General features: G+C 36.3%; 7 protein-coding genes and 1 pseudogene across 10 annotated transcripts in view; 3 read left to right on the plus strand and 5 right to left on the minus strand.

Moving 5' to 3' along the window:
• Positions 1–2,334: 2,334 nt before the first annotated feature.
• Positions 2,335–14,544, minus strand: LOC148569905 (uncharacterized). The gene is made up of 3 exons (XM_088506715.1): positions 14,337–14,544; positions 13,742–14,118; positions 2,335–3,279 (listed from the first exon to the last, which is right to left on the minus strand). Exons 1-3 carry the CDS (start codon positions 14,542–14,544, stop codon positions 2,335–2,337), a joined length of 1,530 nt encoding a protein of 509 aa, XP_088362841.1.
• A 2,783-nt stretch (positions 14,545–17,327) lies between these two features.
• On the minus strand, positions 17,328–18,686 carry LOC148569906 (disease resistance protein RGA2-like; annotated as a pseudogene).
• A 3,062-nt stretch (positions 18,687–21,748) lies between these two features.
• NDHT (Chaperone DnaJ-domain superfamily protein) lies at positions 21,749–22,902 on the plus strand. The gene is made up of 2 exons (XM_016332655.2): positions 21,749–22,206; positions 22,315–22,902. The coding sequence occupies exons 1-2, from the start codon at positions 21,884–21,886 to the stop codon at positions 22,739–22,741; spliced, it is 750 nt and encodes a 249-aa protein (XP_016188141.1). The 5' UTR covers positions 21,749–21,883; the 3' UTR covers positions 22,742–22,902.
• Positions 22,903–23,215: 313 nt separating this feature from the next.
• LOC107629771 (ran-binding protein M homolog) lies at positions 23,216–29,872 on the minus strand. Its single transcript, XM_088508144.1, has 10 exons — positions 29,166–29,872; positions 28,928–29,074; positions 28,757–28,843; positions 28,056–28,101; positions 27,518–27,594; positions 26,841–27,003; positions 25,470–25,538; positions 24,817–24,876; positions 24,027–24,113; positions 23,216–23,762 (listed from the first exon to the last, which is right to left on the minus strand). The coding sequence occupies exons 1-10, from the start codon at positions 29,609–29,611 to the stop codon at positions 23,487–23,489; spliced, it is 1,458 nt and encodes a 485-aa protein (XP_088364270.1). The 5' UTR covers positions 29,612–29,872; the 3' UTR covers positions 23,216–23,486.
• Positions 29,873–48,681: 18,809 nt separating this feature from the next.
• On the plus strand, positions 48,682–52,962 carry LOC107629775 (SNARE associated Golgi protein family). The gene is made up of 7 exons (XM_016332661.3): positions 48,682–49,432; positions 49,527–49,579; positions 49,774–49,866; positions 50,096–50,319; positions 50,926–50,992; positions 52,130–52,240; positions 52,379–52,962. The coding sequence occupies exons 1-7, from the start codon at positions 49,018–49,020 to the stop codon at positions 52,400–52,402; spliced, it is 987 nt and encodes a 328-aa protein (XP_016188147.1). The 5' UTR covers positions 48,682–49,017; the 3' UTR covers positions 52,403–52,962.
• On the minus strand, positions 52,929–63,413 carry FANCM (DEAD/DEAH box RNA helicase family protein). Its single transcript, XM_016332656.3, has 23 exons — positions 63,080–63,413; positions 62,717–62,984; positions 62,288–62,431; positions 61,985–62,067; positions 61,798–61,912; positions 61,592–61,683; positions 61,461–61,515; positions 61,246–61,367; positions 61,057–61,170; positions 60,018–60,211; positions 59,636–59,766; positions 58,928–58,988; positions 58,764–58,834; positions 58,347–58,396; positions 58,119–58,284; positions 57,861–57,988; positions 57,417–57,749; positions 57,224–57,278; positions 56,288–56,671; positions 55,749–56,171; positions 55,559–55,610; positions 54,883–55,023; positions 52,929–54,251 (listed from the first exon to the last, which is right to left on the minus strand). The coding sequence occupies exons 1-23, from the start codon at positions 63,131–63,133 to the stop codon at positions 53,771–53,773; spliced, it is 3,717 nt and encodes a 1,238-aa protein (XP_016188142.1). The 5' UTR covers positions 63,134–63,413; the 3' UTR covers positions 52,929–53,770.
• Positions 63,414–67,147: 3,734 nt separating this feature from the next.
• Positions 67,148–68,096, plus strand: LOC107629776 (uncharacterized). Its single transcript, XM_088509359.1, has 2 exons — positions 67,148–67,348; positions 67,722–68,096. Exons 1-2 carry the CDS (start codon positions 67,285–67,287, stop codon positions 67,949–67,951), a joined length of 294 nt encoding a protein of 97 aa, XP_088365485.1. The 5' UTR covers positions 67,148–67,284; the 3' UTR covers positions 67,952–68,096.
• Positions 68,097–68,842: 746 nt separating this feature from the next.
• Positions 68,843–70,916, minus strand: part of LOC107629774 (uncharacterized) — a 5,534-nt gene continuing 3,460 nt past the window's right edge. For 3 of the 4 annotated variants that reach the window (XM_088509358.1, XM_016332660.3, XM_016332658.3), the window contains 2 exons: positions 69,530–69,587; positions 68,843–69,376 (listed from right to left, as the gene is read on the minus strand). In XM_088509358.1, coding sequence (XP_088365484.1) covers positions 68,919–69,376; positions 69,530–69,587 — 516 coding nt within the window. In that variant the 3' untranslated portion in view covers positions 68,843–68,918. The remainder of the gene's footprint in view (positions 69,377–69,529; positions 69,588–70,916) is intronic. The other variant, XM_021118272.2, reaches the window with a different exon arrangement.

Consider the following 70,916-nt stretch of genomic DNA (forward strand, 5'->3'; position numbering starts at 1 on the left):
AAGGGTCAACAACTAATGTGGATAAAGGTGGTGATGCTGCTGCTCAAATTGTGGCCAATCCTCGTCCGAAAAGAAAAAGGCCAAAAACTCGTGCTGAGAAAGCTGAGAATAAGGAAGAGAATTCTCCTGCCCTTCCTATTGTGGAAGCAGCGTATGAGTCCCAAAAGAGGCTCCATGCCTATCGTGAGGATGATAATATGAGGTCTTTATGGTCGAGGTTCTTTCCTTTCGCTACTCTTGCTGACGAGGTTTGTCGGTTCCTGACGACTTTAAGATGATTGAAGAGGTTGGTCGTTCTGGGATGAGTCGTTTTCTTCAGGTAACTTTGATCTTCTTGTTCGTGTTTGCCTTTATGTGTAATGCTTCTGACTTGTTATGGTTTTTGTCGTAGGTTATTGGTGCTCGGCTGGTTGCTATCAGAAAGGTTCAAGAGCTTGCTGTTGAATCTGAAGTTAAGGATTCTGTTGATATTTCCGAGCTGTCTGCTGCCGTTCAAGAGAAAGAGAAGAGGATTATTGAGCTCTCTTCATCTCTGAAAGGAAAGGAGGAGAAACTTGCCGAGGAAAGGCATCTTCATGGTGTGGTGGTTGAGGCTAGTAAAGTTTTGAAATCTGATAATGGTCGTTTGGCAGCTCGAGTGAAAGAGTTAGAAGGTGAGGTTTATGAGGCTTTTGCCCAAGGTTTCGAGCGGGCTACTGATCAAGTCCGAGCTCTATTCCCTGAGGTTGATGCTTCCAAACTTGATGCGACAAAGATCATTGTTAACGGCGAGTTGATTGATGACGAAGTTGACAAACAAAGTAACAGTTCAAGTATCGGGGATAAGATAGAATAGTATTTTGGGTTTTAATTGTTTTGCTGATGTTTTGGAAGTTTGTTTTGTTTATGTTAGTTGTGTATTTTGACTGCTTATGACTGTTTTGGCTGTTAAGACTTTTGCCGAGTATGAAGCTCGGTTGGTTTGTTTTGATAATATATATATATATATATATATATATATATATATATATATATATATATATATATATATATATATATATGTTAGGATACATATTTGGTATTGCCGCGGCTTTGTGAATCATAGTCATAGTAGAGTATATATGTTTCTAATATTTGGAATTATTGTGTTGGATTGATTGGGTAAGGCGTCCGGCCTCATTAAAATCCTTTTGAGTAAAACCCTTTTTATCGGGATAAAACCTCAAAATGGGAAAAAGAGTACCTTCATCCGCTTCAATGTACATCATGATTGGTATTTCCTCAAAGAGGATACATTCTAGTTTCCTGGAACTGGGTTAGCTAGTAATGTTTCTAGTTGATAGGCTCCTTTGCCAAGCACTTTAGAAATTCGGAATGGGCCCTCCCAATTCGCTGCTAACTTTCCGTGTATTTGTGGTTTCCTTGCCTCTTCTGTTTTTCTGAGGACAAGCTCTCCTTCGTCGAACGTCCTCGGGTTGACTTTTTTGTTGTATCGCTTTTGTATGAACTGCTTCATTGCTAGTTGCTTTATTTTTGCTATCTCCCTTTCTTCGTCGATTAGGTCTAGGTTTGTTAGCCGTTCGTTGTTGTTTTTGCTTGCATCATATAGCTCGGCTCTCAAGCTAGCCGTTCCGATTTCTACGGGTATGAGGGCTTTATCCCCATACACTAGTTTGAATGGGGTTTTTCCTGTTGCTGACTGGATTGTCGTGTTGTACCCCCAGAGGACTTCTGGTACAAGGTCTGCCCATTCACTTTTTACGTCATCTAACTTCTTTTTTAAGGCCTGCAAAATAACTCTGTTAGCTGATTCTACCTGGCCATTTGTTTGAGGATGTTCAGCCGAACTAAAATGGTGTTTAATATTGAAGTTTTGTAAAAAAGTGGCGAGGTTATGGTACGTGAACTGCCTTCCATTGTCGAAAATTATTTCCCTTGGTATGCCGTAACGGCATATGATGTTTTTCCAAAGGAAAGACCTTACCTTTTCGGCTGTGATTCGTGCCAGGGGTTGTGCTTCAATCCATTTGGAAAAGTAATCTATTGATACCAAGAGAAATTTTACCTGTCCTGGCGCTTTCCGGAAGGGGCCGAGGATATCTAGTCCCCATCTATCGAAAGGCCAACTTACCTCTAAGATGTGCAGCTTCTCGGCGGGTGTTGTTGAGACGTTAGCATGCTTCTGACAGTTGTCGCATGTTCTTACTTTGTTCATGCAATCTCTTTTTATTGTTGGCCAGTAGTATCCTGTTCTCAATATCTTGGCTGATAAAGCTCGGCCACCAATATGATTTCCGCATACTCCTTCGTGAGTTTCTGCCATTACTATTTCGGCATCGTCCTTGCTGAGGCACTTTAAAAGAGGTTGTGAGATCTTCTATATAGATTGTCTCCTATTGCTGTGTAGTAGCTTGCTCTTCTTCGGAAGAGCTGTGTGTTTTGTTCATCCTTTGGGATGGCTCCTGTTTTGATATATTGAAGAAAAGGTGTTCTCCAGTCTTCCACCTGTATAATACTCAAAACACCATTTAGTTCAAAGCTCGGTTTTTCCAGCGTTAGTTGTGAAAGTATTGATGTATATGGTGTTAGCCTTGTTGTGGCTAGCTTAGAAAGAACGTCAGCTCTTGTGTTTTGTTCTCTGTTTATGTGTATAATTTTGAACTTTTGAAATTTTGAAATGAGATCCTTTGTTATGAGCCAGTACTTCTCTAACAAAGGATCTTTTACCTGGAAGTCACCTTTGATCTGCTGGACGACAAGTAGTGAGTCACAATATACAGTGAGCTGAGGTATTTGCAAATCTTGGGCGAGCTTTAGTCCTGCTAGGAGAGCTTCGTACTCTGCCTGGTTATTGCTCGCTGGAAAAGAGAATTGTAGTGACTGCTCGGCTATAACCTGCACGTCTTTTTTGAGCGTTACTCCTGCTCCACTTCCACTTTTGTTTGCTGCGCCATCAACGTAAAGTTTCCAGTTGTGATCCGATTGCTTGTGATCGGTTGTTAATTTGGAGATGAAATCAGCTAGTATTTGCAGTTTCGGGGTCTTCCGAGGTTGATATTGGATGTCATATTCGGAGAGCTCGATGGACCACTTCGTCAAACGTCCAGCTAGTTCGGGTTTAGTTAAAATCTGTCGGAGCGGTTGATTTGTTCTGACTATTATACTGTGGCTTTGGAAGTATTGTCTTAGTCTTCTCGCTGTTGTGACCAGGGCCAATACGAGCTGTTCTATCTTCGGATACCTAGTTTCTGGTGGTTGTAAAACTCTACTGACAAAGTATACTGGTGTTCCGAGGGTTACCTGAAACTGTAGGTCGATCTCGGATGAGATCTTCAGTACTGGTCGGAGATGACATGTCCGGCTGGCTGGTGGCAGCCGGAGCTGTTGTGTCTGACTTGTTGGACTGGCTACACTTCTGATCCTTGGTCACCGGAGGGTGGGGGTACCTGCAAGAGACTCCGATGCTTAAGTTAGCATGGGTATTAAACAGGTTTTATGTAGAATCAGAGTATGAGTTATACCTGGGTGCTCCAGTGTATTTATAGTAGATGGGGCTGACCTTTCTGATAATATAAGTTAGTTATCTTATCTTATCTTTATCTTATTTTAGGTGAAGTCAGCTTATCTTCAAGGGAACCGCCTTTATCTCTATAGGCTTGGATTACCTTTGGATTTGGGTCGTGTTCCTCTATTTGGGCCCTCTATTGGGCTCTTCTATCGGTTTGGCCGATCTCTTTGAGAAGAGGTCGGCTAGTCGGACCTGAAGAGGTCGGTCGCCATGTCGCTAAACATCCCGGGTCGGACAGCTTGACCCAGGGTATGAACAGTGCCCCTGCTTGAGCTCGGTCTTCTTTTTTGAGGTCGAGTCCTTGACTTCGGTCCTTCTATAGTGGAGCCGAACTCAAGCATTTCGTCGATTTTTCCCTTTTTGTAGAATCTTTTGAATGTAGAACATTTTTCTCTAAAAGCGCGCGCTTTCACATCAGTGCTTTGGAAATGTGTGGGGGTTTAATACTTTCATTAATTAGCATTAATTGCCCCGTTTTTTCTTTGAAGCTTTTGATTTTTGAAAACCCAGAAACGATTTCTCTTCTTCGCTCCTTTGTAACTTCTTCACATTTTCTTCCTTTGTTCTTTCACTCTCTGTTTTTTGCCCTCATTTCTGCTTTTTCTCGCGTTGCGGCGTCGCTCGGCGAATTTTCTGGGCAGCTTCCATTTTTACGCCTCCTTCTTTCCTCTGAAGCTTCTTCCTTCTCCAGGTGAGTTCCATTCGTATTTTCTTTCTCTTTCGTTGCTTTAGCTTTGTGATCAAGTTTTGATTTTTCTTTAGAGAAAGTTTGGATCTTTCTGTTTTTGTCGCACCTAATTGTTGTGTGTTCTAGGGGTTTCTGTAAGATCCTTTTTGCTTTTCTTGTTGCTTAAACCTTTTCTAGGGCTTTTGCATGTTGTCACCATTTCTGTTTGCGTCTTTGATGGTGGTTTTTGCTTGATTCTGAAAAAGGTTGGACCTTTGATGATTTTTGCTTGGCATTTTTGATGTTTGACCATGCTTTTTACTGATAGACTGTAGAAAGGTAGTAATTTTTGTGTTTTTACTTCCTTTGTTTCCTTTGAAACCTTTTTCTTGTTTGATGAGTGCCAGGACGTAATCTATAGGAATTTCCTTTTAACCTTGGTTTGTTACTGCCTCCAAAGGATGCCCCGGGACTTTTGGTTTGAGTCTTGGAGTTTTTCTTTTCTGTTTGTTCGTCTGTATCATATTAGTCGAGTTGTTTTTGTCCCTCGTCCGAGATGTTTTTTCTTTTAGTAATCCTATCTTCTTTTCTTATTGTAGGATTAGTTGGTCTCATGTCTTCTCGCCATAACGTTGTAGAGATGTCTTCCCAAGTTCCTGAAGGCATGGCCGATTGGGTGGACTCAATGGTTCTTATGTGTGTCTCTTTGGCTGATTCCGAGTTTTGTGCGCAGCTTAGGCAGTTTCATAGGGTCTGTAGTAATGCCGGCGATGAGAAGAATTATGAACTTGTCCCTCCCTCTTCTGAAAAGAGAGTTTGTTTCTCTACTCGGGTTGTTAGAGATCGCCCTTTTTTCTATTCTTATGACTTTTTTTTTGGTCAGCTGGGTATCACCCTTCCCTTTACTGAATTTGGGACCAACCTGTTATGGTCTTGTAATGTTACTCCCTCTCAACTTCATCCTAATTCCTGGGGCTTCATAAAATTTTTTCAATTGTTGTGCAATGGTTTTGGTGTTCCCGCCTCGCAATCTCTCTTCTTCTATTTATTTGTTTTGACGAAGCCTGGAGTAGTAAAAAAGAAGGCGGCTTGGGTCTCCTTTCGATCTTCCCAGAGGAAGAAGGTCTTTTCCATGTTTGACGAATCGTTCCGTGATTTTAAAAATTACCTTTTCAAGGTCCGAGCTGTTAAAGGAGCTCGGCCCTTTTTTCTGGATGAGAATGATGAGCTCGCCTTTCCCTTGGAATGGCAAAAAGATGTGCGAGTGTCCCGATACACGTGGAAGATGTTGGATGAAACTGAGCGAGCTTTTGTGACCGTCTTGGAAGAACACTGGGGTCAACCTCCCCATCTTGATACAACGAAATTTTTAACCAATCCCTCTCTTCTTCAAACCGAGCTGGTATTTTGCGTTTCTGATTTTTCCTTTATTATCTGTTTATTTTGCATGTAAATGCCTTTCCGACTTGTAGCTTCATTTCTTACTGTTGTGTTTTGCAGAGGCAATGAAGAATAATGAATCCATGAAGGCTTTTAAAAGAGCACAGAAGGCGACTGCTGCTAAAAGCATCTCGGCCAAGGCGGCCGGAGAGGGATCTTTCCAAGTGCGCGTGAAGTCGTCCATGCTGAGTTCTCCGAGGAAGGTGATCCCCACTCCTCGAGTTCGTCTGGCTGACCCTCCCCTGACTTCTGTTGCTCCTTCTGGCGTTCCTCCCAATAAGAAACAGAAAACAGCTGACCCTTTTAACCTTGATGCTCCTGACTTTAATGAATTCGTGGATCAGCAGATTGGTCCCTATGGTGCCCTTCCCATGGATGTTGTGTCCATCCTTCGCCATCTGAAATTTATGACCCAAAACAACATTAAGATGGCGTATATGGGAGCTGCTCTGTACCGAACTGCCCAGAATCTTCCTCTCCATGCCACCAAAGAATTTATGGAGGAGGCAAAGCAAGAGTTCGACCGGATGAAGGGCCTTAAGGAGGAGCTTGAGGTAAAGGTTGCCAAGTTGGAGAAGGATTTAGAGACTGCTGCTTACGAAAACCTAAAAGAACAAGTTCGAGTTATTGCTCCCGAGGCCGACCTTACCCTCTTCAGCCTAGATAACGTTGTCAGGGATGGCAAGATTGTCCCTGATGACGAGGATGATGATGATGTTGAACCTCCCCCTGTGTCCTCTGCCAAAGTGTCGACCTCTTCCGCTCCTCCGGCTGTGTCTGATCCGGATTGCCAGATTCTGAACCGGGAGGATGGAACTGTGGATGCTGTGCCTATTCAGACTCGCCCTCCTTCTCCTTGTCCTGATGCTGCCAAGAAGGCTCCCGATGTTTGCTGATTTCTTTCTGGATATTTGTGCAGCTGGCCCGGCTTGTGGGCTCTTAAACTTTTATTGTTTTGTTAATTGCCGACACTTTCTAGTTGCTTGTCTAGCAACTTTTACTTTTAAAGAACAAAAGTAGCTTGCTAGCTTTTTTGAGGTAAATTTTGGTGGCCTCTGAAGTTTTATAACTTTGTAGATTATATCATGCTTTTTTGCGCTTGACTTGGTATCTCTTCTAGTTTTTGAGAGTGTTGAAACCTTGCGGCTCGGCCTCTTTGGATTGCTTTGTACTTTACAGTTTGTAGCTTGGATCCTTTGAGGTTGTGGCTGTGTGGGTCCGACTTGTTTTTTGGTTTTCTCGCTCTTGCTTGTATTTTCAGCGTTTCATAACCGATTTCTTTATGTTGTCTTCTACCAAGTTATCTTTGTAATCCTCTTTCTGGGACTTTTGTCAGGTCTCTTTCAGGGATTACTTCTATAACTTATTTTGTAGGAGGCCGACTTCTTTTCGTCGTCCTCTTCTAAGTTATTTTTGTAATCCTCTTTCTTGGACCTTTGTCAGGTCTCTTTCAGGGATTACTTTTATAACTTGTTTTGTAGGAGGCCGACTTCTTTTCGTCGTCCTCTTCTAAGTTATTTTTGTAATCCTCTTTCTTGGACCTTTGTCAGGTCTCTTTCAGGGATTACTTTTATAACTTTTTCATTTTGGGCCGACTTTGTTATGTCGGGCCCTTCTAAGTTAAAGTAGTTTTCTTTAATAGGGTTGGCCAGACCTCTTTCCAGGGTTTAGTTATAACTTGGGTTGACTTGGTCCGACTTCTCAACGTCGGCCAGCTTTTAAGTTATTATTTAGCAATCCATAAGACCTCGTCAGGTTCTTTTTCGGATCACTTTCGATAACTTCTTACATTATTCTGTGTTCATCTTTGCCGATTTGTAGAAGGTGGTTGCTATCTTTAGATCGTCTTTTAGGTAAATCGCGTTTTCACCTTTATCAGACGATTGTCTTTATCGTGATCGTGCAGTGAAATTGTTTTTCACTTTATGCCGATCTGTTGCTTTATAATCGGACGATGAATGCTTCAGATTAATGCGTCTTGGACATTTGTAGAATATTTAAAAATATATTTTATTCAAAAGAAAGTGCAAATATATACATGCGGGAATTTTTTATCCCTATAAGTCGGATAGTGTCTGAGTCTCACTTGGTGCCTCATTAAAAAACCTTTTCAGGAAAAAGAGTGCATCCAATAATGAGATCTTTTACTTTTTCGAACTGTAGTACCTTCTTAGGTTGCAGGCGTGCCATGATCTGGGAAGCTCTCGTCCGTCGAGTTCGGACAGTCTGTAGTAGCCCTTCCCGAGTACTTCTACAACTCGGTAGGGTCCTTTCCAGTTTGCTGCCAACTTTCCTTCTCCTGGTCGAGTCGTTCCAATATCATTTTGGATTAAGATGAGATCATTCTCTGCGAAACTTCTCGGTACTACCTTTTGATTATATCTGGAAGCCATCCGACGTTTTAGTGCTTCTTCCCTGATCCGAGCTTTTTCTTGGATTTCAGGTAGTAGGTCGAGTTCTTTCCTCTAAAGTTGAGAGTTGACTTCTTCATTGTAGTGGACTACTCTGGATGACCCTTCCTCGATCTCTACTGGGATCATTGCCTCCACTCCATATGCTAGTCGAAAGGGTGATTCATTTGTGGTGGAGTGTGGCGTTATTCGATATGCCCATAGGACTTGTGGAAGTTCTTCGGCCCAAGCTCCCTTTGCATCTTGTAGTCTCCGTTTCAACCCAGCCAGTATGACTTTGTTGGCGGCTTCGGCCTGTCCATTGGCTTGAGGGTGTTCGACGGAGGTGAACTGGTGCTTTATATTCAAGTCGGCTACTAGTCTCCTGAAGCCTGCGTCTGTGAATTCAGTGCCATTGTCTGTGGTGATGGAGTATGGAACCCCGAATCTCGTGACAATGTTCCTGTATAGGAATTTCCGACTTCTTTGAGCGGTGGCGTTGGCTAGGGGCTCTGCCTCAATCCATTTTTGTAAAATAGTCTACTCCGACTATGAGGAATTTTACTTGTCCTGATCCCTGGGGAAAGGGTCCGAGAAGATCAAGTCCCCATTTTGCAAATGGCCAGGGCGAGGTTACACTGATGAGCTCTTCTGGCGGGGCGATGTGGAAGTTGGCATGTTTCTGACATGGTGGACATGTCTTTACAAATTCTATAGCCTCTTTCTGTAGGGTAGGCCAGTAGAATCCCGCCCGCAGTACCTTTTTTGTGAGAGCTTGTGCCCCGAGATGATTGCCACAAATACCACTGTGTACTTCTTCTAAAACTTCCCTTGTGTTGGAGGTCGGCACACATTTTAGTAGTGGTATTGAGATCCCTCTTTTATATAGGGTGTTTGTTTATGATGGTGTAGTACTGAGCCTCCCGTTTTAACCTCTTCGCCTCTTTTTCGTCCGTGGGGAGTGTTTCTGCTTTAAGGTAGTTAATTATGGGAGTCATCCATCCTTGATCCCGATCTGTTATGGCTAGGATCTTTTTTTCTTCTGAGATTGACGGGTTCTGTAGCATTTCCTGGATGAGGCTTCTATTGTTGCCCCCTGGTTTGGTGCTGGCTAGTTTCGAGAGTCCGTCAGCTCGGGCATTTTGTTCGCGGGGTATGTGGCAGATCTTATATTACCCGAGGAGTTCGAGCTGTTCTTTGGTTTTATCCGAATACTTTTTCATGGTGGGATCTTTGGCTTGGTAGCTCCCCGTTATCTGTGAGGCGACTACTTGTGAATCACTGTGGATGTTGAGTTTTTGAGCTCCAACCTCTTTAGCCAGCTTCAAACCAGCTAATAACGCTTCATATTCTGCCTGTTGTTTGAAGCCGGGAACCCGAACTTGAGGGAGAGCTCAACTTGGGTTCCTTGGTTGCTTTCAATTATCACACCTGCGCCGCTTCCAGTCTTATTTGAAGAACCGTCCACATAGAGATTCCATTCTGTGGGAATTTCCAGGGCATCTGTGAATTCTGCGATGAAGTCGGCCAGATATTGTGATTTGATGGCCATCCGAGCTTCATATTGGAGGTCGAACTCAGATAGCTCGACTGCCCATTGTAAAATTCTGTCTGCCAGATCTGTTTTCTGCAATATTCTTTTTATGGGCTGGTTGGTTCGAACCCTAATGGTGTGAGCCTGGAAGTACGGACGAAGTCGTCGAGACGTTAGAATGAGGGTGTAGGCAAACTTTTCTATTTTCTGGTAGTTCAACTCGGATCCCTGTAGTGCTTTACTAATGAAGTAAATGGGTTGTTTCCCACTTTCATCTTCTCTGACTAGTGCTGAGGCTATTGCCTGGCTTCCTACTGCGAGATATAATATGAGCGGTTCTCCTTCTTGTGGTCGAGATAGGATAGGTGGCCGTCCTAAGAATTCCTTGAAGTTTTGGAAGGCTTGTTCACATTCTGTTGTCCATTCGAACTGCTTTCCCTTCCTCAAAGTAGCATAAAAGGGGAGAGATCTTATCGCTGATCCTGCTAAGAACCTGGATAGGACGGCCAATCTCCCGTTGAGTTGCTGTACTTCTTTGACACAGGTTGGGCTCTTCATGTTAAGTATGGCTTGACATTTATCCGGATTTGCTTCAATTCCTCTTTGTGTGAGCATGAAACCTAAGAATTTGTCTGCTTCTAGTGCAAAGGTGCATTTCGCAGGATTGAGTCGCATGTCATGCTTCCTTATAGTGTCGAACACTTGAGCCAGGTCGGACAATAATGTCTCTTCGCTTTGTGTCTTTATTAACATGTCGTCTACATAGACTTCCATGATTTTTTCAATGTGATCTGAGAAGACTTTATTCATTAGCCTTTGATAAGTAGCTCCCGCATTCTTGAGACCGAAAGGCATCACAATGTAGCAGTAATTCGCTTTCAGCGTTAAAAACGAAGTCTTTTCTTGATCTGGTGGATACATGGGGATTTGGTTGTATCCCGAGTATGCGTCCATAAACGAGAGGTATCTATATCCGGAGGAAGCGTCTACCAGAGCGTCGATACTTGGGAGTGGGTAAGGATCTTTTGGGCAGGCTTTGTTGAGATCGGTGTAATCGGTGCACATTCGCCACTTCCCATTTGATTTTCTCACCAAGACGACGTTGGCTAGCCATAATGGGTACTTGACTTCTCTTATGAATCCTGCCTCCAGTAATGCTTGTACCTGTTCTTCCACAGCTTGGGATCGCTCTGGCCCAAGTTTTCTTCGTCTCTGCTATACCGGCCGAGATCCTGGATAGACTGCCAACTTGTGGCACATTAGTTTGGGGTCTATGCCTGGCATGTCTGCGGCTTTCCATGCGAAGAGATCGACATTGTCTCGAAAGAATTGTACTAGTAATTCTTTTGAGTCTCCTTTCAGGATCGTGCCGATATTAGTTGTTTTGTCCGAGGTGTCTCCGATCTGAACCTTCTCTATCTCACCTTCTGGCTGCGGACGGAGTTCTTTTCGTCTCTGAACTCCGCCAAGCTCAATTGCATGAAACTCTTCTCCTCTGCCTCTGAGGTTTAGACTTTCGTTATAACAGCGACATGCCATCTTTTGATCTGCTTTTATTGTGGCTATCTCCTCTGTAGTTGGGAATTTTATGCATAGATGTGGAGTTGAGACTATTGCGCCGAGTTGATTTAGTGTTGTCCGACCTATTAGAGCATTGTAGGCTAAACTCACGTCAACCACAATGTAGTCTATTTTGAGTGTCCTGGATTGGTTCCCCTTTCCGAAGGTTGTATGTAATGATATGTATCCCAGTGGTTGTACCGGGGTATCTCCGAGTCCGAACAAATTGTTCGGGTATGCCTTAAGCTCTTTGTCTTCTAGGCCGAGCTTGTTGAAGACAGCTTTGATTAAGATATCAGCGGAGCTCCCTTGGTCTATTAATGTGCGGTGCAGATTGGCGTTTGCCAGTATGATGGTGATGACCATGGGGTCGTCGTGTCCCGAGATGATACCAGATGCGTCCTCTTTAGTGAATGTGATTGCAGGGATGTCGGGTGCTTCCTCCTTTCCCTCGACATGATATACTTCTTTGAGATATCTTTTGCGAGATGATTTGGAGATTCCCCCCTGCGAATCCGCCGTGTATCATGTGGACGTGTCTTTCTGGTGTACGAGGCGATCGCGCGGTTCATCCGATATCTTCGTCCCTTCGTCTCTTTCTTTGATCATCATCTCGGGTGGCCAGAAACCGATCTAGTTTTCCTTCCCTCACTAATTTTTCTATGATGTTCTTTAAATCGAAGCACTCGTTGGTGGAGTGCCCTCGCACTCGATGATATTCACAATACTCATTCCGGTTTCCTCCCCCTCTTTTGCCTTTGAGTGGCTGAGCTGGGGGTATTCTCCCCGTATGGCAGACTTCTTTGTATATGTCGACCAAGGATACCCTGAGAGAGGTGTAATTGTGGTATTTTTTTATTTTCTCCCCTTGTCGATCTTCTTTCCTTTTGGACTCCTTATCTTTATCTCGGTTGGGGACCCCGAATTTGGAGGTTTCTCCCAACCAAGCATTTTCTTCCATGTTGATGTATTTTTCTGCTCGCTCCTGCACTTCGTCTAAGGAGGTAGGGTACTTCTTTGATATAGATTGGCTAAAAGGTCCTTTTCGTAGGCCGTTGATGAGTCCCATGATGGCGGCCTCTGTTGGCAAGCTTTGTATGTCCATGCATATTTTGTTGAATATTTCCATGTAGTTGCGGAGGCTCTCCCGATCGCCTTGCTTGATCCCCAGTAAACTGGGGGCGTGTTTGGCCTTATCTTTCTGGATGGAGAATCTGACTAGGAATTTTTTGGCCAGGTCGTCAAAGTTTGAGATGGACTTTGGAGGTAAGTTGTCGAACCATCTGATTGCTGTCTTCGTGAGAGTTGTTGGAAAAGCTTTGCAGCGAACGGCATCTGAGGCGTCGGTGAGGTACATTCTGCTTCTAAAATTGCTGAGATGATGGTTGGGATCTATGGTACCATCATACAAAATCATATCCGGGAGTTTGAAGTCTTTTGGAATTTTGGCTTTCATGATTTTCCTGGTGAATGGATCTTGTTCTTTGCGTGAATTTTTCTCAAGAGTGGCCCGAGGAGCTTTTGCTTTGAGATCGGCTTCTAATTGCAGTAGTTTGTCTTCTAGTTCTCGACGTTGCCGTACCTCTCTTTGAAGATCCTTCCCAACCTCTCGTTGTTGTTGGGTTTCTTTTTCAAGTTGCTTTAAGCGATCTTGAAGTGCTTCTATTACCTCGGGATTTGATGAGTTTTTGTCCCCGTTGGATTCCGGAGTATCCTTTAGCGTAGTGTCCGCGTTCTTGTGCGGCGTTCTGTTTTCTAGATCTGAATCGTGGTCGTTGTCATGGCTGTCTGCCATGGTGTTGGGATGACTTCCAGGTTCCCCGGCAACGGCGCCAATGTTCCGAGGGTTACCTGAAACTGTTGGTCGATCTCGGATGAGATCTTCAGTACTGGTCGGAGATGACGTGTCCGACTGGCTGGTGGCAGCCGGAGCCGTTGTGTCCGACTTGTTGGACTGGCTACACTTCTGATCCTTGGTCACCGGAGGGTGGGGGGTACCTGCAAGAGACTCCGATGCTTAAGTTAGCATGGGTATTAAACAGGTTTTATGTAGAATCAGAGTATGAGTTATACCTGGGTGCTCCAGTGTATTTATAGTAGATGGGACTGACCTTTCTGATAAGATAAGTTAGTTATCTTATCTTATCTTTATCTTATTTTGGGTGAAGTCAGCTTATCTTCAAGGGAACCGCCTTTATCTCTATAGGCTTGAATTGCCTTTGGATTTGGGTCGTGTTCCTCTATTTGGGCCCTCTATTGGGCTCTCCTATCGGTTTGGCCGATCTCTTTGAGAAGAGATCGGCTAGTCGGACCTGAAGAGGTCGGTCGCCATGTCGTTAAACATCCCGGGTCGGACAGCTTGACCTGGTATGAACAACTGGGTTCTGTGTTTTTCCTATTTCAGAGACTAGCACCGAACTTATAGCATGGTTAGAAACAGATAGATATAAAAATAATGATTTACCGAGTTCTGGTTTCTGGAGTATTGGTGATGATGATAGTATTTGTTTAAGCTCTGTGAAAGATCGATCGCATTCCTCTGTCCAGTTGAACTTTTTGTTCTTGGAGATTGTCTGGAAAAAATGGTATGATCGATTTGTTACTGCGGGTAGGAATCGTGATAGCGCAGCAACTCTTCCTGCTAGTTGTTGTACTTCCTTTATTGTCTTTGGGCTGCTCATTTTGAGTATAGCCTCACATTTTTCTGGGTTTGCCTCAATTCCTCGTGAGGTCAGCATGAATCCGAGGAATTTTCCTCCTTGAACTCCGAATGCACATTTCTCCGGGTTGAGCCTCATGTTATATGCTCGGATTTGTTGAAAGACTTCTCGTAGATTGTCACAATGTGATCCTTGCTCCGGAGTTTTTGCTACCATATCATCTACATATATTTCTATATTTCGTCCTATTTGTTGTTGGAAGACTTTGTCCATTAGCCGTTGGTACGTTGCTCCTGCATTCTTAAGGCCAAAAGGCATACCTTTATAACAAAAATTTCCGTGTTCTATTATAAAAGCCGTTTTGCTTTGGTCTTCTGGATGCATGAGGATCTGGTTGTACCCAGAGTATGCATCCATGAAGCTCAGGCTTTTAAAGCCAGAAGCACTATCTACTAGTTTGTCAATGCAGGGTAAAGGATAGGCATCTTTAGGACAAGCTTTGTTTAAATTCGTAAAGTCGACGCACATGCGCATTTACCTGAGTTTTTCCTTACCATTACTACATTCGAGAGCCATGTGGTGAAACGGAGTTCCTTAATGAAACCAGCATTGAGGAGCTTCTTGGTCTCCTCTAAAGCTGCTTTCGTTTTTTCGGCCCCGAGGTTTCTTTTCTTCTGGGCCACTGGTCTGCTTGATCTGTTTATGGCGAGCTTGTGGTAGATTACATTTGGATCTATTCCTGGCATATCTGCTGGTGTCCAGGAGAATAGGTCGGCGTTGTCTTGGAGTACTCTTATGAGCTTACTTTTTTCTTCTCCTTCTAGTGCTCGGCCAATGTAAGTGAACTGTTCGTCTCTTGAAGTCAAAGGAATCTTCTAGAGTTCGTCTATTGGTTGAGGCCTCTCCTGGAAGTCTTATCTAGGGTCTAGTTCTGCAAGGGTCAAAACCTCGGATGTTGTATGAGTTGCTTTTGTCCTCTGGTTAACCCCTGTTTGTGTACTAGTTTTCTTTAGGCTGGCATTGTAACATTGCCGAGCTTGTTGTCGGTCCGAGTGTACTATTGCTATTTTGTTTTGTACCTGAAACTTAACACACAAGTGTAATGTAGATACTACTGCTCTAAATTTATTCAGGGCGGGTCTTCCGAAAATAATGTTATAAGGACTAGGACAGTCGACTATTAGGTGTTGAATGTCAATAGTTTTTGTCAATGGGGGGTCGCCCATAGTTGTTTTTAGCCAAATGTGTCCTTTTATTGGAACTCTTTCTCCGGAGAACCCAACCAGTTCTCTGGATGATGGTTGCATGGCTTTTTCAGACAGCTGCATTTTTATAAAGGTGGAATAGAAAAGTACATCAGCACTACTACCTGGGTCCAAAAAGACTTTTCTTACCAATAACTCTCCTGTCTAGATGGAGATTACGACCAGGTCGTCGAGGTTTGGGCCTGTTGAGGTTAGGTCGTCCTGGCCAAAGATTATTTCTGGCTCTGTCATGTTGTGTTTTGTTGTAGGTATTGTTCCTTCGATTGCTAACATTGCTCGGTAACTTCTCTTTCACGCCGAGCTTGTTTCACCCCCTCCTGCATATCCTCCGGATATGCAGTTTATGATTCCTCTAGGAGGATCTGTTGTTGTCCATTTTCCCTTTTCTTTATCTGTTGTTCACTCCTCTGGTTCCTTTTTGGTTTCTCTGCTTTTCCGCCCTTCGACGTACTTGTCTAAGAGCCCTTGCCGAGCTAGCCTTTCTAAAAGGTCCTTGGCTATCACACATTCGTCCGTTGTATGCCCGTACTTCTGATGGAAGGCACAATGCTTGCTTCTGTCCACAAATCGTTGATCTTGATAGCTTCCAGCTCTGGCTGGGGGTTTGACTATTTTGGCGTTGAGAATCTCCTTGATTATGTTCTCCCTTTTTGTGTTGAATCTGGTGTAGGTATCAAACTTTGGGGTGAGCTTGAAGGGTTTCTTTTGATCCTTCCTGTTTAGTGGCTTGGATGTCCTTTCTTCTTCTTTTCTAGTCGGCTGTTTGTCTGGTTTTTGTGCCTCGCGTAATTCTTCGATTTCCATTTGGCCTGCAGCTCTTTCTCGGAATTTCTCCAATGTTTTGGGTTTGGTGATTGCTATTGTTTCTCTGAAATTTCCTGGCCTGAGTCCGGTCTTAAGTGCGTGTAGGTGGACGTTAGGGTCCAAATTCGGAATCTCCATGGTGGCTTCAGCGAACCGGGTTAGGTAATCTTTGAGGCTCTCATGTTGTTCTTACTTTATTGTCCCGAGGTAATCTAATCCATGGACGTATATCCTTGAGGTGGAAAAGTAGTCAATAAAAGACCTCGCCAAATCCTCGAAGGATGAGATTGACCCTGCAGATAATTTAGAGAACCACAGTAAAGCAGCACCATCAAGATAAGTGGGAAAAGAACGACACAGTATAGGTTCATTATTAGTGCCATTAAAGAACATCATAGATTGAAACTTCTTAATGTGAGCTCGGGGGTCACCAATCCCCTTGTAAGATTCTAGAGAGTTAGGCAAAACAAAATTTTTAGGCATCTTGAAGTTCGTGATTTCTTCAGAAAAGGGGTGGTCCAGCGTCAACTTTTCCTTCGGCGGGGTGATGATTAGAGGGTCTGAGTTTTCCAGGGCTGAGTTTTTAGAGCTGCTCTCCTCGTGTTTTCCTGTGTTATTCTGTGTGGAGAGCTCGGCTAGTCTTCGGACCTCTGCCTGGAGCTCGGCCATCTGGGCAAGGAGCTCGGCTTGGTTGAAGGGTTGAGCTCCGTTTTCAGCCATATCTGGGAGATCAGAGTCCCTGCACAAAAGAAGAGAGACAAAGAGTGTCTAAGAGTAAAAGTGGGGTTAGATCAACTCAGGGCCCCACGGTGGGCGCCAGATGTTACGTCCTGTTGCTGCCGAGGTATGACAGTCCCTCCAGCGGGTCACAATGCTCGGATGGAAGAGTAATACTTCGGCTGAGGAGAAACACGGCAGCGGGAGCACCTGCAAAAAGCACTCCGACGCTCAAGTAAAAATGTGAATTAAGTGAGAAAGTAATAACAAAATGAGAGTGAGTATGTTCTGTAACCTGTGTCTCTTCGTAGTTACTTATCTGTTTATATAGACGTTAGGAGTGAGTTGGTTGGAGCTTATTTAGGAATTTTCCGTGCTTGCCGAGAATATCCTGATGATGTTAATTCTAGTCAGTTGAGATTTTGTGTTTTGTTGGAGCTCTCGAATTCTTTGGCGTTAGTTATTTACTTGATTCTATTTGGTGAGATACAATAGTTGACCGAAGTCTGTTTCGGCGAGATATGCTCTGTTGACCGAGTTTATAGGCTACGTATCAATTCTCATAATTATTTATATTGAAAATAAATAGACAGAGAGTGTGCGTGCGGTGAACAACACATCATTGGAATAAAACATTTTCCTTTTTCAAAAGCCTTCAAAAATCAAAATCAATAAAAGATCATGCACTAAATCGTGCAATTTGAATATATATACACACCACCATAGTCAACAAAGTCCTCAAGAAATGATATTGATTGTAACTCATATACACATTCTCTGACCAGATCATCTACTGATTTACCTTTTTCTGGTAGTGGAAGAAGACCAAGTGCCTCCCATGGCAAAGATCCTAAAGAACTATTGAAGTTTTAGGCCTTTGGGTAAAGGGAGAATAATGCAAAAAATCGCTTTAAGTACCAAGGTAACTGATCATAGCTGAATTTAAGTGCAGGCAAGACATCACTTTCTTTTTGTTCTAAATTCCAAATCTCATTGTCTTTGACACCAAATTTTAAGAACAGTGAACTCCCTAATGTTCTCTGTGCCAATGGAAGCCCACTACATTTTTTGACAATGTCTTCTCGAATTTCCACCAATTGTGGATGATTTTTTTCATCTCCTTGTAGAAATGGCCATTTAAGCTAAGAAACAAAGACAAAGAGTCTTGATGAGATAGACCATGTAAAATGTAGAAGGAACCATTTCTCATCATGCTACCAATTAAGCGGCTACTTGTAGTCACTAGAACTGTACTTCCTTCAGCACCAAATTGCAACAAGTTCCTCAACTCTTCACTTGACATGATCTTTATTCCATACATCGTCGATGACGAGTAAGAATTTTTTATCGGTAAGTGCATCTCTGAGATATTTCTGTAGCTGCTCGACATTTAAGTCTTCTAATTTGCCTAGGTTAGTTGAGGTTGGAGTAGATCTCAAGATTTAATTATGAGTTGCTTAAGGTCAAACTCATCAGAAACACAGACCCATATCTTTAATGGAAAAACGTACACCATCTATGGTCTTATCATTAAACACATACTTGGCTAACGTGGTCTTTCCTTGTCCTCCCAACCCCACAATGGAGACAACAGAGACACTTTTACCATCAACCGCATTGCTTTTCTTTAACAAGAGGTCAATGATATTCTCTTTATCATCATCCCTTACTATCACATCTAAATCACTCACGTAAGAGTGAGTCATTTCTCTCTTATGCACAACACGTCTTTCAACGTGAATGATCTCAAGGCCAAACTTATTCCTGTCAGCTGCAACCTTGTCTAGCTTATCTTTGATTTCTTTGATCCTACAACGGAAAGCAACTGGGTTGGAGCTTGAGAAGAATGTACATACCTTCCTTTTAGTGCTACCAAACTTGTTGACAAAGTTCCTTCGCGTTGCCTCGCACTCGAATTCATCCATTACACGCACTTAAGCTGCCTTAGCCATTCGCGAAGTTGATGATTCTTTTCCTGCTTTTGCTCAGCATCCAGCAGCACAGCTTCCACTACCCACCACACGAGAAGCATGTTCATAAGCCTGAGAAACGAGCTTCCCTATGAGTGATTCAGCAATGCTGAAGATAAATTACTCGGCCATCATGTATTCTTTTTTTTTTTTTTTTGGGTTTGTAATTAAGGGTCAAGGAGGAGGAAGGGAGTGAATTATGTTATGTGAGGCTAAATGTTAGGGTATACAAAACTCTATTTATTGATATGGTGAATGCATAATGCATAATGCATTCTTGCATTAGTGATAACTTGTAGAGAAGAAAGATTTCTTACTTGGATATCTCTAATTTACTGGTTACAACTTACAAGATAAGCGACCCTTCTTGTATATTACTAATTTTACAATCAAATGTATATGTTACTCTTTTATTATAATTAAAATTAAATTTTTTTTTTAAAATTAAAAAATTCTTTCTACCTCTCTCCCCTTTCTATATCTCTCTTATTTCTTCACTTACTCTATTTTTTTTATATATCATTATCAATAACTAAATACAAATTTAATAATTAACATGTACAATTTAACATTCTCTAATTGTAATTAAAATTAAAATTAAAATATAGCTATATTATTATATTATTAATTTAACAATCAAAATATGTCACATGATATTTTTATTAAAATTAAAATAAAATAATTTTTTTCAAAATTAATAAACTTCCTTCCTCAATTCTCTTATCTATCTCTTTCTCTTTCTTTATTCTCTCTATTCTTCTCACTCTATATATAACTTATATTTTATATTTTATATTATTAATTTGACAAACTAAAATGTGTCATGATATATTTTTCGTTACAACTAAAATAAAATCTTTTCCTCCAAAATTTAAAAACTCTCTCTTTCTCCTTCTTTTTCTTTATTTTTCTCTTTTCTCTTTCATTCTTTATTTCTTTCTACTTTTCTGTGCTATAAAAAAATAAAATTATAAAAAATACATTAAATCTATAATTAAATATAATTAAAAAATAATCACACAATATTATTCACATAAAAATATATATTATTTTTATTTTTATTTTATGTATATTTTTTATTTTTTATTTAATTTTAAATTTTTTATTGTTTATCTTTGTAAACAATATTTTTATTTCTCCTTTAAATATTTATTACATATAATTTATAGAGAATAATTGTAATTAATAATTAGAATCAAGATTCAATTATTTCAAAAAAGATAGTTTTGAGCTAATTTTATAATTATCAATATAAAATATTTTATACTGATATCTAATTATATATATATATTATTTTTAAATAACAAGTATGAAAATTAATTATTTTTATTTATACAATAGACTTAACATCTAATTAAATGTAAAAATATATACATTAAATTCTTTCATAATGAATGTTAAAATTAATTATTAGTAAAAAATTAAATTCTTTCACATAAAAATAATAACTAAAAATATAATTTTTTTATCTACGTAGATTCTATTCTTCTTAGTCGACGGGAACTTTTGTTCCCTACAACCTTTTTATAAAAGTAGTTTAATTCTATAAATCTTTTGTGTTATAATATATAATGTCATGACAAAAATGACATAATTTTAAAAGATTCATATTCTCGTAATGTTATTACGGACAAAAACATTAATTATATTCTAAGTTTTGAGCATAAAGGAAAGGTTATTAACATTTGAAAATTCCTTTCTTGTCTTCTTTTGAATTGATTATATCCTTTACCATTCAACTTCGAAAACATACAAGATGGCGATGCTCTATGACGCGACGACGACTTCGATTGCGAGATCAGAAAGGAGATAGGAAGAGATCTTGAGTGCGACGCCACAGTGAGACTGAAACAGATGAGAGAGATCGAGCTCCAGCGGGAGAGAGAGACACAGAGAGAGTCAATAGGAAGAAGAGAGAAGAAGATGAAGAATATGGAAAACCTACAGAGGCGTGATTCAAAAAAAGGGTTTCTGAAACCCAGATGAATAGTAAATGTGATTTTTTGTTTTTTTATATGTTTTTCGTTTTGTTGTTTAAATTATTTGAAATTATAAAATTATGACTAATTGAATTCTAAAATTTGATTAATTTAAAAAGGTATTTTTGTCTAATCAAATAAAAGAAGGATGTTTAAGATTTTTTATAAAATTAAATAAAAAATATATTTTTATTTTTATTTAATTAAAAAGGTGTATTAGTAAAAGTGGTGATATAATATATATTTAAAAAAGAAAAAATTAAATGCTGATGTGAAAAATAAATTCCACGTGGCTTGTTACTATTTGTCCATATTTTTAACGTATCGATACGTATGAATTTATTATCGTACCGTAGCAAACACCTAAATTTTTTAACAAGAATTTAATTTTAATAATTGTAAAAGAAATTATACATATATTACTTAAGTATTATCACGTTAATGAAAATAAATATTTTCTACATTCACCAAATAAATAGGTAGCCAAATTAACACATCACATTTAAATTCTTCAAAATAAAAAAGGGCAGAAACCATTTGGCAACGTTGATTTCACCGGCACAGATGAACTCAGCAAAATGTCGATTGATTAAAACTGATATATCAGTTAACATAAATATTGTTTTAATCTTTTTGAGATTATTTTTGTTAAACAGAATTGAATGTTTTTGAAGGTTAAACTGAATACATAACCTTCTTGTAATAGTTCATTGAAAAAAGAAATGAAAAGAAAAACGAAACATAGAATAATATGCAAAAGCATAACAAAGGAGCTCAGTCTACATAGATCTGGACCAAGAAGCCTGGTTTGACCAATACTTTTGGGGCCTTACGTATTCATGAAAAATAAAAGGAAAAAAAATAGAGAGAGAAAGAAAAGGGTCGGGGAGCTTATGTTTACGATAAAATAATATTTTCAACATATATGTTATTTTAAATCGTGGAAACTTAGGTGTAGTTGACTTTACGTGAAGTTGATACTGAGAGTCGTTAGATGATTTGACTGATTTGACTAAATTTTTATGATATCAACTTCACGTGAAGTCGACTTCACTTGAATTTTTATCATTTTAAAATTAGTATATTAATTTAAAATTACTTATAAACGTATTTTTTAAAATATATTTATTCAGCAACTAAAATAAGATACAATTTATTACGAGTTAAAGGAAAAGAAAATATTTATATGTTTATTTTTTCATTACCCTTATTTGAGCCCACTTTGAAGAGGCCAAGTGTGAGTGAGAGCCACAGAAAGTAGAATAATTATGCGCCACGTAATTGTCTCAGCTTGCAAAACCAGACAATTCATTGTCGTCCCTTATTCTCCCATCCTATAGAGTATCAGCAATGGCTTTCACTGCGAGTCCTCAGATTCTGTTACACAATCCCATATTAGGAAGAGGAGCAAGGTGGTTGAGAGGGAGAGTAACACCATCCACAAACACCGATTATATTAGTTTGCAGGTGCAGGCTTCCAAGGGCCCTGGCAACAAAAGAAGAGCACCCCCTTCCCCTGGAGTGGACACAAGAATCCACTGGCAAAATGAAAATGAAGGTTGGGTTGGAGGTAGTAACAAACAACAATCCACCGCAGACAATAAGAACCCTAAGAACCTCTTAGGAGAATCATTTGCTGATTTGCTCAGCGCTTCCTCAGGTTCCCATTACGAGTGAGTCAGTTACTTACTCATTCAGATTTTAACTAGAACATGCATGCAAGAATTTCTCAACTTATTCATAAATGACTAATTCATGAATGAAAACAACAAAACAAACAGATTCTTAGGAGTATCGGCAGATGCGGATTTAGAAGAAATCAAAACAGCTTACCGGAGATTATCAAAGGAGTACCATCCAGACACAACTTCTCTGCCTCTCAAAACTGCTTCAGAAAAATTCATGAAACTCAGGGAGATCTACGATGTTCTTAGCGACGAAGAGACTCGAACGTTCTACGATTGGACTCTGGCTCAAGAGGCTGCAAGCCGCCAAGCAGAAAAGATAAAAATGAGATTAGAGGATCCTTTTGAGCAACAACTCAGAAACTATGAATCTGTTCCAGACATGGTTGACCGTCTTGGTGGGAAGAATATGAAACTTAGCGATCAAGCTGTTTCTGCCCTCACTATTGATGTCTTCATCATTGTTTTTGCCATTTGTTGCATCATTTATGTAACAATATTCAAAGCACCATATTATTATTAGATGCATGCATAATCACAGTATTTTTATATTGTAATTTGTAATTGTTATAATGTAATGCAGTAGAATCAGATATAGGACTATACATCATTGCCACATTTAAGGCAAGGTTTCTCCATTGTTGATTCTCTTTTAGCAATGATAACATCGTATATTTCCTTGTAGTTGCAGAGAAAACTAAAATGCTAGAATCAAAGGAAAAGTGGGAGATACTTATTTTCTAACGTGACATGTAGTTGACACTCGAAGTCAAACACCATAACCAACTTGCAATTGGCATTGCTCAAAGTCCAACTGTTTCTTGTTACAGCATCAAACTCAATCGTATTTCATGGTTTGGCTCTGAACGTCACGAACTCACGATTCAATACACAAACTATCATAAAGCCTAAAGTTTACACTGGAATACGATGGACATGTATTTATATATGCTTCCAAGTTCCAAACCTGCTTAAATTTTTGAAATTTCAGCACAGATTTTAACTTTGAATTTGAATCTTTACTTAGTTCAATTTTCCATTTCCATTGTTTTGCTGATGTTTTAGTTACAATCTTACATGCACATAGAGAACCCCCTCTCAAATGACAGGAAAAAGTATGCACCAAGTAAGAACTAAGAAGGTGGGGGACTCTACAGTATAAGAGACGTTTATGATCAATTTTTGATAACTTGGCATTCTAAAGAAACCCGGGCAATATTAACAGCAGAGAAAGAATGTGAATAGACCATATCACCAAATACTAGTCACTAGCCTCTTTTACCACTGCTAAGCACTCTATGAAGTTGGAAAGCTTCTCCCTGCTCCCCACTCAAAGATCTATTCTCCAAGCAACAAGCAGTTAGCTGTCTAAGTAACCTCTCAAGATACGAGTGCAAGCAATTTTTGGACTCTTTCATGTTGGGATTTGTCGACAAGATCAACGCATTGACTGTGTCAGCTACAACTTCACGTTGAGAGTCTTTTAGAAGATATCCTACAGGGGATTCCAGTGGTTGTTCGTATGCCAACAAAGCAACACAATCCTGCAGAATAAGAAATATAGAATTCAAAGATAAATTTAACTAACTGTACTACCAATAAGATGAACAGAAATAATCTTGTGAAGTAATCTCCAGCAATTGTGAAGGCTTATATTTGAGGGAAGAAGAGACTGCTCATGTTTAGCATGCACGAAATAGACCAGAATGATTATATGCTATAACCAAGCCAGGCCCTATGAAATTCGAAATCAGCCAGAAATAATTGGTGTAGCAGCAATGATTTTAGTTGTCGGTAAAGAAATTCACCTGAACTAGGTCCTCAAAGACAGGCAACCCAAAAAAGCTTGACAACTCTATTCTTCCATATTTGACAGCCTCCTCCAATGCTCCAATCTATTTATACCAGAGAGGGATGCAAAAGTGTTAATTAAGTAATTCTCTACCCAAATAGGAATTTTAAATAAAAGCTACATACCAAATTGAATCAGTAACAATCGATAATTATAATAATAATATCAATTAAGCTTTGACTATTACACACAGCATCAGTTGTGGAAACTATCACCCTAGCCTCACATTCATACTACTATTAAACCATTAAAAAGCAAAACAAAAAATATAATATCTTAGCTGCGTTTGTTTACAGGGACAGGACACTGAGACAGGGACATAGAAACATAAAACCGTGTTTGACAGATGAGACATGGATAGAGACATTATGTCCAGAGACACTGAATTAATATATTTTGTATCCTTCCTGACAGGAAGGACAGAGACACTAACAAGGGACACAACTTATTTTTCATTTTTTCTTTCATTATTCTTGTTAATTTTTCATAATTATACTTATTATTATATTTTTTTTCTCAAATTTTTTGAATGAAAAAAAAAAAGAGAATAAATTAGATTTTCATAATTTGTTCTACTTTATGACCAAACAAAATACAAAAACACTAAATTTTGTGTCTCTGTCCTTTATGTCTTGTTCTCAGTATCTTGTTTTGTCCTGTTCTCATAAACAAATGCAGCCTTATATGCTAATTCAGTTGGGAAAGCTTCTAATAGTGAAAAACATGAAACATTAAAAGGAATGTACCCGAACTAATTCAATAAACTTCTGACAATGAAGCAGAAAGCACATAGCTGATGTATTGTCCTGCAATAACCAGGTTGATAGTCATGTCTAGTGAGTTAAATACAATGAAAGAATATTCTTAGACAATAAATATCAAATGAAGAATTTCACACACAAGTTGGTCTGATGATATTTGGAACCATTTAAAAATAAAAGGGAAAATGGTAGACCTATGTCTTGAGGACCAAAGTATTCCAACATGAATATCATGGTCAAGTTGGCCATGTATTGCCACTTTTGTGTGTGTGTGTGTGTGTGTGTGTGAGAGAGAGAGAGAGAGAGAGAGAAGGGGGGACTAGAGCCAACTGGCAAAGTCTAGCCATCACAAATTCTTATGAAATCAAGTCTTCAAACTAAAATAAAAGCAATTTGACCAATAGAAGAAATCAAAGCAGAGGGCAACCACCATTATATTCAGTGTAATGCAGAAGTATCAGCCATTATGAGCAGATATTACTTACGATAACAATCAGATTAAGTCAATACTTATTACACATACATCGAAGATCATTTAAGCCACAGCAGATTGAATCGAATTACATTTAAATCAGTAAAATTAGGAAGCTAGCTTAGCAACAGGATATACAATATAATTATAATCTGAAACAGCGCACCTCAACAATCTGGGGATACCATTCTCGCAATTTACCAAATGCAGTATCAATCTCCCCATCCCTGATTAGCTTCATTGAAGAGAAAAGGTGTAACCCATAAGTTTGTACATCAGCTAGCATATGTAGCCAGGAATCATATAAACTATTTAGGGAAGAAAAATAGAAAGGTAATCTAACAGTATGGGTACTTTATTACATGGCCACTGACTAGAAGTTCTAAATTCTAAAAAAGCAGAGACTCTACATTGAAACAAGAGATTGGATTTATGATGACTAATAATACATTTGATAATTACTCACTCCACTAAAACATGATAGAAAAACCTCCATAAGAGAGAGAGAGAGAGAGAGAGAGAGAGAGAGAGAGAATTTTGGTTTTTTTATTTGGGGGGGGTGGAATCACAACTGAAAATTACAGAATATTTTTTTTTTCAGTTTTCATTTTTTATTGACGTGTTTATATTGATAATAACAAAAATGGCCCATGTTTACATTATTTCCTGTGTCAAATGTGAATCCACCTTTTTACCATTTATATAAAATCCATGAACCCCATCCAGATGAACTAAAAGATCTCGTACTTTTCCCACCTTTAGAAGATTCAGTGCAGCAGGTATGATTACATCTAGGATATATGCATGCCTCCAAAAGAGTCTGAGTGGTTTCATTAAAGGATGATGTTGACAAAAGAAATGAACCAAACTATATTAGAGCAAAAAAACTTCCCGTAGTTCCAAGCAGAGGGATCACAAGAAATTTTTGAAAAAAAAAACACAATGAAAACAATTTGACATTTTTGTTTCCTTTTCTCTGTGATTTATTTCGGATGCTAGTTTAGGGCTTGTTTGAATGAACTTCTACGAAAAGATCTTTTTTCAAGTTATCTTTTTTTAAAAGATCTTTTAGAAAAGTAAAGATAGTTTTATGTTAGGATATCTCATATAAAAATATCTTTTTATCTAACAATTATGTTTGGCTATAACAATATAAAAGTACTTTTTTGTTTATTTATTATGTTAAAAATATCTTTTTTAAAGTAAAAAAGATCTTTTATAAAAAGATGCAAATTGTAGCTTCTAAAATAAAAATGTTTTTTTTATTTTTCTAGTGCTTTTACTTTTACTACTAAAATTTTGCCAAATACACTAAAAAATAAAAATCTTTTTCAATGAAAAAAGATCCTTTCTAACAACTTAATGCCACCCAAACAAGCTCTTCCTCTCTTAATTTCCCTTCTTATCTAGTAATGTCATTTTCTTATCAAACATTTTCCAGTAATTATTGATGAAAACATACTAAATCACACCCTACCTAATATTCCCATGTTTCCTGTCCCAATAATACATGCTAGAACAAAAGTTGATAGCCTACCTGCCGGAGAGTCTTTCGGTGATTCAATGCATACATTATTTCCTGCTCATCAACCCCATTCTCCTGAGCTATATATATAGGAGGAACAGTACTTCTACTAGCCACATCAAATGAATTCAAGGTATCTTCGTAGCCATAGTGTAGCAGGTAAGAACGGACAATTCTGACAATAATATAAATTGTAATATATTATTACCTATTTATTGCTTTTGAAATAGTATTGGTTTGCAAGAAAGTGATGGATGTCACTTGGAAAATGTGAAATATATTAATTTCAACATTTGTAAAGAACAACACAAAGAAATACAGTATACATCATCAGAGAAGGGGAAAGTTTGGAAAAGAGAACAGGTTAGTCAGTGTCTATATTAAAGTTTTTACACTAACTAATAACTAAATTTCTCAAAACCACTTAGTACTACTTCAAACTCTCTATTAAAGTTATGTCATTTGACCCGAAAAGAAAAACCAGAAGCCATTGCTAGCAGAGACAAAGCTATAGACAAATGTAACATAAGAAATCAGTACTAGAAGATCCACACATACAAGTAAGAAATTTTCATCAGTTGACACTTGTGTAATTTTACCCGGCTACCAACTACACATGAAGGTCCAAGAATAATCCTAGATATGAAAGACACATGAAAGAAAGTAATCTGGAGGCAGTTTTGTCTCACCCGTAACTAACATTTGATGTCAGAGGCAATTCCTCTATTTTCAGTTGTTGCTTCATTCTTTCTTGCACTTCAAATTCCTAATCCAAAAACATACAATAATAACTTCAGTACTTTTAAAATTGAAGTGTCATATGACCATGATTCTGGTTAATGTAGATAATCACAATGAAAACATGTCATCTTTGCATCCAAGTATGATCCTGTTCGTATAATTAGTGCTGTTTCACAACAATTTTAGTCATCATTTTCTTTTAAAAATGAGGAAAGATATTGAGGGGGAATTTATAAGGGAAATAATTAAAAAAGGAGTCTCAGGATGTTCTTGTTTATGCTTAATTTCTCAGAAAAAGTGCTCTTTAGATATTAAAGGAAGAACTTAAATCTATGTAAACTGTTTGAATAATATTCCTAAACAATTCAACTCAGGAAATGATAATTCCTTTTAGATGCCACAGAGAATTGCTTCTAATAAAATTGACTACAAGTCTAGGGTAGGATGTGTACACTTGAATGAACAAAATATAAAAATGGTTCTTACCTTTAGGTCAAAGGTAAATGGTTTCTGCCCAAAGTTGACATGCACCCTGTCAGAGATAAATGAAACACAGTCCTGTAAAATTAAATTCCTCAACTAATGATCAAAAGAAGCTGCCATTCGAATATTAGTAATTACTGTGTCTTGACAAGACGAGCCCTCTTAAATGAAGGAAGGGATAAATAACTAAGGATTGAAATGAGGAAAAATGCTAAAGACGGGGGTGACAGATTCAGCGGAATCATAATCAGATCAATTAAACACTGAAATAAACTACTTCCCCTACCCATATCATTCACTAAGCAGACCTCTCATTTTTTTTATTATAAACAACACAAAACAGTATTGTACTCATAAAATAATTTGTCAGGGCTTAAAACAGATTTACAGCTATTGGCTCTTTTATGTTTTCTTATCAAATGCCACTCATAACATAGTTCAGCTTTATGAGTTCATAATAGACTGGCACATTCATTTAGTGAAGCAGAACTGAAAATTCAAAGGTAAACAAATGCATGCTCAGCATAGGAATGACAATTTAAGATTAAAAATAACTACTCAAATCTCAATGCCGTTTACTATTATACTCAGATTGATTACTTCATATATAGCAAGTAGAAACACCTACTACATTGGAAAAAAAAAGTGTGTGATAAAAACAGGAAGAGACGGTTAATACTAGAATTCATGGTGATAGAACATACTCTTCATTTTGGCTATGAACAGCAATGGTAGGAAAGAGTGGACCCTTCATGTCCTTGTAAACTGTGCCAACAACTTGCCCATTTTTACTGACATAAAACACAAAATCTTGTTATGTAACAGAAACAGAAAGAGAAATGGAAAAAGAAAAACCTAGTGGTTGTGGAAATTACGTGAAGAAGAATTCCTGGGCAGCATAGTTGATTCCAGCGCCAACAATATCGCCAGATGTATAGGTAGGGCCGAAGGGTTCCCCTTTGCCATGTCCACGATAAAGAAGCCCATCATCCCCGTGATATCCACAGCTATTGGCCTCCCACCTATTCAAGAAATCGAAGAATCAGAATTGCAATTGAAGACTCTACTTGTAATTGAAGAGACGGAAAGAGAATGGAAATGAAGAACTCTCACCCGGGCTGCCTACGCATCTTGAAGGACTCGGAGGTGAAGCCGATGGCAATCTGGCCCTTGGCGCCGGCGTCCTTCACATAAATCTCGAAGTAGTAGAGGAGCAGCTTCGTGGGAGCAGCCTTGTTCGCCTGAATCACGCCGACGTCGTGGCCGTGAAGGTTCACATTCGTGTACTTAACTGACAGCTTGTCCGTCGACACCACCACGAATCCGCCGGAGCTGTTGATGGTGTTGAGCTCGCTGGGGGCCTCCTCCGCCTTCTCTTCCCCCTCCTCCGCCCCCGCCCCCCTCCGCCGGCACACTTCTAGAAAGTACAGCCCCAGATCTCTGCCTTTCTCTTCCTTACTGCTGCTGCTGCTGTGGTGGTGGTGGTGGTTGTTATTGTTGTTGTTGTTGTTGATGTTGATATTGCTCACCCCGTTGCTGTTGCTGTTACTCTCACTCATCGCAAACCCTAGCTCGCTTGATTCTACACGATTCTTTGTTTTCGGTGTTATCTCTAATTCTATTGTGCACGCAATTCCATTCAATTACACAGTAGCGGAATCAATAGTTTCGTCTCCCTCCCTTCGCCCCTAAACCTTTCGTTTTAATTCGTCATTCAGTTACTCACCTCACCGAGTCACCGTCTCTCTCTCTCTCTCTCTTTCTCTCTCCTATTTCGTTCTCATTCTCTTCCCAATTCCTGTTACCAAACAAGGCCTTAAGGACATGACTATTTGAACAAATATGTTAAGACATATTTAATTTTAATGTACATTATAAAAAATAACTATTATTTTTATACAAAATTTTATAATAATTAAATTTATATTAAAAATAAATTGAATAATATATATTTATAAATATATATATATAATAATTTTATAATTATTTTTTATGTATATATAATATTTTTATATTTAAAAAATAAAAATATTTTTTAAAATATTTATAAATATATTTTTAAATTTAATATATATTTTTATCTATTTATAAATATTTATATTTATTTATTTTTTATTATATTTATATCTATTAAAGTTATTTAAAATATTAAAAGTAAATTTATTAAACAGATTTTTTATAATTTTTACTTATGAATTTTTTTTTAATTTAACAAATATAATTACTATCATTTTTTAAAATCTGTCCTAAAAAAGTAGATTTAATAAGGTTTTTTTTTTCAATACTAAATCGGACCTTTATACAACGAAATGTTCCTACTGCCTACATGTACTTTGTTGTGTATATTGTACGTTCATGGTACATGACTTTCAGTCATTTAAATTCATCAATTCTCTTAACACCACCACTAGATATCTTTTAAAAGTGATTCTTTACTCAATTTTTTTATTATATTAATTTAAAAAAATAAAACAAATATATCAAAATAAATTTATTATTTTTTTAATTTAAATATAAATTTACAAACAGATTAACTAAAATTAAAATTCAAAATTTTAAATTTAAATGTTATAAATCCTAATAAATCTCAAATAAAATCTTAAATATTCTAAATCAGATTTTTACTAATAAAATCTTCCCTCCATGGAGATTTAAAGCTGCAGGCCTCCCACTTCTCATCTACGACTGTTTTCGTCTTCTCTCAGGCCACACATTTTTTTTAATAAAAGACAATATTTAAATGATAAGTAGCATTTTTCTTCTCTTAAATATAATATACATTAATCAATCAGTAAAATTTTTTAGAGTGACAAATAAATTTTTTAAAATTTATATTTTTCATAAATTAGTTTTTAAAAAAAGTATTAATAAAGTCTTTTAAAATAACATATGTGACACACTCCTTTTAAATTAATCCTTATAATTAAAATAAAAAGTCTGAATTTAAACTAACTTGTCCACAGATTATTATATTAAAAAAATTTTATTGGTAATTTTTTTAAAGACTGATATATCTAAAATGTAAATTTTCAAAAAAAATTTTATTATTTTATTTTTTTTATATGAAAAAAGTAATTGTGATTTATGTTAATATTATTATATTTTTGTATAATATACTAATATAAGAAATAATTGGTATAAGTAGAAATCTTAAATATTAATTTTAAATAGGATAAAAAATTAAATAAAAATCGTATGTGATAATTCTCAAAAAATAAAATTATCTTTAAAAAAAATGTGACTAATGATTTTTATTGAAATGAATATTAAAAAAGTACATCGATATCAATAATTTCTTTTTAGAAAAATTTTAAAATATTTAAATAATAAAAATAAAATATTATTCTAACATAGTTAGTAACTATTAGCAACTCATTTTTCATTCTTAATTTAGAGTGATCATACAATGCAGGTTCTTTTTTATCTTTTTCTTTTGGTATTACCTTCCTGAACCATGACAGAAAGTGGAGAGAATTTAATTGATTCCGTTTCTTTGAGTAATAAAGAGAGTGACGATGTAAGAAGAGGATATAAAGGGGGCTATTCACAACTGCAATAATAGTTTGGTTGAAAGACTTTTTGCTAAGAAATCATTTTTAACCGGAACTATAGAGGGGCTTAAAGCAATTTGGGGGAGACCAATAGGATTTCAAGTAAAGAAGATTGATCACAATCAATTCCAATTTTTCTTCGATAACAAGTAGGATGTTATGAGAATTGAGAGAGACTCCCCATATGCCTTTTCAAGGACTATGCTCTGCATGGCCAGCGTTGGAAAGAGGGGGTGTGCATTGGAAAATAAATAATAAATGAGATACCAATATGGACCTAAATTTGGGAGTTCCTGAAACCTTTAAGACGCTGGAAGTTGCTCGAAAGCTTGGTGAAAGGCTTGGTAAGGTGATGGATGTGGGACAGTTTGATGTTAAAGGGAGAGAGACACATATCATCAAAGTAAGGGGTGGTTATTGATGGAAATTGAGTTACAAAAGACTCTCTTAAGGTTGCTAGTCTTGACAAGTCTCCAATTAGAGTGGCGGTTCGGTATGAAAGGCTAGAGACGGTGCGTACGTGTTGTGCAACTATAGGTCATGACTATAAAACATGTGTTGTGTTTTTGGAAGATATAAAAAAAATAGGATAAGATAGGAGAATGGATCAGAACTGATCAAATTGGTATGAGAGTGGAGACTAAAGAGAATGAAGGGAGAAATGGAGAAAAGAGCTTTCAAGAGGGTCAACCCCTTCGCAAAAAGAAACCACTCACAAACTGCCTGGTAGATAGATTTTTAAACTTGAGTGTTAAAGACAAAAAAAAATACGATCAAAGAGTCAAGAGTCCTGTCAGGAACGAAAGATGTAATGAGAAAAAGAAGAATGATAGGAGTATAGAGGATGCTATGGGTATAAGCTCGAATCAGATTCAATTGGGAGGAACAAGTAGTTTCCAAACGAAGCATGCTAACACAGGGGTCCTAACTGAAAACCGCATGCCAAGTACTCCTGCTTTTGAATATTCCGTCAAATGTTAAAGATTAAAACAGATGGCTAGATCAAACCATGGAAGGATAGAGATGCTATCCGGGACTAAAAAAAGTATGGAAGATGAATTGGAGATAGTTTTAGAATCATTAACTGGAGGAGTTGTTGGATATATAAATCAAGAGACGGTGGAGGGTGCCAGTCGTTCAGTGGCACCCAATGCACCACGAGAGTCCTAATGTGAACTGTCGGAGTTTGGGGAGACCTCTGACAGTCCACAGTCTTAAAGGAATATGCCAATCCCACTCTTCCGAGGTGGTACCAATTTCGGATGGTGGAACGTAAAGTTAGATCATGCGGATATCAAAGTTTTACATAAGTAGACCCGAATGAAACATCAAGAGAAATGACTGTAGCATGGAAAGATCATGTAGAGGTACACATTCTGTTTCAAAACTCTTTTTTCATAATTGCTTCGGTTAAAGATGAGAATAAGAATGTGAGTTGGGGGTTGGTTAGAGTTTACTTGAGCACTAATGAGCTTATTCGAATCAATCATTTCGAAAAACTCTCTTCTCGACTTTAGCAATTTGAAGGTAGCTTTATCATTTTGGGTGACTTCAATGCAACTACAAATTATGGAGAAAATTAGGGGTGAGCACAGGTAGTGGGTACCCGATTACCCACCCGAATTCGAACCAAACCAATTAAATTGGTTCAGGAACCGACGGGTAATCAGGTCCAACCCGAATTGAACCGATGACATTTGCCGATGATTGGTTCGGGTATCGGATTTGGGGGCGCAGAACCCGAACCAACCCGTATACCCGATTATAATTAATTAATATATATATATATATACATATGACTTTATAAACACATAAACTGATAACCCTAATACTATCTCATTCTCACAATCTCACTAACGGCGCAACCAAATCATGGCAAAACCCTAGCAGAGGCAAAGGCACAGAGCTTCCTCCTACCACGCAACCAGCTTGGCAGCTTCTCCAATCTTCATCATCTTCTTCATTAGGCGTCAGGCGCGTCGTCTTCTCCACCTCGTCCGTGGACCATCTGGTGTATCGTCTTCCACGTAGCGGCAGCGACGCAGCAACCAACTTTCTCTCGGTCGTTGGCGTCTCAGACGGTATCTCTGTCAGCATCGTTGTTCGTGGTTCCTTCTCCAGCAGCAACCTTCCTCCAGGCTCCAGCGTCGTCTTTTCCGGTCACTCATTCAGGTTAGTCTATAATTTTTGGGGAATGTTATACGTTAAACTGTTAATTGTTTTATTTTCTATTCAATTTTTGAAATTATACATTCTTAGTTGTTGTTGAATAAAGCAATCTTGATCACTCTGAAACAATCGTGCTGTTTAATTTTTTTAATATTAATAGAATCTTGCCCTTATGTAAAAGCTAGATTTGATTTTGAACTGAGGATCTTCTATAAGCTAATTTTGATTTTTAACTTCAAAAATATTATGCTAATTGCTATGCAGTTACTATTATAATTCATGGTAGTAGATATTTATAACAGAGACCAAACCCTTAGAGTTTGATAATTGATGTTCACTAAAAACTAGAAGCCCCCTTAGATTTTGAAGTTGAAACCAAACATAAAACATTACGCTAAAGGCAAGGTGACATTAAGGATGTAGCAAGTGATGATGGAGTGTAATTATTATGAAATTTGTATTCCTATTTGTATATGTATTTATTCTTTTTTTTTTATCTATCATGCAATTTCACTAATATGTGATTTTATCTTGTTAATTGAGTTGATTTGTTTAATTTAAACCGGTGCTGTAAAGTAGTATCCATCAGAAGGAGTTAGGTACTGTCAAATTGTGACATTAAGTATTAATTTCCCTCTCTAGCAAGTTGATTTCACTAATATGTGATTTTTTATCTTGTTAATTGAGTTTATTTTGTATTGAATCATAAGATATAGGAGCAAAGTAGTATCCATCAGAAGGAGTTAGGTGCTGTCAAATTATGATCTTTACTCGTTTATCAAATCATAACTCGAGTTATAGATATTCAACTGAGAAGCAACATATCAAGCTTTCGGGTCACTCAAAAATTTGTTAAAAGAGCCACAATTTGTTAAACTTCCATTTTGGGGACATATTGCTTGCAATGTTAATAAATACTCTGCAGTAAGGTCTTTCAATTGTACTAATTGGTTAGTAACAAATATATGACTTCTCTTATTTTATGTATTTTGCAGATTCAAAAAAATGGAAAAAACTAACCCTAAAAGTGATTCGGTTGTTGGAAGTACTTCTTCTCCAAGTGCAGCCACTCCCGCTGCTGAGAACGATGGTCTTTCTGGTGGAACATCGCAAAGTCCAGCTCCCCTAGCGTTGCCTGCCTCAAATCCTTCATCAGAAACACAAACCAAAGCTGCTGAAACTACTGGCGAGCCTCCAAAAGAGGTAAAACGTAAACCCAGTAGAGCACCTAGTAGTGTTTGGGCGCATTTTACTAAAAGTTCTCCTAATGAAGCTTGCTACAACTATTGTAAAAAAAATATGCATGCAATAGTTCTAGTCATGGTACAACAAACTTGCATAAACATTTAAGAATTTGCACTAAAAACCCTCATAAGCAAGCTGAAAAGGGGCAGAAAACTATTGCACTTGGGAGCCAATTTGAGGATGACCCTAATGCAGTCACTATGAAGCTTGTTGATTTTAATCAAGAGGAAACTCGTCTTGCTCTTGCAAATATGATAATTGTTGATGAATTACTTTCTCTTTGTGGCTATTTTTCTTGATCCTCGTTACAAGTATGAGTATGTTGAATTTTGTCTTAATCGGGTGTATGGGTTGAATCAAGCCAAAGATATGTTAAAAAAATTGAAGGATATCATTCATAAGTTGTTTGAGTATTACTCTATGATGTATCCCCTTCCGGATGGTAGTTCTTCTGGTAGTTTTAATTCTAGTATTGCCTCTCATGATCATGGGGTTGGTGGTGAAAATGCAATTGAGGAGGAAGATGCCTTCGAAGATGAGTTTAGAATGAGGGTTAAAAAAAAAAGCAAGGTGAGGTCAAAATGAATGAATTGGAAAGATACATGGAAGATGATGTGGAGGATAACATTTCCGGTTTTGACATTTTGCGTTGGTGCGGAAATTGAAATCAATGAAGTATTATGCTCTTGCTCACATGGCTAGGGATTTGTTGGCTATTCCCGTCTCTACCGTGTCTTCTGAGTCGGCATTTAGTACTAGTGGTCGTGTACTTGACCAATTTAGAAGCTCATTAAGTCCTTCTACTGTTGAGTCTCTAATTTGCGCACAAAATTGGTTGAAGACTCAAGAGAAGATGTATGACTTAAAGCAAGAACTTGAGGACCAAGAAAAACTTGAATTAGGTAACTATTTTTAAATTATATTTCTTTAAATTATTATGTAATTGTTGTTATTGTTGAGTCTCTAATAATAATTTAATTACTGTTATGTAGAGCTTTCAGCTTTAACAATATCTAATTAAGCCATTGGAGTTGATGTTGTTTACAACAAATTGAGATTAAAATTTTTTATTACTGTTATTTGTTGAATTTTTTTTAATTAATCAATTTTATATATTGACATTACCTAATTATATGCTGATTTTTTGAAGGTCACATCTCCTCTCTTGAATATGCTTGGTTGATGGAGTGAAGGATTATGGAGTGAAGACTTTGAAAACTAGACAAATATTTCTATTGCACTTTTGTATTGAGCTTCTAATGTTTAGATTTTATTGTGTTTTGGTTTTAGCTTTTTTCAAAGATTATTCACTAGACTTTTGTATTTAACTTCTAATATTTCTGTTGCACTTTTATATTTTCATTAGACAAGATTATTCACTATTAATATGTTTAGATTTTGATGAGTTTAGTTTTTAATGTATTTGGTGTTTCATATATTTGCATTATTTTTGTTAATATTACATGTTTATTGTATTTGTTGAATTTTTAACATAAAAATTTGCCAATTTGTTTTTTTTTTATGAATTTCAAAGTCATCGGATACCCGCTACCCGAACTGAACCAACCCACTCTTAATCGGTTTGGTTTGATTCGGGTACAAGCATAAAAAAACGCAAATCCGAACCAAATTGAACCAATTACTTTTTGATCGGTTCGGTTCTAATTTTACCTTGAACCCGAATTAAACTGACCCGTGTTCACCCCTAGAGAAAATGAGGGAGGGAATATGAGGTCTGATGCCTCCATTGAAAATTTCAATGGTTTCATTGATGATAATCAATTAGTTGATCTTAAAATGATAGGATAACGATTCACATGGTCAAATAAGGGGGCTAGAGAGGTATTAATTAGGGAGAGGCTTGATTGTTTTATGGCTGAAATGACTTGAAGGGAGACTTATATAAATGCAGTGGTAAAAAGATTACCAGAGAATTGTTTGGATCACGCTCCTCTCTTACTTGATTCGAATCCTCCAAGATAATCTACCATAAAAAAATTAAATTACAGGATCAGTAGTGTGAGATAGAGGATATAAGAGCACTGATAGCAGAAGTTTGGAGTATGGAAGTTAATGACTCACCTATGTACATTTTGGCACAGAAATTGAAGTATTGTAGGCACCGTCTAGTGCAGTGACAACAGCATAACAAATCCAACTCTAAGAAAGTAATTGAAGAATTAAATTTTAGGTTGGAATAGTTGAAGATAACGAGTTATTTTGGTGGCCAGAAGTGTTAGAGTTAGAAAAAAAAATTAGAAAATGAGCTATCAGACCAGAGCATATCTCACGAGATTGTCCATACAGGAAAAATCGTATAGAGGGTCAATCTCAACAATAAGATTGAGGTAATCATGAGACAGGTAAGTATGATTGATTTTTAACTACTTAACATAAAATTGGAGTGTTGTGGAAATAAAGAGGAAAGTGAATTAGAGTATAATCTCTTATGATAGTTGCCTAATTACGAATTAGTGAGAACCTAGGATGAAAATATTGAGATATAGAGTTTAGGATTGCTTAGTTGCATTTTCTACTACCTTATATTGTATTTATTTAGCATTTTTACCGTACTGAGAACCCAAGGGTCGGGAGTTTTCATTCCGTACATATCCACTATTTTTTAGATGCAGGTCCTGGTGCTCCACAGTGAGTTGGAGTTCGTTTGAAAGGCGACGAGTTTATTCTGATTCTATTTTGTACTTTATTTAGCATCTCTTCCCTTATTTTGGAAAATCTTTAATGATGTATGTACATATATTTCTTTTGGAACTTGCCTATAGAGGCTTTGATGTATATTTTAAAAGAGATAGGAAATGCTATTGTCAACTGATTTTTATATCTGTAACCTTAGCCAACCTAAACTTCGCAGGTCGTGACTAACGGCTATTATACTTATGTTTACATATATCCTGTGTTTATTCTATTCGTCCCTCGATGTTTTATTATGTTTCCGCTTTTTGAACGCGTTTTATCTTCTTCTTCGTCGATACGTGAGTGTTTCTGATCGCGATTTTATTTTACTCCTTTTTAGTCTTCTCGTTTAATATTTTCTTTCAATTATATATATATATGTATTATAAATCCACCTTGAGTCGTACCACCTTATTATCATTAACTTATGTCTCGAGCATAAGAACTTGAATATTAGGATGTTACACTATCAAAAGAAGAACATTTTTTAAAGGAAAAATCAAGATGTAAATGGCTGAAAGAAGGGGATAACAACACAAAGTTCTTTTATCAGAAGATCCAAGCTAGAAACCGAAAAAACAAAATCTGAAGACTAGTTCGGCACAATGGTGAGATGGCTTCAGATCCATAGAATATTGCTCTGGTGGTTGAAAATTATTTTAAGAAAATATTTTCTTCAACTAACCCATTAGAACATGGTAACATATAGGGGTGAGCACGGGTAGTGGGTACCCGATTACCCGTCCGAATCCAAACCGAACCAATTAAATTGGTTCTGAAACCAACGGGTAATCGGGTCCAACCCGAACCAAACCGATGATTTTTGTTAGTGATTGGTTCGGATATCGGTTTTGGGGATGCGGAACTCGAACCAACCCGCAAACCCGATCATATATCAATTAAATAAAAAAATAAAAATATATATATGGCTTTTCCATTAGACAATGATTATTCATTATTAATATGTTTGGATTTTAATGAGTTTAGTTTTTAATGTATTTGGTGTTTAACATGTTTGGATTATTTCTATTGATGTTACATGTTTATTGTACTTGTTGAATTTTTAAGATAAAAATTTGGTTTTTTTTTTATGAATTTCAAAGTCATCGGGTGCCCAATTACCCGAACCGAACCAATCCGTTCTTAATCGATTTGGTTTGGTTTGGATACATATACAAAAAAATGCAAATCCAAACCAAACCGAACCAATTATATTTTGATCGGTTCAGTTCTAATTTTACCATAAACCGAACCAAACCGACCCGTGCTCACTCCTAGTAACATATTCAGTGATTTCAGTCCTCCGATTACAGCTTTCATGAACCAGAGGCTAATAAGATCAATCTCTATGGAGGAAATCAAGAGATCCACTTTCAGCGTTTGTCTTCAAAGTGTTCCAAGCGAGGATGGCTTCACAACACGATTTTTTCAGTTTTATTGGGACATTATGTGGATGATGATATTTTTAAGGTGGTTTGTAACTTATTTGGTAGAGGTAAAATTTTCAAGGTGTTTAATCATATACACAAATTTGCTTGATCCCTAAAATCTCATATGCTAGAGACATGTCATAGGTCATACCTATTAGTTTATCCTCAGTTTTTTATAAGATTATTTCCAAAATTCTGGTATATAGACTTTACGAGTTTATGAATAATTTAATAAGTTCAAACCAAAGTACGCTTTTAAAGGGTAGATTCATTTCTGACAATATTCTAATTGCTCATGAATGTATGCACTACCTTAAAACTAAGAGGTGCGGATTGGAATCTGAAATGGCTATTAAATTGGATATAAGTAAAACATATGATAGAGTTGAGTGGAGATTTTTATGGTTCATCATGGAGAGAATGGATTTTAAAACCAGATGAATTTCTTGGATCAGAGAACTAGTCACTACTATTTCTTACTCTGTTCTTCTGGAAGGTCGACCTTATGACTTTTTTAACCCAACAAAGGGTATCCGACAAGAAAATTTCTTGTCACTTTATCTATTTCTATTCTGTGCGGAAGGATTATCCTATCTGTTACACAAGGCAAAGCAAAATAGGTCCATTCAGGGGATTTAGATTCATAGAAGATCTCCAATAGTCAATCATATTCTCTTTGTTGATGACTCTATTTTATTTGGGAAGGCTAATTAGGAATCATGCAACAATATCCTATCTCTACTCAATGAATATGAGATGCTTAGTGGACAGAAAGTTAACCTCCACAAATCAGCAATCTTTTTCAATCAAAACACCCCATTCACCAGAAGACAACAACTAGCAAAGTTACTTAACATAGAGCATGTAGGAGCCCAAGATAAATATCTAGGCCTTTCATCTATTATTAAGAGGTATAAAAGGACTACATTCAGTGCAATAAAGGATAAAGTTCATAAAAGAGTTCAAGCTTGTAAGAGAAATCTGTTATCAGCAGGTGACAGACATGTTTTAATCAGATCTGTCAGAAAAGCTATTCCAATATATATGCTTTTATGTTTCAAGCTTTCAGATTCTCTAGTGGAAGACATACACAGAATTCTAAGACAGTTTTGGTGGGATCAGAAGAGAATAAAGAGAAAGATGGCTTAAGTTAGTTGGGATTGTATGACCAGACCCAAAAAAGAAGGCGGATTGGGATTCAAGGATCTTAGAGCCCAAAACCTAGTCCTGCTGGATAAATAGTTTTGGCGAATTACTACTAAGTCTAATTCGTTACTTGCGCGTATACTCAAAGAAAAATACTATAGATACACTAACCCCATTTTGACAGATGAGGAATGCTAGGGGGCCAGTAACTTTTGTAATTTGTAGCCATCAAATAGCCATCAATGATAGTTTTAATGGTGTGAGATTGGTGTGAATTTTTATCCAATGGCTCACTTTTCTTTGCTGGTTACATGCTGGTTAGAATTTAACAAAATTGCTGGTCCCCTAGACTTTTTCTTGACAGATAAAGGAAACCAACCTTCTTGGGGTTGGCAAAGTATACTGGAGAGAAGAAAAGTCATAGAAAAGGGTTTGAGATGGAGTATAGGATCTGGCACAAATGTTTGAATCTAGGAGGACCTATGGTTACCCCCACCCTACTCTTTTAGACTGAATAACAACAACAATCCAGTAACAAACATCAATTGGGTACATGATTTACTTACAGTGGATGGAATATGGAATAAAGAGCTAGTTGAAGTAGTTTTTCTTCCTAAGCTCAGTTCACAAATTCTCTCCCTGCCACTGAACGAACAATGGTGAGGACAAGTTTGAATGGGTCTGGAACAAGAAAAAGCAGTACGATGTGGCTTTGAGGTATTGGATGGCTTATGATTTTTTTTCATGCGTCAATTGGGCACCACGGCGATGACAAATTCAACGTTCTGAAAATTAATTTGAGGGTTAAAATTACCATCGAAAGTAAAAATTTTTTTGTGGAGAGCAGTCCATAAAAGATTACTTGTACTCAATTTTGATTAATCAGATATTCTCAGATATTTCAGCAATGTGCCCAAGATGCAGAAATGGGAATAAAACAATCCTTCATGTCTTAGTGCAATGCGGTCCCGCTCTTGAGATTTGGTCTTCCTCTCCTTTTGTGAATGCAATAATACAAAATGGAACCATGGAGTTTGTAGTCTGATGTTAAACGACAAGTAGAGGCATTGAAAGAGGATAATCTTCTATGACCCTCATTGCATCTCTGTGTTGAGCGTTATGGAAGGCGAAAAATTTGGAGGTATTCGAAGGTGAGAAGCTGGCAGCAATAGTAATTGTAAAAACATCAAGAAAGCTCCAATAAAGAATAACTCAAATTATAAAGTATCGTTATTTGTAAATCCCAATCTTTTCGATTAATTTTTTTTTTGCTAGTATTTAGTGTTTACCAAAGCGAAAGATCATCTTTTTCTTTTGTCTTTGTCCGTATAATAGACAGTGTATTTTTTTTTTTTACAAAGCAATGCAATTATATCTTTAAAAAATAAAAATATTAGCAACCCATTTCATATAAACAACAATTGTAATAACAACTAAAAATTATTTTAAAAAGTGATGTTTGTTTTTTCAGTCTATTTTTTAATAATAAATTATTATATTAATAATTAATTAATTAATAATAATGTTAATAATATTACTGCTTAATAATAATAATAATAATAATAATAATAATAATAATCTCACCTTATTACTCTTCTTTTCCAGAAAATAATAAGAACAAAAATGAGTCTTTAATTATAAATTAACGATAAATAATATATAATATATAATAATACATTCATGAAATACTTTTGAATTTTTTATACATGCACTTTGTTCTCACCTTTAAATAAAAATATTTTAATCTCTTAACTGCATCAGGCAAAAATATTTAACTATGAATTTAGGGCTTCTTCATAGAATCTCGCTAAAAATTTTAAATATAAAAAGTAGACAACAACACTTGATAGAAATATAACTATATTTTTTCTTGTTACCTCATTGATAATATAATTAAAAAAAAAAGTACAAAACTATTATAGTTTTCAAGATACCAATTTTTGTTTTTTTTTAAAGAAAGATAAGTTAGGTGAAATAAAAATAAAAAAATACTAAATGACTATTTAAATTTATTATTTTTAATTATAAATTAATTATTAATATTTAAAATATGAATTAAAAATATGTAGTTTAATTATTAAACTAAAAGAATTGAGTTGATAACTAAAAATAGGAAAATTTTATGGTGCTGAGATATAGATTCCTCCGCATATGCTGGTGAAAACGTGTCAAGCCAGAGTGTGCTGTTGATGCGTGAGTAGCTTCTCCCTAGCTGCAGCATGTATTTGGAGGATTCAGTCATTCAGATGTGGGTCCCATATTTTAGAAGAAATGTGATGTAGGTTTAAGTCAAACATTACATTAAGCAATGCTAATCAATTTATGTTAATAAAGTAATTATAATATTTATTTATTTTTAATATGGACCTGGACACCAATATGTCAACTTTAAGGACTAACTGGACATAAAAAGAAAGTTGGGCTATGTCAACATTTTTGGTTAGTTTTGCACGAAAAAAAATATATGAATAAAAAATTAAAAAGAACTATTAAACTGTTTCATTTTTTAGAAAATTATTCATTATACATGATTTACAAAAAAAATATTTTTTTTAAATTCTTAAAACCTAAACTGCTAATTATACATTTTAATTAAAATATAAATAGCGGAGTGTTAGGGGCAAGCAAATTTGTAATTTGTAGTCATCAATTAGTTATTATTGATGTTTTTAATAGTGTGAAATTAGATCTAATGGTAAGGATTGCTTACTTTTTTTTGTTGGTTAAGTGCTGACCAAATTTTAGTAAAATTGTTGGTCTCATACACTTTCTTTTATAAATAACCTGTCCTGCTAAGAAATTTTACTTTTATTTAATTTTATACGTCTCATACATTTTCTTTTATAAATAACTTGTCCTGCTAAGAAATTTTACTTTTATTTAATTTTATACACATTTAATAATAAAAAGAGTGAATTCTCTTAAAACGTTTGTGCTTGTTGATATGCTAGTATTTATAACGTGAAACTAGAATTGTATATAAATAAAAAGAATAAACATATATATAAAAAATATGTTTATATGAAATAATAGAAACTTATATTACAATTATTTTTTTAGTTTTCTTTTTAAAATAACTAATTTTTTATATATTTTTTAATTCAATTTTGAGACAGTATTAAGATAAAGATTTTATGCATCTATTTAATTATGTATTATAATAAAAAAATTTATACATTCATTATGTACATAATTATCTAAAAAAATAAACATAATTAAATTATTATATAAAAAATATACATATATATTTTAAAATATCAAAATAAACTACTATGCTTTTAAACAATTATTCTAGTACTCAATATAATTTTCAATTATTAATTATCTTCATGGCCAAATAAATTTCTTAACTATTATTGCTTTTAAAAATTGGACTGCATAGTTGCATATTTTGGACATTAAAATAAACTCTTTTCTATGTTTTTTTGAGACAAAAAAAGTCCAACTCTAATTGACTTGCTCATAATAATCTACGGCCCAAGCAATGTTTTCACGTCCATCCAGTCCAAACATAAAAAAAAAAAATTCATTACTATTATATTATACTTATTTTTCTAAATCAAATCCATTATTTTTTTTAATCTCATTGTTAATAAGAGAGTCTGATACAAATCTTTTGAGCACTAGAATCCTCTTCTGAATTATCTACTTCCAACTACAGCACCTCCAACCATGATTAACACTTTAACAAGACACGTATAATCACCATCATGTGACATGCACTCTCCACAGGTGCTGAAGAATATTTCTTTCAGCACCATAGCATCTCCCCTAAAAATAATGGCCAAAAATAATAAATTTGAATAATTTTTATATAAATAAATCAATTGGGCTTTAAATTTATGCAATTGCAATTTTTTGAAACAGATTACATCTTTGTCATGTCTTAATTCTATGTAAACTGCTACAAGGTATAGTAGTTTATAATTTGCATGTAATCTGCTACAAGGTAGCGTGGATTACGTTGAATTTCGTGCCATGCAGAAATCGTTAGAGGGTGTCGTAGTTTCTGAAGAACTTGGATCATGCATAAATCGAGTTAAACTCCAAAATGGTCCCTGAGATTGGCGTCATGCACTAAAATCGTCCCTGAAATTCCAATTGCATCAGTTACGTCCCTGAGATTGAAAAAAATGCACCATATTAGTCCATAACCTATTTTCCATTAACGACGTGATGACATGGCATGATGACATGGACTGTAAGTGACACGTGTCACTTCATGATTTGGCCAAGTGTAATGGTATGATGATGTGGTCACTAGTGACACGAGGCATGCTGACGTGGATGGTTGTGCCACGTGTCACTGTTATTTGGCCACGTGTCTGTTTATACCACGTGTCGCAACAGTATTCGTCCACGTGTCATCCATTATGTCATCGTTGTATATGCACTAAATTAGTCCCTCACTTTGCATTAAGTGACTCATTTTAGTCCCTGAAATTGAATATCGTGCACTAAAATAGTCCCTTCACCAATTTTTTCTCATTTTTTTAAATTTAAAATTTTAATATCTTCGATACACTAATTTCAATTCTATTTTTTCATATATCATATAAATACAAGTGCTTCCATAAAAATTTTTAAAATTTTACTTTTTAGTTTTAATTATATAATTTTTTAATAATTTAACATAGGTAAATTTTGTAACATATAAGTATGTTATTATAAAAAAATAATTATATGATTGATTAGACACATTTTTTTCATAAAAAAAATGTGTTTTTAATAATAAATTAATAATTAAAATAAACATTTTTTTCTTATGAAATACACATTTTCGTTATGTGTAAATGAGCTAGATTGAAGGCACTACAAGCACCTTCACTACCATCTTTGACCTCTATAGTCTAGACGAAAGAGGTCGGAGATGGTAATGAGGGAAGCTTGAAATGCCTTCACGTCAACTCCAAGACAGCGGTTATTAGGGGTATCCACGAGAAAAAAAAATATTTTATAAAAGTACTGAAAGAGGTCGGAGATGGTAGTGAAGGTGCTTGAAAAGCCTTCACGTCAATTCTAAGTCGGCGGTTAAGGTATTTGCAAGAGAAAAAATATTTATAAAACCACTTTTATTTGAAGAACATGTGAAAAAATAGAATTGAAATTAATGCATTCAAAAATATTGAGAATTTTGAATTCATAGAAAAAAAATAAGAAAAAACTGGTAAAGGGACTAGTTTGGTGCACGACATTCAATTTCAGGGACTAAAATGAGTCACTTAATGCAAAGTGAGGGACTAATTTAGGGCATATACAATGATGACATAATGGATGACACGTGGACGGATACTGTTGCGACACGTGGCACAAACAGACACGTGGCCAAATAACATTGTGACACGTGGTACAACCATCCACGTCAGCATGCCACGTGTCACTGGTCACCACATCATCATACCATTACACGTGGCCAAATCATGAAGTGACACGTGTCACTTACAGTCCACGTCATCATGCCATGTCATCACGTCGTTAATGGAAAATAGGTCAGGGACTAATATGGTGTACTTTTTTCAATCTCATGGACGTAATTGGTGCAATTGGAATCTCAGGGACGATTTTAGTGCACAACGCCAATCTCAGGGACCATTTTGGAGTTTAACTCGGCATAAATCACTACAGGGTCTAACAGTTTATGAAAAACATTGATTAGCATAATTCACTGCACCATGTAGCGAAGTATGTATACGTGGATTCTCTATATATACAAATGGAAGATAATTGTGAAGAAGTAGAGTGTCATTTTCACAATGGATATTGAGGAGAGTTTCATAGCTCTAGTGCATTGCTCTGGAATAATTCAAAATAGAAAAAGGCATTAGTGATAGGGACCCACTGAGTGTTTACCCGGTCATCGAATACCTTGTCAGAGCTAAAAATTAGTATATTGCAAAAAATTGGGGTGTGTGGAATTAAGTGAGTGAAAAAATTATTTTACAATATTTCTATTGCTGTTGTGTCAACTGGCGTGAAGTATGACACATTTGTAATGGGATCCGACGAAGATATGCAGGTTTTATTTCATTGTCTGCGAAGTTTTTCAGAAGTAAGAATACATGAGTTGTATACAAAGTTGGAATATGGTGTCGACAGTTCTGGGACATCAGCTCCGAATCCTCAATTGACTGTGTTGGGGACTTGGGGTGCTTTCTACCTCGATGCTTGTGGTTGCACCTGCTTGTCCATTGGTTGAACTTCCATCTATTGCAGTTGAGATGGCTAATTCACCTCGTCTGATTCCTGATTTTGTAGGTGAGGGTGAACCGGATCGAGTTGAAAATGCGATGCGAGATGATGATTTGGACGAAAAACCTGTTGACATACTTGGAGACAATGATGAGGATACTCAAAGCAATCCACCTATACAACATGGCCCATCAAGTTCTAACACACAGCAACATCCTCCACATTTCTCAACTTTGAACTTGGAAGCCATCGGCCAACAGTCAGATGTAGATCCTATCTTTGGGGTCAGAAATTACATGATGGAACCGCTCCTATGAAATTTCAGATTGGCCAATTTTTCCAAAGTAAAATGGAAGTTGTGTTTAGCGTAAAGGATTATAGCATTTGTCATGGAGTTGACTACAGTGTATTAGAGTCAGATAATCTTAAGTACCATGGAAAATACAAGGAGTTCGGTAAAGGTTGCACGTGGTTAATTTGCATCACACTTCGGCGACGAAAGGGTACCTGAGAGGTTAGAAGGTACAACGAGCCTGAAACTTGTTTGGCTACATCGATTTCAAGCGATTACCGACAGCTTGATTATCATGTCATTTGTGCGAGGATCTTTCCGTTAGTTAGAGCAGATATTGCGGTTACGATAAAGGTTTGGCAGTAAGCTACAGAAATAACCTATGAATTCAGGCTACTTACAAGAGTGTTTGGCTGGAAAAGCAGAAGGTAGTAGCACAAATCTATGAAGATTGGGAAGAGTCTTATGGCAAGTTGTTCCGTTAGATGCTTGGTGTGCAATCCACCATAGAAGGAACCATTGCACTGTTGAAGACTTCTTCGGTTAGAGTTGGTGATCAGGTTAATGAATCTACCATGTACTTGTAAAACGTGTGTGTCTCAAGATGTTATCTCGCAATAAATGCGTTCACCATGGCTCATCCAACCAGAACCAATGAGTATTCAGCCTAACCAAGTGATACAAACCAACTATTTTCAAACAAGGTATGATATACTCATGTAGAAGCATATTCTGTTGCCTTTAAATGCTGTAAATACACCTACTTAACTACATCATTTGATAAAAATAACCACACCCTAATTAAATACTAATTCACACAAGCCTAAATCATAAATTATTCCTAAAAATGTCCTAATCCAGTGGAAAAATATATGGCTATTATCTAACTAATCTTTTAAAAGTGAGAATAAAAAACATAAAAATTCTAATATATTAAAGTCTAATAAATAAATTACTGATAAAAAAAATTCTAATCAAAGTACACATGAATGTGTGCTATTTATCCAATCTTTTAAATACACAAAAATACCAAAAACATTACATAATAAAACAGAAAACAAACTAACCTCTTCATTGATGCCTCCGGCAACGTGAATAACACTGTTGAGCCGGTACGAGTGATTTTCGTTTGCCATGGTCCCACTTGAATATGATCTCCTCAATTTTTTCAAATTCTCTTCCAGCCTCCTCCTCCCTCTCTCAAGCCACAATTTTCTCTTTTTCTACCGAATGAAGAATCAGCTGCTGGTTATTGCAGTTTTTTAGCCAAATTACATGTAAACTGCTGCACCCTCTAACGAATTAGAGTAGTCGCTATTTCTTCATAAACCGTTGGACCTTATAGCAATTTATGCATTGTGGAATTTTTTTATAAACCACGATACCTTCTAACAATTTCTGCATAGCACAAATTTTAATGTAATCCGCACTATCTTGTAACGAATTACGTGTAAATTTTAAACCGCTACAACCTATAACAATTTACATAAAATTAAAACAGGATAAAGTTGTTAAATTCAAAACCAATTTAATTTATTTATATAACTTGTCCTAAAAATAATGTTATAGTTAATGCTTAATTTTATTTTTCAATTAATGTGCTAATAACAATATAAAAGATATATTAGATCAAAAAATTTGTGGGAGTCAATAGTTTTTAGTTTTTATCAGTACAAATATTAAATTATTTTTAATAAATAAATTTTATTAATATATGTATATAAATTTTAAAAAATATGAGTATAAATTATATTAATTTATGTATATAAAATTTTAATAAATATAAATACAAATTATATATTTTATATATAAAATATCTATATAAAATATCTATAAATATAAATATAAATTATTATTAATTAAATATTAAAAAAATAATATTTACGGGTGATCAGGTGATCTAACCTTTTTTTGTAAACCCTTGCGGGAAAAAGTAATAACACGAGTACCTGAATTATCGTTGACACAACAAACTGCGTGTGTATTGGAGGAATATTCCAGACGAGGCATTTGGACTTTGGAGCGATAATAGATTAGGGGAGAGAGGGAGTCTGCTTTTAAAGGGGAGCCACAAAAATAATAATGGGAAACGCAAACACATGAATCGAGCTAAGAAGAGTGAGGCACAGCAACAGCAAGAACCTTCCTTCCTTCATCTTCATCTACATCTTCATCCATCCACACTCTCCTCTTCGCTTCTACAACTGCACCGTACAGTGTAGCCGGCATAGCTAGCAATAGCATATGCTATGACGCGCACACTCTCATTGCCATGCCTCTCCTCTTCCATTCTTCACACTCGCAAACCCACCACCTCTTCTTCTTCCTTCATCTTCACTCCCCACGGCCATGGGCACCGCCGCTTCCACTTCCTCTCTCCATGCTCTTCCCTCAAGCAGACCAAGAAGAAGCAGCAGGAGCAGCTCCGCAAGGTCACCACTGCTCCTTCCACCATCAAGCGTCTTTTTAGCCCCAACGACGACGTCGATGTCGACGCCGATAAGAACAACGAACCTGACTCCTCCTCCTCCTCCTCCACCTTGACCGGCACACTCCTCGCCGGTCTGTTGCTTGTCGGCACCGTTGGCGGCTTTGCCTCTGTTGGCTATTTCTACAAGGACCAAATCAACTCATTCCTCAGTCAGTTCTCCGTCTTCATCGAAGGTCTAACTGATTCTGACATCCAACCATTCTTCTTCTTCTTCGTCTTCGAATTCTTCTTCTGTTTTAACGGTTTTGTTTTCTGTGTGCGTGCCAGGTTATGGTCCAGCTGGATATGCATTATTTGTAGCAGTTTATGCTGGATTGGAGGTATCATTTTCCTTCCTTCAATTTCAATGCTTAATGCTTCATATGCAAATTCGGTGTTGTTATGTGCACATTAGTTTGTTCCCTTCAAGTTATATTGTCTTTCTTGTCTCTATCATTATATTTTTGTTTTCGTCTTCTGCTGTGGATGTTGTTTTGACCTGACTTTTTGTGTTTACATTTTGATGTTGTCTCAGATACTTGCAATTCCTGCTATTCCTTTAACAATGTCAGCAGGACTTCTTTTTGGGTCTGTTATTGGCACCATCATAGTCTCCATTAGTGGAACAGTGAGTCAATTTCTTTTTCGATTCATTTGTGTTGGGTCATTTGTTTGTATTGACTACAAATCTGTGTAATTATGTCGATATTTTCTTGTTTCAAGTTAATGCACTGTTGTTCATAAGTATACTAATCATTAATTAAGAATCATGCTATTTGATCAAATACTTTTAGTACAATTACATATATAAGTGGCAGCAAGTGTTGCTTTGAATCTAATACTTGAAGGGATTGCAGGTGGCAGCAAGTGTTGCTTTTTTAATTGCACGATATTTTGCTCGTGAGCGGATTTTGAAACTTGTGGAAGGAAACAAGAAGTTTCTTGCTATTGACAAAGCAATTGGAGAGAATGGGTTCAGGGTTGTAACCCTGCTTCGTTTGAGCCCTCTGCTCCCATTTTCTTTGGGGAATTATTTATATGGATTAACATCTGTCAAGTTTGTTCCATATGTATTGGGAAGGTATGGTGCTTATTATTAGTTAATATCAATTTTATACTGATTTCCGTTGTGTTTTTAAACTTTATGCTACTTATCTGGAAATAATATTTTGTATTTAAAACTAGTTGTGGAAAAGTTTCATAAGTTCTTGTGTCATTAATGCTAAAAAGTAGACTGGATTAGAAAACAAAATTTTAACTTGCTATGAATGGTAACTTATGTAGGCAAGTCTTTACGCTACTCAATATTTCCTATAACAAGTGATGCAACACTTTAGCGACTCTAAATTTTGACAGTAGCCTCATCTAGATTCTAGTTGAATTTGGAAGATGCACTGGCTTTCCAATGATTGTTAATGTTTTGCAATGTTATGAACTGGTGGTAAAAACTTAAGACCACAGCTTTTATGATCAGGTGCTTTCCGATGAATTTTATTGTAACAATTTCAACTAGGCACAACTTCGTGAAAATATGTTTGCATTGATTCATCAGAGGTTATTTTATTATAAAATGCCATTAATTCATTGTGCTCTAAAAAAATTAAACTGGGAAATCTGTTATTAAGTTTATATTAAATGGAATTGCCCTGAATGTCAAATTTGAAGCTAACTAATGATTATCATGCAGTTGGTTGGGGATGCTTCCAGGAACATGGGCTTACGTTAGTGCTGGTGCTTTTGGAAGAGCAATAATTGTGAGTTCGCACTTAGTTATTTAAAAAGAAAATGGCATTGTGTTCTTGTTATGCTAGTACTTTAGTCATTATCATTTTATTGCTTTGCCCTACAGTACCTTCATGTTGTTTTGTTCTCTTCATCTTTTTTATGCATATTTCTTGGAAGGAATATGAGATGGTGTTAAAGGAAGAAATGGATGATGCTGAAAGGCATGTTGGCATACTGTTTGGTATCTGTTTTCATTAACAAAAAGTAGATTACATTGACTTTCCATGAGATTAGGTGATATTACATAATGCACCCTTCTATTTTTAAAAATATATACTAACTTCCCATAAGATGTATTTTTAATGACACTTTATGATCCTGTATTTTGTAAATGTCACATTAACCTCCCATATAAATGCGAGGTTAGTTTAGGCATGAAAAATTAATAGGTGCCATCTGTATTGTAAACCAAATCTCAAGAGATCAGTGTATTTACCCTTGATCGATATTGCAATTTCACAAAAGCTCATTGGAAAACCTGGTACAGCATTCCTTGGCAGATCTACAGCAAAACTTAAAAAAGTTAAGGTTATGTGTAGAAAGATTAATTTTCGATGGGAGATATAGTCAGATCAGAGTGTTATGGGCATTAGCATATGAAGTATACATTGTTAATTTTAGTGGTTGGCACTTTATGCACTTTATGTCCTGGTTGGATGACATCCATAGCTGCAGTAGGTATCTGTTATATGGTATCAAAGTTGGTTCAACGAGTTTATGGTTTCTTGCCTCCTATATGTCGATATTCGTTTGTAGGGGAAGACTGTGACATCTATTTAATTTGTGATGAATCTCAAGTTCTTTAAGGCCGTCTCTCACTCAGATTATTTCAGCCACAAGTTTGTCTTGAATGGATAACTTATCTGCCTGGACTACACCAGGAAAAAGGGACATAGGTACAAATGAATAGATTACACTTGAAAGAGTGAAGGCAGACTATGCTAAGAATCCTAATATCCTGACAGGGTGAATGAAATTATGTTGGTGAAATCATATATCGTTTGTTTACACTAGTTGCTGTTTTTAAATGCAATAGTTGTTTGCCTTCAGGACCTCTGTTAATTATTGATTGGCTGCTTGATATCACTTGTGCTTTTCATTGACAGCAAGAAGAATCTGATCTTAATGTACTTGGAGGAAGCAATCAGCTGCTGACGCTTGGGCTAGGACTGTTAGCCACTGGATTAGCTGCTGCATATGTAACTCGACTTGCAAAGGTATTGCCTAATGATAGTCGCATTTGCAATTTTGCATTCTAAGATACATGCAAAAGTGATCATCATTGAGAAATAGAGAAGTAATTCACTTGTTGCATTACCGAGCCTGCGATCTGACTCACCAGTGTTAAAATGCAGGATGCTATAAAGGATATTGAGTAGTCTTTAGAGAGTAGACAGAAGTCAGCATTTGCCAATGAAGACAAAGTCAACTCAGCATTGGGAAACTGATGTCTCATAAATAAAGTATCAGTAACCAAAGATAAAAATAAAAATGAAAAAAAAAAAAGAAATAAGGAAATTGATGTACACAGCACGTCTTTGTAAATTAAAATATTCTTGTCGATGAATTAAGGTTAAGGTAGGAAGGAAAATCATGTTTCCCTCTTGTACCCCTTACATTGTTGGAATAGTTTGCCTGCGTCGTCTATAATTCTACAACGTGCTGGCAGAAAGGGAATATACACATAAAAGTAAGTCAGGTTGCTGAGAAGTGGTTAGGGCTATCGAGAGACAACGAAAACCTGAAAAACCCGCTGAGAAAACTTCTTGTTAGTTGTTAGGTAGGTAGTATGTACTGGTTTTGACTTGTTTCATTTCTAGGTTTCATTGATAATTATATGTATAAAGAGTAATTTTATTTTTCAAGAACATAATAAACTTTTGTTTACTATTTTATGTGAAAATATAAAATAAAAATCACGCAGTTACTTTTTATTAATGTCTCCTCAAATGGGAGTTTAGTGTCACTAGGAAAATATTGATATCCATCTTTTGTAATAAACTAACTATAATTACAGATGAATCGACATAATGATCTTATGTAAAAATGAATAAATATCCCTCATGATAAATAACAATATTGCGTGCTGTATAGCATTAACCAAAAGCCTAGTGATATGATGTCCATTTGTTGTGCTTATAATTCATCACCATATCAACATTGGGATGCTGTGTAGTCCCCCAAGCTCCCAAAGAAAAGAAACAGAACAGGGGAATCCGAAGAGGCCAGATCGCTAGCCACATGAGCCTCGACAGCACAGTCTGGGCTACATATGGAACCTGTGGACTCAGCCGTCCTAAGCATGCAGCGGAGCGCTGAATGAACTTGATGATAACCTTCCATTCTCACATAAGAGCCCATGTATCTTCAGTACTGTTAACCAAAGAGAAAGCATCAATGCTGTCTTTCACACCAGATTCTCCCCAGGCCAGACACCGTAGTCAGCACCAGACCTCTCCAAATTGCAAATAGCTCACTATGTAAGACATTAATATTGTGACAGTAATCCAAACAGCCCTTGATCCATTTACTTGCGCTGTCACAAATGGCACAACCAAAGCCAGCCAAATACCAATCAGTAAAAACACTCCCGTCGTAATTGACCTTAGCAATGTCCATAAGAGGGGGAGCCAAACAACATTGGGGCGTGAATCCACATAAATGAATATACAAAAAGGTGAATCATAAAGATTTATCTAATCTAACCAATATACAAAACGGAAGTAGCAAGCTGCATCAATTGTTTCTCATATGCCGAGGTCAAACGATGGAGCCCAAAAGCTATCTTCCTTCAGAGAGGGAGGTAGAGGGATTGCATCTTGCTTCTGAGTTGACAAACCTAATTTCTTTTTATGAAGTGAGATTGCTTGTGCCTCCAACTCATCAAGATCAAGGTCGTTATAAAATTGATCATCACATTGATAATCCACAGTAAAATCAGGGGCATCCACCAAGTCTTTCTTTGATTGAAGTGCAAATTCTTGTTCAAGGTTCATAGTTGGAAGGTGTCCTCCTGAATGATAAAGGGACAATCTTTTACGACTTGTAACGTTTCCTGTAAGGGAACTAGTTGAAGGCACTTTTTCTTGGTCTATGCAGTTGCCATGAACATGACTCATTACTGTCTTGCCTGAAGAGCCCCCACTTCCATTAGTAACACTGTCAGGGCTGAACATGGCAGAAGAGCTGTAACTTCCATTTATCTGCGTTTGACTAAGCAAAGAACGCCTGCAGCAGAGTTGATTCTAGTGAGTCATTATGCAACTTTAATATCAAGTTGACAAGATTCTATATACTACAAACTAGCAAAGAAAGAAACAAGGATAATACAAGAGGTAAAGGTATGTACATTGTGAAACGCCTCACTAATTAGTCACAAGGTTTCTCTTTGAAAATGTGACATTGCTTTTTTAAAACATACACTAGCCTCGTCTCTTATCATTCTTATCATTCTTCAATTTCATCTAGTGATTTAAAAAGCAATTTCATCTTATCATTCTTCAATTTTTTTTTCTTCAAGCTTAATGGTTGATTAGGAAATTTAAACTTTCTTTGTCTTCGTAGACTCATTGATATGCCAATTATTCAACAGAATCACCCAACCAAAGGTCAACACCTAACATTACCTATACTCCGACTAATCTGTTCAGTCGCTTGTTTTTATCTTCTTATTTTCATTAATTCATTTACCAAGTTTGAATCCTGCAATCTTATTCAAGGGAACAAGTGTAGACCACTTGAACCAACCAATCCACTTTGTTTATTTTATAAGATGAATTTATGAGTTATTTTGCTACCATGTCTGGAATTATGCATCCTCCTATGGAAAGCTGACAAATGAGGAATATGAATAAAATACCTGTAAATTGCCATCATGTCCACTCTACTAACTTCAGGCTGACTTTCTCCTATAGGGTTTGTCCTGTCATCAATGAAACTGTCATAAGAAACATCATCTTCTCCATCTTCGTCACTAGATACATTTGCCTCTGCAGAAACCCTGCAGACATTGAATAGCTCATCATATTGGATATGCTTTCACAAAATGTCCATGATATATGCACATTCCTTGCATAATATTTCAATATATCTTTTAGGTTGAATATAATGGTACTAGAAATATCGCAAATTTTGATTTTGATTCCTTTTTTATTTTTGGTTCAAATTTTGTACAGATATTTGGTTCACTTCCTACCATATTCTGGGTCGTTTTTTATTGTTAAACTGAAATAATATTCTTTTTACATGTTTAACTCATTTAAATAATAGTTTGAACTTCTTGAAACAAATTCATCATAAGTTTTAAGAACCAATAAAATTTGAAAATGTTTGGATCAATATCAAAAAACAAAATTATAGTCAGTCAAGCAAATAGTTATGAATTTTGAACCAAAAAACATTTAATCCTATCTTCAATCATCAATGAAAAATATGCTAACTTCAATGTTAATTTTCAAACAACTACAACATCATCATGATCATCAACAACAACATTGATAAATGCAAGATTCGGCGAATGTTTGGCTTAAACTTACTCAGCTTCCTCCTCAATGAAGTCTCTCACATCATTCGTTGATTTCCTTTTACCTAAAATGCAAAAGTAGGACAGCTTAACCTCTTAGTTTTCGCATATATTCATTATGGAACTAGTTAAAAATTATGTTCAACGTGGTAGAAATACTTCTACATTTAGTTCAACAAAGGAAAAGGGTGCATCAGACTCACCAAAATGACTTTGAACATGCTTATATCGGGTGGGATCATTGTTTTCCTGATTAACTTTGCTGTCACCATCTGCAGCTTTCCGCAACCTTTTAAATTTGCGCAAAGGTTGAATACTTACAGTTCCAGGCATTTTACCAGAGCTTAAATGTGATTCTTCCCTGAAGCTTGGGTCAGACATGTGTGAGTGACCTTCCTCAGTTTGGGAAATAATGATGCGTCGTCTTTTAATTGCAGAATTCTTCAACTCAAGTAAAGGAGTTCGAGTTCCATTATCTACTGGAGAATCAGAGACATTCTTTCCAGTACTGCCCTCAATTACAACTTTTTCACTTCGCATAGAACTCAAGGGACATGTATCCTGTTCTTCGTGGAGTCGAACAGGCAAAATACAGTCTCGAATTATAGACTTGCCTCTTGATTTCTCTGGAAAATTAAATGTTTCAGAAGTAATTATATGTCACTGTGAAAAAACACACTCAATCGTATAAAAAAAAGTCAAATATAGTGTGCAAAGGTACATTATGATTGAAGACACTAACCTTGTTCATCATCAACTGGAGACTCTGGAACAACACCACTTGTAATGAAATCAGTTAAGCGAGGACTAAATTCTCCTTCTCTAATGCCATTAATGCATACATCTTCTGGAAACAATGAAGTCTTGACCAAAAGGTTGGTCGTTTCACCAGCATTATCTCCTCCATTTGATGCACTTTTATTAGCAACCGGAGTCTCGGGAACTATCTCATCACCCTGGAGTGAATCCTCTTCATGCTCAATCAAGTCATCGAAAGTACTATCTTCTTGTATAGTTAGATCAATAGTATCTTTGGTTTTAATCCTCAAAGGATGGGAATCCAAGTTCATACAATTTACGGTGTCAACATTCCTTTCCATTGTATGCCTATAGCATGATTCAGTGTCTGAAGTAGAAGATACAAACAATAAGAAATTCCCACTAGCTACTGAATTATATAAATTTCACATGTTTTTTGGTATTTGGGAAATCCTCACACAAGTTGAAAATGCTACTTCACAGAAAAGGATAAGTCCCATCAAGAAAGAATTAATATGGAAAATGAAATCTGTAGTATTGCACCACCATTTTTTTCTATCATGTTGACAATTTTGTGAAACATAAATTGAAATGACAATAAGAGGAATAATAGCACACTTAGAAAAGCAAAATATTATGGAATTTTAACCCAAAAACCTTATATTTTTCACATGAAATTGCAGAATTATTTCACAACAAAACACACACACACAGAAGGCGCGGAATAAGGTGGGGTGGAGAGAGAACAGTTACTCCACATTTTTTTTAAAAAAAGGAAAGATAAAAATGAAACAAAATTAATCCCCATTCCGGAATCACATTGGATACTTTATCTAAAACAGGCCTTGTACTTGGTGTGTTGATTCTTACAGTCTTTATTGTCCAAGTTAGGGCAGAAAAATGAACAGATGATAAGTACCATGTTTGGCCTCAGAAATGGAAAACGGCTTGCTATTTCCTAAACACGAACCTTCCTGAATTAAACAGAAGGCATCATCATTTTACTGAACAATAATAAAATAAGAAAAAAAAACAGACCATAGCATGACTGTGAATCTATGGTCATATTTAACAGTATGGTAGTAACACTAATTTAGGAAAGGATGTAAAACCTGAAGAGTAGTTTTGTCATTTCCGGGACACATTTCTAATCCTTGCAAATGCTGCATTGCGTCTATAAGCATCATTGTTCTAAGGGAATGCTTCACTTTATGAATTCTAGAAGGAAAGGTTTGAAAGTAAGGAAAGGCAATGAGAGACAATCTACTTGTATTTTCCTCAGTAGAATGGAAATACATTTTAAGTAAATCCATTTCAGCAACAGTGAGTTTATCTTTGGATGGAGAAAATGGAAGAGGGACATCTTTCACATTCTTTTCACGGGGAATAAATTTCTCAATTGACATCTCAACATATTGAACTTCAGGTTTGAAGACATGGGGAATCTACAAAAGTATTTAACAGGATTTAGATGATAAGCATAGTAGACGTGCCAACATAAACAAAATCATAAAACAGAGAATAGAGGAGTTTAAATTTATCTAATAGTTTCCAACCATTCTTGGACTAGGATGAAAGTTGAAGCTATCTACACCCCCATTTCGCATGTGTTTACTTATAGTCTTGCTCTTTGCCTTCTTCCGCAAGTAGCCATTCAACTCTGACCCTTCACAAGCTAAAATTAGTAAGAATTGTTAAGGAATCATTAACAAATGCTTAAACTTCTGTAGAACATGAAATAAGATTTCCCCATCAACATTGATTGCTTCTCATTGTTAACAAGCCAATACACAAAACTGGAAACCAAAGGATATCAACTCGTCCATCATGCTTTCTTCCAGTTCTTCCCATTCGCTGAATCATTCTAAGTGGTGAAATATTTGCATCAAAAGATATGACAAGATCAACTTCCATTATATCTAGACCTTCTTCACCAATTGATGTAGCAACAATAACATTGTAGGCACCGGACCGAAATTTCTGTGGTAAACATTGTAAGTATATGAAAGAGTTTTAATACTAATACTAAATGAAACACTTACCTTCAGCACAGCCTGTTGAACTTTTTGGGACTGACCTTTCATTGCTTTCCCTGTAAATCATTAAAATGAAAATATTCTTTCATGAATGACATAATAATAACAATGAAGGAAACAATTTATATTATCAAGGATAAGATATTTCTTATGAATAAATAAACAGAAGAAGAAAGATGCATATGTCAACAACAATTTAACAATTAGGCAAAAATAAATTAAGAGGGGAGGACGATGCAATCCGCTTCCAGTTCTGGATAGAGGCCACAACAAAGATGCAACAATATATTCAGGAGGACAAGGCTGGGGTGACATACCTCAGAGTTAGTGTTAGGCTGGCTTAGTTTGTTTTACTTTTACCTCTCGTGTTTTTTGTTTTTTGTTATTATTTTAATTAAAAAAAAGGAATGTCACATCAAATACCTGAACTTTGACCAATAAACTCTGTAGCTCTGACTGGTTCCCCAATGTTTCCAAGTGCACCCATAATGTCCCTATTGTATTATCATTCAAAAAAATTCAATTTGGCAGAAGGTCATTGTAAACTACACAGAATAAGATACAGAAATCACACAATTGTATTTTACCTGACACTCTCTCTATAATTGGAGAAGATAATCACCCTTGAACTTTTGGGATCATTGGTTTCTGCAAGCACAACAAAGATGGTATTCACTGATGCGCATTACATCCATTTGCAAATTTTCTGGTTCAGAAGAATAGAATAATGCTTTTTTCACATTATCAAGAAGCAATACTCCTTAAATCACGGATAGGGTGACAAATAATTTTTATAGTACTAGAAAAAGCATTCTGCAAGTTTTCTTGCTTCCTTAGTTCCTTTGTTTCTTTCTATTATAAAACCCTCATCTCATCAATTTCAACTTTCAGCAAAAATTCATAAAATTAAGCAAAAGGATCATCTAGAGGAAAGTATAGTAGAAAATATAAAAGCACCAAAATTTGATCATTTTTTCATATTCATCTTAATTTTCACAAACTCTGAAACATAATACCAAGCCTCCTTAATATACACTTCTTACCAGCTAAACATGAAATAAGCGCAAGGGCATCTTTTTATAAAATAACCAGCATAATAATATTGCCACATACATCATTCTGGCAGTACAATTCTGGCGACAATTCTTTTTTTTTTTAGCATTTTTATTTCTTTTTGTTACATTACTGTCAGCACTCAGCAGCATAAATAAAAAAATCAACACCCTTGATATTGATAAATGATAATTAACCCAATTATTAAAATACACATAATTGACAACAGAAATTTTACATACTGAAATGATCATGTAGTACTTCTAGCATTTTGGAGAGCTTAGGACTAGATGCTCCATGAGACAAGCTTTGCTGCATCAGTTGCCTTGCTTTCAGCATAACTTCATTTTTACTCATATATTTTGCGAAAAACCTTGTATTGAAACTTTGACGAGGTTAGCATAGAACAATAAATGCAAAAGATAATGAAAATATCCTCAGAAAGCCCTTAACGGGATAAATTTACTAACGAACATACAAGCATAGGGACCAACAAAATTCAAAATATTTTAAAATTTCTATTGCATACAGAGTAGGTTTTAAAAAAAAATCATATCTGTATATAATAACCAAAAGCAACTTTTTTTATGCACACTTATGTATAAATGTATAACAAGGGCCTACCCTTGCTTCAATTTTCTTTCAAGCATTTCTTGTGCTGGCCTTACTCCATGACTTGAAAGTAGCTTATGGATGTAATAAAGAGTGATAAGAACCCCAAAATACCCTTCGACATCTACATTGTTGATATTAGAAAGGTCTTGCCTATGTCCTTGACGAAACTTTTCCCTTATTTCAAGTAACGTACAAGGGCTCAACTGTCAATCATTCAAAAGATAAAGTGTAATTGGTGATTAACGTGTCTAATCAAGTCTTCGTAGTTATAGTTCAGGCCAAAAGAAATGTTAGATAACAATGAGAAGAAAACGAAGCTTAATAGCAATAGCTAAGAAAAACCAATTAGAAATAATCAACTTTTTAATTGTTCATGCAAAGCAGTTGGATAATAAACATCAGGGACAGGCATATAATTTCCTAGAAGCTCGGCAATGTGACTAGAAAAAGAAATGTCCATGCAGTCGAACAAGTCTAAAGGAATCCAAACGGGGATCGTCGTAGAAATTACAAATTTATGAAACAATGCTACTAATCAATGCTCCTGCCATATCACTATCACTGTATTGAACTTATTACTCAGAACAGCTCTGGACAAACTATTATTTAACATCTTGGGTGTAACGCACAAAAAGGCTTTCTAAGTTGACAATGGGTGTCGCGAGAACAGTTTGACAGAAATGTAGGAAAGAAAGAGAACAGAAAAAAGACAAGTATAAGCAAGGACTTACTGTTGTTACTTTCCAGTATCATATATGTTAAGGATTAAAATGCCTTATTTATTGTTAAACATTTCCAAAAAATTATCTGACTATGTTTACACCCTATGATTTTAATAGAACTCATTAAAATAAAAAGCCAACTTTAGAGTTTAAAATGGTTCTTCAATAGGTGATTAATAACAAAGGGGGAGAAGAAGCACAATCCATTCTTTGAGGAGCTTCAATGAAAACATTGCTAACTCGTGTAATTATTTGCTATTAAAAGGTAAGCAAGAAAATCTGAAACCAGGAGAAAAATTAAGAAATTAGTAGGTAATGAGCCATACAGTACGATAATTTCTATTCTGAATGACCCCAATATCATTAAGCCTTGCTACTATTGGACGTATGACATCCAAAAGCTTATCATTTATTTCTGCAGCATCTTGGCCCATTGCAACCTGGTAATATGGAGACAAAGATCTCAAAAAGGTAAACATATAACCTTAAATTCCACATAGGTATGGGTTGACTACCTCTACCAACTCTATCTTCCTGTTATGAACATATGGGATAACGTCATGGTTAACTTCACTGCGATATTCAAGCTTGGAGACATGAAGATTATCAATAACATGCTGGACTGTCTGCTTCTTTGCTGAATATCACACTTAGAATTAGAGCACAAACTGGTTTTTCAAGTAAACAACAACCAAATTAGAATTTGGTTAATACCAAGTTACCAACATACATCCTGGGGTTGCAGTTAATGCTAATATTCTAAGTTGCACTGGTACAGCCATCAGCTACAAAGAAAGACAACTGGGATAAATCAACTTTACATAGTATAAATGAAGAATAAACATGTACTGAAAAACAAACCTCACGAACAGCTTCACAATAAGAGTAATTTCCTGTAGCTCTGTGAGCTTCATCAATAACCAAACACACCAAGTACTTTACTAAGCATATACCTTAAATAAATCACATCATGAACAAAGTCAGTGGATATCAAATGAAACAAAGCACAGAATACAAAACATTTAAATAATTATCCAGATAAATATTGAATAGATTAAGAACTTCACCAGAATGAATATCTTTCTCCAACACTTGTGGGGTGACAAAGAAAACCCGCTTTGTTTTCCAAAAACAAGCTCTTTTGGGAGGACTTATTTGACCCGTCATATCAATTGTCCATTTCTGTAATTATGTTCACCCAAAAATTTTCAGAATTATCCTTCAAGGAAAGATGAAGGAGAAAACAGTTCCTACCTGGGGTATTCCAACAATATTATGGCATGCTTCTATCTGCTGCATGACAAGTGGTCGAGAAGGAGCAGTAAAGACTATTTTTCCTGTTGCAGAAAGAAACAGCAGAAAGCAAATATGTAAAAGGAGCCACCCTTGCATTAGGACTTGTGTTGCAAATTCTGAGAATGGCTCTCTCCTTGCATTTATAAGGATGTAAAACATACCAATATACTTGTGTTGCACGTAAAATTGGCAATCACAGACAAAGATATAACCATGTATAAAAAGTTGTGGATCCACAGTGGCAGTTACTTAAACCATTACCTTGAGGAAACCATCTGAAGTAGTTATACATAACAACAGCAGCGATAAGTGTCTTGCCTAATCCTGTTGGCAATGCCACCAATGTGTTTGAAAAAAGTGCGGATTTGGTGATGGCAAATTGATAGTCGCGGAGAGGAACATTAACTGCAAAAAAAAAAAAAGTAAAAGAAAGCAACATCGTTCTTCAAGCTGAGGTGAGCTAAAAACATCTCATAATACAGTATGGATAATCCCTAAGGATAATCAATTATCTATCTATCTATTACATATTTATCTCTAACTAACCGGACTACCAAGAGAAAAATTAATCATGACAAATTCCTCTCTAGATTTTACACTCTCCCTTGGCTTCTCCTTCATCTGAATTCTATCCGCAATTTCAAAATGAACACTTTTAAAATTTAAAAATTAATGAGAGAGACAAAGTACCAGGGTATATCCAAGTTTTGGCTGCGTCGGCATCAATGTGGTGGATGGCGGAGGTTGGGACTTCTTCTTCTTCGTGTTGGGCCTGAAGCACTGGGGCTTCCTTCTTGGCAGTGACCACAAACTGATCGAGAGTGGATTGCCGGGATGAGTCGCCATTGTTTCCCTTCGCCTTCGCCTTCCCGTTTGCATCACAGCCACTGCTGCTAACACACTTGCTTTGTTGGCAAACGACGTCGATTTCTCTTGCAGCTGCTTCCCAATCAAACCCCTAAAATTGATAACTAAGCAATTCAGAGAGAGATAGAAAGCTGCTAACTTAGGTAGTAACCAATTGTGAATTACCATCGAATTCCATATCCATACCTCATCATCATCGTCTATGATTTCGTAAGGGTTATTGGATGTCATTTCGATCATTTCAGATTTCAAAACTCCCACTCCGATTTTGGTTCATCAGCAGCGAGGAAGAGGCTCGGTGACAAAAATTAATAATTAAATTAAAAAATGATGATTATGATTATGATTATGCAAAGGGACTCTCAGCCACAACTCGTACAGTGAAACCAGAAATAAAATTTCAATTTTGGCGCTAAAGGATTCTCTGGCGTACAGCGCAAATTTTCGTTCGCCGTGTGGGCTTTTGTGTTTTGGGGTCCGGGGAGCTCTGGAGTCGCCATGTGCTTCGAATCAATAATGGCCCAACAATAAAAACAAGCCGATTTATTCACCTTATCGGCTTATTCTTATTGTAAAACTAATCATTTTGTTCACCAAAAAAAATCTAATCATTTTAATTTTTCTTACATAAAATAAAATAAATATAAAATTACAGGATTAGAGCAGAAATTTTAAATGATAATCATTATTGTGTTCAACTATTCATGAACAAAATACATTCAGACAAACCATAGATAGAAATATTAGTAGTTGCCTTATATGAATTGGCCTAACATAACTGTTATGGCCCGGCCCAGTCGGTGCATTGTCCGATCCGGTCTTTTGTAAAGGAGGACCCGACCCGAGGGGCCGACATAGCAGGCGTCCCACGTTCGAACCACGACCCGGACACTGGCTCTCCTGTAGCCAGTTATATGACAATTGGGAGAGGAAGCTTTCAAGAAGGAGACCTCCCCTGTGGAGTCCGTTTTACTGACAGGGTATATATGGGGAGGGTTCTACCCCTCTTCCAAGGTACGTCACTATCTCACTTACTCTTACTGCCATCTGGACAATTTTTCTGACTTGAGCATCGGAGTGTCATTGCAGGTGGCACCCCCTCCCCTTTTGCACCCCAGCAGCTCGGAAGGTCGTTCAACCTCACGTCTCGCTCACCAGACGTAGATCCAGGCCGAGTCCCACCATCTTACCCGGAGAACGCCCTCGACCCGTCCGGTACTCGAAGTACCGAACATTGGCGCCGTCTGTGGGGTCTGTCCTCAATTATGTTAGGTCCTGTGGAGGCGGATGACGGAGGCGAACCACGCGGGGGAGAGATGGCTCCCCGAACTGGTAGGGTGGCATCTGTGGCTTCCTCCCGCGAATGTACAAGGTCCCCCCCGCGACGACCCGAGCTACCCTCGCGCTCTCAGGAGAGGCGCCCCTTTGGAGGAACAGACAGTGACAGCGCCAGAATAATGCAGGAGCTGCGTCACAGGGTGCAGAACCTAGAGCGCGAGCTAGCAAGCCGGGAGCGCTACCAACCATCTCCTGGACAAGATCAATCCCGATCTCCTCGAAGGAGAGGGAGAAGTCCCCAAAGAAGTCGTTCCAGACGCACCCCGAACCCCCGATCAGAATCGAAAGCCAAGAGGAAAGCAGGGAGTTGCCAAAAAGACTGCGAGATCCCCTAATTTACACTCGACCTCCGACGAGACAAACCGCGGAGGAGAACCGGGAAGACAGCAGAGAAAGACCAAGGAGAACGCGATGTCCCGTAATCATGCATGAAAGTAAGAATCTTGAGCCAAGATCAATCGAAAAATGTCGACAAATGAATGATTGGCCAAAATGGGAAGAAGCCATGAAGGCTGAATTAGACTCACTTGCAAAACGTGAAGTCTTTGGACTTGTAGTCCGTACACCAGAAGATGTAAAACCTGTTGGATATAGGTAGGTATTTGTGAGAAAACGAAATGAGAAAAATGAAGTTGTGCGCTACAAAGCTCGACTTGTGGCACAAGGTTTCTCACAAAGTCTCGGTATAGATTATGAAGAAACGTATTCCCCTGTAGTGGATGCGATAACGTTGCGTTATTTGGTCAATTTATCTGCATATCATAAACTACATATGCATTTAATGAATGTGGTAACAACCTACTAATACGGCTCATTAGATCGGGATATCTATATGAAAGTCCCTGAAGGACTAAAGATGTCTAAACCATCCAATGAATATTCACAAATGTTATACTCAATCAAATTGCAAAGATCTTTATATGGTCTAAAGCAATTTGGACGAATGTGGTATAATCGTCTTACTGAGTATCTGGCCAAAAACGGATTTAAGAATGATGATATATGCACGTGTGTTTTCATAAAGAAAACTGCATCTGGATTCATTATAATTGCTGTGTACGTTGATGATTTAAATATCATTGGAACTCCTGAAGATATTCCAACAATTATAAAAACTCTAAAAGAGGAGTTTGAGATGAAAGATCTTGGAAGGACTAAATTTTGTCTCGGCCTGCGAATCGAGCATATAAAAAAATGGGATATTTATTCATCAAACAACATACACAGAAGGATTATATATGGATAAGTCACATCCCTTGAGAAGACCTTTATTCATCAAACAACATTCAAACAACATACACAGAGAAGATCTTTATTCATCAAACAACATACACAGAGAAGATCTTGAAATGATTTTATATGGATAAGTCACATCCCTTGAGTACCCCAATCTTTGGATGTGGAAAAGGATCAATTCCGTCCTAAAGAAGAAAATGAAGATATCCTTGGTCATGAAGTACCATATCTTAGTGCCATTTGAGCACTAATGTATCTTGCTAATAATACACGACCTGATATATCATTTGCTGTGAATTTACTAGCAAGATATAATTCCTCTCCAACCAGAAGACATTGGAGTGGAATCAAACAAATCTTTCGATATCTTCATGGAACGGTTGATATGTGATTGTTTTATCCCTATGGATCCAAGTCACAATTAGTTGGCTATGCAGATGTTGGATACTTGTCTGATCCACATAAAGGGAGATTCCAAACAGAATACCTATTCACATATGGTGGTACAGCTATATCATGGAGGTCCACGAAACAGACGATTGCAGCAACATATCCTCTAATCATGCTGAAATACTAGTGATACATGAAACTAGTCGCATGTGTTTTTGGTTGAGGAGTTTGATCCAATATATTATGTCATCATGTGGACTGATTGATCAGAAGATAGCTCCAACTGTCCTGTTTAAAGATAATACAACATGCATTGCTCAACTTAAAGGCGGATACATCAAAGGTGATAGAACAAAGCATATTTCTCCCAAATTCTTCTTCACTCATGATCTTCAAAATCAATGGACAATTAATGTCCAACAGATCCGCTCAAGTGATAATCTAGCAGATTTATTCACAAAGTCACTCCCAAAATCCTCCCATATTTATACTATTTTTCTCTTGGTCAGATTTTTTTCCCATTGAATTTTTCTTGACAAGGTTTTTAATGAGGCAGTCCCCATCACAAAGGATTTTGTACTCTTTTTCCTTCACTAAGATTTTTTCCTACTGGATTTTTCTTTAGTAAGATTTTAATGAGGTATAATTCTAAATGGTCATCCAAGGGGAGTATTGTAATAAGATAGTCTGAGGTGGATGCCCATTTTCGACAAGACTCAAATTTCCGAAAAGAATCTTATTTAATATAGTTTGAAAAACTACTAACATATACGCCTATAAATAGAGGCCTTTGTTTATGAAAAAAACACAGTAATAATAAAGCAAATATTTTTTTTCTCTCTCTTATATAAAACATTTTTTTACTTTTTTTATTCAGATACTACTAATATAATATTAATATATTATCTTTATAATAATATTAATAAATACGGATAGTAATATTTTTTTATTTATACTTTATTTTATTACTTTTTCTTTATTTATTTTACAACAGAAAAGTGTACTTAAATTACCAAAATTACATAATTACCGTCAAAAGAATATTGTAAAAGCTAAAACGCGCATTAAATGTCATGTTAAAGACCAAAAGTGGTAGACTCAGATAAATCCTGTAATAATTAATACAATCTTACAATCTCATCTTATGATCTCAACAATAATCTGAATGAATTTGGTAAGTGCTGCTGATCTAAAAATTGACACCCCAAAGCAGCAATCTCTATAATCCTTTCGAAGAATAGAAAAACTCCCAATATTTATTGATTCCATGCTTCTTAGTCTTCCCCCATATCCAGATCCGTTACCAAGAGTTTTTTAATCTCAAACAAACTTTAAGATCGCAATCGGGATCGGGCACTCGAAGTTAACACTTCAACTTCATTTTGTTGTGTGTGAGAGAGAGAGAGAGAGAGAGAGAGAGAGAAGGCATGAGATCTCTGCCATACCCAGTTCTCTTAGCCTTGATCTCTCTGCATCTGCAAATCCTTTCTGGTACGGTTCTTTATTCATGCTAATTTTTAGGGATTAATTACCTGCTAAATAGGGTTTTCATGTAGGCTTTGCCGATTGTACTGATTAGATTGGTCTCAAAATTTTTGTTCACTTCTTGTTTTTATTTATATTGTTTTATGCTTAGAATTTAGAAATTTTCATAAACCTTGAAAATTTCACCGTGTTGATGACATGGTAGTAAGCCTAATATTCTGCCTTGAAATAATAGCTTGATAGCTATGACTTTGGGATTTATTATTCATGCATAAGTACATAACATAACATAATACTATTGGGAATCATAAATTTATTTAATTATCTATATAGTTTCTTATGGTTATTACTGGCTCATGAAAGTTGGGTGTTCTTGAAGGACTTGTTGAGGCATCTGGTACCAAAAATGAAGATAAAGATGTAAGTCATAAAAGCTCTATGGGGATCAAGATAATTATAGTATGCCTCAGTGTGGTGGCTCTGTTAGCACTATCTGTTTTTCTTTTCAAATTATGGCAAAAGAAGAGGAGAGAAGCGCAGCATGCTCGTCTTTTGAAGCTGTTTGAAGACGATGATGAACTTGAGGTTGAACTTGGTATGCAGGATTGAACACTATTTCATACATTTTGATTTTTATTGAAGGGTTCCTCTGCTCTATTCTCGATTTGATTCGACTCTAGCTCAGGCGATTTTGAATGTTGAAATCAGACATTGAATTCTTGCTTTGTCCCAAGTTGTTTCCTCTCGCGGTTAAGCAGCGGCTGGCCATGGAGGACTTTAGGATTTAATTTTGTCAGTTGACACAGTAACTCCGAGGTCTCTTAGTTTGTCCTGTACAAATATATTCATAGTTGATTTCCTTTTGTACCATAAAAGTATTAAGGCATTCATACTACTGATCTGCAAGTATTACACTATACAATTTGTTACAATCATATATCTCTTGTTCTTTTTGTTGGATGAATACAGTTCAACATAAGGAGGTTGAGACGTGTATTGTTTTTCTGGCACTCTTGCAATAAAGTTGTGGAAATTTCGTTAGCCTGTGTATCTTTCAGCTTTGTAAAATTGTATAACTGAATGGTGCTCTGACCAAGGCCAAGGAGAATCATTTTAACTCCATATTCTTTTTTCATTGATAATTTGATAGTGTTTTTAATAGTTTTGCAATGTGAACACTAAATTGACTGAGATTTACCAATTGCAATCCAAATTAGCATGTGCTCTTTTCTCTTTTAGTCCTTGATTTAAATGGCTAAGACATGGCCACTGGTTAATACAAAAGAACATTTTCTTTTTTCTTTTGTTTCTCATGATATCTCACTATCTCCTTTGTAACTTATCAATAAGTTGCTGTATGTTCAAAACGAGATTTGAACTTCCATCACTTGCTTAAATGGGCTAATGAGATGTTTGTTTCTTTAAATCTAATTTCTGGAACTTTTGTTTGGCTTTATTTACCCGTGTGAAGCAAAATAAAACAATAGAAAAAAAAAACAATGCAAAGCCGAAAATAGGAAATGTATACTATGTATAAAGTATTCAACACCAAATCATATTAGCCTGAGGTCTAACATTAGGTTGCATGGTGTTGGGAAAATTCCCAAGATGGTTGCTTAGTACATGAAGATGGAATCCCAAAATTCAGTATACCCCTTAACCATTTGATCCTATTTACAAGTTCCTCCAAGTCCAAAACTGCTGCTTCTATTGTGTTGGAAGACATGGAATTCAAACCAAGGTTATCGCTGCTTCTCATCTTTTTTGAGGGATACTCATGATTATTGGATTCACCATTTGTGGGAATCCTTTCCGTATTTCCAATTGATGCATCCATACTGTGTGAACTTGAAATGCTATCAGAAAAACAAGTTTTTCTGATTTTACTGTCAATTTCATCAATCTCCGTACGGTTTCCAGCAGTGTCAAATTGCTTTCTCTTCACTATTGAATTCTGAGAAGAGTGTGAAGAATATGTCCTTACTGCAGGCTGACCAACCTCCACTGCTCCGTCCGAAGCATGGATGTTAATCCCTGCAGTGTGGTTTAGGTGAAACAGAAAATTACAAGTTCTGTTCAAATCTATAGAAAAGAATGTCTCAACAACCAGAACAAAATGCAAAGTCAGTTAATTTTTTTCCTCTAACCATTTGATAGTCCCTAAATGTATATTTTGATGCTGTTTACCTGTACTTCGTGGATTAACTATCTCAGCACAAACACGCCCGTGTCCACCCTCCTGCAACTTTTGCACGTTAAGTCGTTAACAAATCTTTGAGAATACAAATTCGGGAGAGTGTAAACGATCTTAACAAAACAATCTTCACGCAAAGCAGAAAACCATATACCATATTAAGACAAATGATTAACGGAAACAAGGATTGCGATAATTTTAACTATTCAAAAACCAATGAGGTCAAGTGACCAAAATTACAAAATTTAGATACCCATGTGACGTACCCAGTTGATGAGAAAAGACCGTAGTTGTTTTTGCTTTAGTGTTTTCAAGTTTCCATTGTTTTGATTCTTTTCAAAAAGCATTTTGTGCAAAGCAGAATTCCTCATTTTCTTATCATACACCTATATGCATATAACCTAATTGTCCATATATGCTATTTTAAAACAATTAGGCATGGTTTCCTCACATTGAGATTTCATTCCCCAAGCCTAATTTGATGAATGACTCTTTGCAAGAGTAAATCAAGGAAAAGAAAGCTTTGGCAAAGATAAGGAAGAAAAAACACTGGAAAGAAGAGAAGAAAAACAAAGAGGCAATAGAAGAGCTAGGGTGACAGAGTTGCAGAGTTGAAAGCTTCTTTCTTAAAAGAGGGAAGGTTTCTACTTTTCCAGTAACTGGAAATTTAGAAGTCCAACAAAACACATCTTTGCACATCATTTTCATTGTTAATGAAAATTTATACAGATCTCTCGGGTGAGTTGTTGCAAACAAGAATCAACATGCGTTTTAAACCATAGAGATGCATACAATGATTACAAACGTATCATTGTTGCTTTTCCACAGCAAACAAATGACTATTAAAACTGTGCCACTAGTTTCAAACCCCACATAGTCTCACAGATCCTTGCTTTCTCTTTTTCAGAAACATCATTTTTCCTATGAATAACTGAGTCCACAACTTCTTAACAAAAGGAAATTTATTAGAAAGCAAAACATGTGTACTGGAGGACAGAAAAACAAATCCTCAAAAGCGAAGAACAAAAGAGAGAAACTTAACAAAATAAAGGAAACTACTAAAAGCTAGCTGTATAGTGTATAGCATCTGCAAAATACTTCTGCCTTCAAGAAGACCATGTGCTGAGCACCAAAGAGAAGCCATAGAATAAATTCAACAAAAGAAATTCAGAAGAAAGAAAATGCTCTTAATATAGGCAATCCTCTCCCACCCAATAATAGCACATTGCCACAATATTTTCATTCTAGAAACCAATTATGCAGAAAGCTCATATACTGAACTTAAACAAACCTAAAGGCTCCATTATAAAACAGATAATCCTAAAGAAAATGAAAGTTGGGCAAAGATGAAATAAGTAAGGCACGAACACAGCTCTATAT

This window comes from Arachis ipaensis, chromosome B3 (assembly GCF_059453495.1).
Source record: "Arachis ipaensis isolate K30076 ecotype BB chromosome B3, ASM5945349v1, whole genome shotgun sequence".
NCBI lineage: Eukaryota > Viridiplantae > Streptophyta > Magnoliopsida > Fabales > Fabaceae > Arachis > Arachis ipaensis.

Bases quoted from the DNA above. Each gene is read 5' to 3' on its own strand.
- LOC148569905 (XM_088506715.1), bottom strand. From the start codon at position 14,544: ATGCCAGGAATAGATCCAAATGTAATCTACCACAAGCTCGCCATAAAC. The intron at 14,119-14,336 runs GTAAATGCGCAT...TTTGTTATAAAG, and splicing joins AATGGTAAGGAAAAACTCAG to GTATGCCTTTTGGCCTTAAG. The intron at 3,280-13,741 runs GTAACAAATCGA...CTACAGTTTCAG, and splicing joins TATCACGATTCCTACCCGCA to GTAACCCTCGGAACACCAGT.
- NDHT (XM_016332655.2), top strand. From the start codon at position 21,884: ATGGCTTTCACTGCGAGTCCTCAGATTCTGTTACACAATCCCATATTA. The intron at 22,207-22,314 runs GTGAGTCAGTTA...CAAAACAAACAG, and splicing joins TCCTCAGGTTCCCATTACGA to ATTCTTAGGAGTATCGGCAG.
- LOC107629771 (XM_088508144.1), bottom strand. From the start codon at position 29,611: ATGAGTGAGAGTAACAGCAACAGCAACGGGGTGAGCAATATCAACATC. The intron at 27,595-28,055 runs GTAAGAACCATT...TTTTTGGATTAG, and splicing joins CATTTACCTTTGACCTAAAG to GAATTTGAAGTGCAAGAAAG. The intron at 24,877-25,469 runs GTGCGCTGTTTC...TGGTTATTGCAG, and splicing joins GGTATCCCCAGATTGTTGAG to GACAATACATCAGCTATGTG.
- LOC107629775 (XM_016332661.3), top strand. From the start codon at position 49,018: ATGACGCGCACACTCTCATTGCCATGCCTCTCCTCTTCCATTCTTCAC. The intron at 49,580-49,773 runs GTATCATTTTCC...ATGTTGTCTCAG, and splicing joins CAGTTTATGCTGGATTGGAG to ATACTTGCAATTCCTGCTAT. The intron at 49,867-50,095 runs GTGAGTCAATTT...AAGGGATTGCAG, and splicing joins TAGTCTCCATTAGTGGAACA to GTGGCAGCAAGTGTTGCTTT.
- FANCM (XM_016332656.3), bottom strand. From the start codon at position 63,133: ATGATCGAAATGACATCCAATAACCCTTACGAAATCATAGACGATGAT. The intron at 62,985-63,079 runs GTATGGATATGG...TATCAATTTTAG, and splicing joins TCATAGACGATGATGATGAG to GGGTTTGATTGGGAAGCAGC. The intron at 61,516-61,591 runs GTTTGTTTTTCA...CTTTCTTTGTAG, and splicing joins ATTGTGAAGCTGTTCGTGAG to CTGATGGCTGTACCAGTGCA.
- LOC107629776 (XM_088509359.1), top strand. From the start codon at position 67,285: ATGAGATCTCTGCCATACCCAGTTCTCTTAGCCTTGATCTCTCTGCAT. The intron at 67,349-67,721 runs GTACGGTTCTTT...GTGTTCTTGAAG, and splicing joins GCATCTGCAAATCCTTTCTG to GACTTGTTGAGGCATCTGGT.